The sequence below is a fragment of the Mesoplodon mirus genome (genome assembly GCF_964341445.2).
Source record: "Mesoplodon mirus genome assembly, chromosome: 16".
NCBI lineage: Eukaryota > Metazoa > Chordata > Mammalia > Artiodactyla > Ziphiidae > Mesoplodon > Mesoplodon mirus.
In genome coordinates, this window is record NC_138992.1 from 23,747,720 (window position 1) to 23,819,808 (window position 72,089).

Sequence of the window (72,089 nt, forward strand, 5' to 3'; positions counted from 1 at the left end):
TCACTTATATGTGGAATCTAAAATAGTACAAAAATGAACATATCTATGAAACACAAACAGACTCACAGACATAGAACAGACTTGTGGTTGCCAAGGGGGAGGCGTGGTGGGGGAAAGGAAGGACTGGGAGTGTGGGATTAGCAGATGCAAACTAGTATATATAGGATGGATAAACAACAAGGTCCTACTGTATAGCACAGGGAACTATATTCAATATTCTGTAATAAACCATAATGGAAAATATATGTATAACTGAGTCAATATGCTGTATAGCATAAATTAACACATTGTAAATCAACTGTACTTCAGTAACTTTTAAAAAAACCAATAAAATAATCACACATATCTAAGACTAGTAATTTATTTCCTTCTTTTACTAATAGCTTTGTTAATTTTCAAATAGTTATCTATTTAATCTCTTTAAATTAAGGTTAACATTAGGTCTGAAAAAAGAGGGAATCCAATTCAGTTTTTCATATCTCAAGCAAGACCTCTCAGTATCCTCTACTAATACAGCTTCACTTAACGATGTGTTTACAGTGCTTTCTTTATTTGAATCTAAACATTATCATACAAGATACTTTACATTCTATTCTATTCTACTGATTCATATAGCTATATTTGAATTATTATAAACTGCCTTTATAATGATGGTACATATTCCCTCAAATAACAAGTACATTTACAGAAAATAATGGAAGTATTTTGTTGGCCCAGTGATTAGCCAAAAAGTAAAGTAATTTTCCTCTACTTTACCTGAAGACTATTTCATATTTAGTTGTTTTCAGCAGTACTTAATCCAAACACTTAATATGTGTTTGGAGAATCACCAGATTCTGACAAGTTTTGAATAATTCTGTATAATTATTAGAATTTTTACATGAAGTGAATAAAAATTGCCAAAAATAAAATACATAGCAAATCAATTTACAAAGAGATGCTAAGCCTTCACGGTGATCAGGGAAATGCAAATCAAGATCACAATGATGTAATATTCTACATCTAGTCAGCTGGAAAAATTTCAGAAATCTTACTATATCAAATATTTCAAAAAATTAAACTAATGAGGGTACAGACTTCCAGTTATAAGATAAGTAAGTTCTGAGGCTGTAATGTACAGCATGGTGACTATAGTTAACAACACTGCACTGCATATTCGAAAGTTGCTAAGATCATCTTTGAGTAATATTGGATATTGCCTACCATACAACTCAGCAATTCCACTTTTAGGTACATATCTCCTTGTGCATATACATCAGGGAACATATATGAAAACATTCTTATAATTACTTTTGCAACAGTAAAAAAAAGTCAGAGACTTCTCTGGTGGTGCAGTGGTTAAGAATCTGCCTGCCAATACAAGGGACATGGGTTCAATCCTTGGTCCGGGAAGATCCCACATGCTGTGGAACAACTAAGCCCGTGTGCCACAAATACTGAGCCTGCACTCTAGAGCCCGCATGCCACAACTACTGAGCCCGCATGCCACAACTACTGAAGCCCACGTGCCTAAAGCCCATGCTCCACTACAAGAGAAGCCATCACATTGAGAAGCCCGTGCACTGCAAAGAAGAGTAGCACCCACTCGCTGCAACGAGAGAAAGCCTGCATGCAGCAATGAAGACCCAATGCAGCCAAAAATAAATATATAAATATTTTTAAAAATCAGGAAATTTAATTACAAAATCATTATATGTATATAATGAACTATTACACAGCCATGAAAATCAGTGATTTTAAATGACACATGATAGCAGTGATCAAATTTTATAGCATAATATTTAGTGAAAAGGAGTCCTGTGGAAAGGACTCAGTTTTAGAGACTTTATATGTAGTTTAAAAACAACAAAAAGGGCCTCCCTGGTGGCGCAGTGGTTGAGAGTCCGCCTGCCGATGCAGGGGATGCGGGTTCGTGCCCCGGTCTGGGAGGATCCCATATGCCGCGGAGCGGCTGGGCCCGTGAGCCATGGCTGCTGGGCCTGCACGTCCGGAGCCTGTGCTCCGCAACGGGAGAGGCCACAACAGTGAGAGGCCCGCATACCGCAAAAAGAAAAAAAAAAAAAAACAACAAAAAGCAATAACTACATATATCATATAAACAGGCATGCATGTGAGATAAATCTGAAAAAGGAACAAAGCAAGGAAATGATAAAAGCAAATTTTAGACTAATGGTTAGTATGAGAAAGATGCAAGGAGATGGTAAAATGAGCACACAAGTATATATAAATTATCAGCTATACTCTGGTTTGGGATACATAGGTATTCATTCTATAACTAAAAAAATAAAACACAATGAAATGAAATAACACCGTTCATGGAAAATGAGGATATCTTTCAGGAAGAAAGGATTTTAATTAAGCCAATTCTGTGCACCTGAAATCCTTAAAAACAAAATTTTTAAAAGTATCATGAAGGTTTGTAAATTAGATTTTTAGTGGTGTTATTTCAGAAATTTATGTTGTAACAATATGTCTTGATTGCACAATACTCTGACAGATACCTGCTCTAACAGTTTGGAAAAGACTGTCTGATTACTTCAATTAAAATATCCCTTTAATATTGAAATGAACTTGGTTCCATTTGAAGTCATCTTTGGCAAAAGTACACTAGAAAGGTGAAATACTGCACCATGTTGGTTTTATGTCAATGATGGGTAAGAGAGTAAACTGAGAAAATTGCTTCAAAACCTAATTATCATTTACTAACTTTCAGTGATGACGTCTGAGATTCTATTTAGAGCACTATTGGATCAAGTAGAAATATAGACTAACACAACTTTCCAAACCTGCTTCATGGGTTGATATTTTTCCTAAACCATGATTTATTAACATAAATATTTCCACAGTTGTCCTCTTGGCTCTGCTTCTAAAAGAAGTTCCTCAGTAGAATTTTTATGTTGCACTGATATGGAGGTTCCCAGCTGACATTTATCGTGTCCCACCCTGTATCCCTTCCCTATAATAAGCTTGTAAGTCAGCCCTGGAGAAAGGCATGCATAAAAGTGATGCCAGTAAGACTGTGCCCCTTTTAAAATTTTACTCTGGAGTCAGGTCAGAATAGTATAAATTATTCTAGTTGTAAAGTTTGGTTAGTAGTGTATTTGGATAGAGAGTACATTAAGTGAGTCTGAGAAATGACCTAATGGAGTATAGTGTTAGCCATTTTTGTGTGCTAGATTCTGTACATGTATGACCTCATCAGATCCTCACAAAGGAAGTCAGAGTTTTCACAAAATTGAGAATCTCTGACTCCAGTAAAAAGCAGATTGGAGGTTCGAGTTCTAAGTTCAAAACCCTCGCTCTTTTCTCAGAGTAAAAGCTCCTGAAGTGTTGAGTACAGAACTGATGGTGTATATGATGACTTCAGTTATAATCTGATGTTTTTATAAGATTTAATTTAAATTAAAAAAATGTATAAAAAAATCAAATGGACCTTGATTAAAACGCAGGCACTCTCTGTTGCTGGCTGTACGCCTTCAGAAGTATCACTTAATCACTCCAAGTCTCAGTGTGTACTTCTGTTAAATGCAATATTAATCATATTCACCTCTTAAAGATTTTTGAAAGATCGATATACATATAATAAAACATTTATGTTAATAAGCAACAGAAAACAATTAATAAATGTCTGTTTTGTTATTATTATCAAAACCAACTGACTGAATCTTTCAAGAGGAGAGTATGTGTGGGAGAAATATTGTAATATTTTATTATGTATAAACTACAAAACAACATTAGTCTTTCTTATCGCTGCTGATAGCTGTATCTAAGCAAGATTTTCCAATAAGATCACAATAATACCAACTTGCCTTCTTTTTTTCATTTTATAAAAGTCTAGTACAATCCAATATCTACCTCTTATCTATTTTAAGTATTTTCTCCCTTCAAGTTCAGGATTAACTCAGGCTCCAAAAGCTACAGGGGATAGACAGAAAATGGGCGTGCTTCTTTTCTTTTTTCTTTCTTTCTTTTTTTTTTTTTTGACTTTACCATTTACCCCCATTCTCTGTGCTGTCAAATAATGGATAGGTACAAAAAAGGGAGAAAGAGCAAAAAAAAAAAAAAAATTCACTATGTTGCAACATGTCAGTGGTTCTCTCTTGGCAGTCAAACACCCTCAGATATGGTAGCTCTCCAAGTGCAATCGTTTTCCTCACCCCAAAAGCTTTTGTGGATTATTAAGAAACCCAGTCTTTGGGCTTCCTTGGTGGCGCAGTGGTTGAGAGTCTGTCTGCCGATGCAGGGGACACAGGTTTGTGCCCCGGTCCAGGAAGATCCCACATGCGCGAAGATCCCACATGCCGCGGAGCAGCTGGGCACGTGAGCCATGGCCGCTGAGCCTGCGCGTCCGGAGCCTGTGCTCCTCAACGGGAGAGGGCACAACAGTGAGAGGCCCGTGTACCGCAAAAAAAAAAAAAAAGAAACCCAGTCTTTGAGAAACTTGCATATTCTACTTCTTGGTCATGCAGTTGATTATTCTCACTGCTGACTATTTTCTACTCCTCCCTCCCCCAACCTCACCCCCCCAAACACCCAACAATCTGGCTAACCACTCCACACAAACTTTCTTTTTACTGTCACTTATATCTCCTTTATACCCTTGGTTGAAAGTCCTTTTCAAAACAACTCAATTCAGCATTCATCCTTGGTATCTATATACTGCCAATAGGAAATAGAAATATTTGTCATGCTGTTATGATGGCTGTACTTTCATTCTAGTCTTCTTCCTTCTCACTAAAATCATGGATAGCTTTAGCCAGCCCTTGATCTTTAACCTTTTGAAAATCTGACTAAGAGCCAGTTCATATGATTCACTCAAATTCAAGGAAACCAATGTCAAGCTGCCTTGAAATTTTTCTTAAGCTCACCCTAGTTATTTTGAGCATTCCCTGTAAGGAATCCCCACTACTGTTATTTCTTAATCAATCTTCTCAGTTATTTTATAATCTTTAGAAATGGGTGATAAACTAAGAGCCACACAGTAGGTTTCATAATTTCTTAGATTGTCTTATGCAAATGATCTTGAACCTATCACTTGTGGTTAAAAGTCCAGGAAAATAAGAGTTACATTTACTATCCCACTGGATCATTGTTAAAGGGAGATTGACTTGATAAAATCATTTATCAGTAAGTAGGAGAATTACAACTTGGCTATAGGTCTTTCAATAGAAGAAGTCTTTAAATGAAACAGCTACCGAAAAACATATATAGATAGATAGATACTGACATATCTCATGCAGATGAAGACAATCCTTATATGTGTATATGAAAACCTTTCTATACAACAATGTCCCATGCAGAAATGCACAATGACCAGAATTCAGAAGATTTCTCTGTGCCTCTCTTTGCTGCAATACTTTTTTTTTTTTGAGCTTCTGAATTTTTTTTTTTTTGACTGTAACTAACCAAACCCAAGTAGAGCAGACCTGGTTGCCTTTCCTTGGACTAAAGCTTCAACTCTCTGCTGCAAGATTTTTGAATAATTGAATTTATGATTCTATGATTAAAATTTCCATTAAATATATATTTATGGCTCACATTTCCAAATATATTGATTATGTGTATGAATTCTTCTCCATGTCTGTATCTGATAACAAAAAAATAGAAGTAAACACTTTAATTAAATTGCTCTCTATTCAGGGAAATAAAACAAAAAAGCAAGGCTGTGCTGGTTTTTCTTCAAGTAGCATAAACTATGTGTATTTGAAATAAGAAAATCACAGTAAATCCTAGTATAGATAATATCTGATTTATTTTTAGATAATGCATTTCTTACCTAAGAGAATAATCTTACATGATTTACCTCTAGATTTTAACTTGTTAAACTTGCCATTAGATTTCCCACTTCCTAAGGACAGTATGAATTCAAGCATTATTGTCCCCAATACCAAACTATTCCCAATTTATTTAGTGCCACTTAATCAGAAAACATATATAATATAATAATGACGATAATGGGAAAATAAAGCACTATAATGCTCTATACATGTTCTATCTAGAGTAAAATCAGAGTACTCATAATCAGTTGTGCACATTGTTAACATACAATAAAAGTAAAGATTTTAGTAAACATGTACTCTACATGCTCATCTCTGATTTACCAAATACGTACTGGTTATTTACCTGAGTTTCCCAGATTAATTGAAAATAGAATAGGAGCAATTCAAAGCACAACAGATTTATTTGGTAACTTCCTATCCGTGTGACCTTACTTTATCTGTGTGTGTACCACCATGTATGTATCACTTGGTCATTATTCTATGACAACAGGAGGAATTCATTATAATTTATTGTTTATCTTATTCTACCTTTACATTACATGTTAGTATCTCTCATTGTGTAAGTGGAATATATCTCTTAGGATTTGGATTCCCTAATTTTATCATCTTGATTCTTACATAATTTGCAGCCCACCTGTTGGGTAAAATTATGCTATACAGGTGGGCTATCTTCCTAGATTGTTCAAGAACCACTCTGTCTTTGTGAAATTTACCTTTTCTATTTCTTGATCATACAATTAATTATACTCACAGTTCATCACTTGTATATGCACAAATTCATTTCTAAAATCCCAATACCACAAACATCATTTTATCATTATATTATATATCAATCAGGAAGATCTGTGTCAAGAAACAGAAAACTTAGGGTGGTGGTGGGGTATGGTGAGCTGCTATTGGCTGAAAAACCAAAAAGTCTGAAAATTAATTTGTTTTGTTTCAGCAGCTCAGTGTCTTCAAGGACCAAATTTCTTTTCATCTGCCATGTCTGCCCTCCTCAGTGTTAGCTTGTCTTAAGCTACCTTTCCTTCATATTGGCAAAATAGTTTCATTCAGGCTTCCTATCAACACATACAAAACAACTAAAATGAAATATCCAATCAATAGTCTTGAAATCTCTTTCTGACTTACTTCACTCTATATAGCAGCCTCTAGGTCTATGCATGCCTCTGCAAATGGCACTATTTTGTTCTTTTTTATGGCTGAGTAATATTCCATTGTATATATGTACCACATCTTCTTAATCCATTCCTCTACTGATGGACATTATTTTGCTTCCATATCCTGGCTATTGTAAATAGTGTTGCAATGAACGTTGAGGTGCATGTATCTTTTTCTTTTTCTTTCTTTTTTTTTTTTTTTGCATGTATATTTTTGATTTATGGTTTTCTCCAGGTATATGCCCAGGAGTGGGATTTCTGGGTCATATGGAAGTTCTATTTTTAGTTTTTTGAGGAACCTCCATACTGTTCTCCATAGTGCTATCCCACCAACAGTATAAGAGGGTTCCCTTTTCTCCACACCCACTCCAGCAATTTATTGTTTGTAGATTTTTTGATGATAGCCATTCTGACTGGTGTGAGGTGATACTTCATTGTAGTTTTGATTTGCATTTCTCTAATAATTAGTGATGTTGAGCATCTTTTTCATGTGTTTGTTGGCCATCTGTATGTCTTCTTTGGAGAAATGTCTATTTAGGGCTATCATAACAGAGTGAAGTAAGTCAGAAAGAAAAAAAACAAATATATAATATCACATATGTGGAATCTAGAAAAATGGTACAGGTGAACTTATTTGCAAAGCAGAAATTTAGACACAGATGTAGAGAACACATTTATGAATACCAAGGGGGTAGGGGAGGAATGAATTGGGAGATTGGGATTGACATATATACTCTACTATGTATAAAACAGATAACTAATGAGAACCTACTGTATAACACAGGGAACTCTACTCAGTGCTCTGTGGTGACCTAAATGGGAAGGAAATCTAAAAAAGAGGGAATATAAGTATACATATAACTGATTCACTGTTCTGTACAGCAGAAACTAACATGACATTGTAAAGCAACTATACTCCAATAAAAATTAATTTAAAAAAAAGAGTCTGAAATCATACTGAGTGTAACACTTAAGGTTGAATTACCAGTTGGCTTAGGCTAATCAAGGCTCATCAGTACTGGGGTCAGCCAGCATGAGGACAGTGCTGGAAGTGAAGGAAACCCAAGGAAAATATCTGGATACTTTTATGTGTATATGAAAGAGGAAATAGATGCTAGGTAGGCACTCAGCAAATTTTCATCACACATAAGATGAAACAGACAACTCTGAGAAACTACATTATTTTCAGAGTAGTCTGGTATTTTCTGAATAACTTTTTTTAGTTTTCCACTCCCAAGAATATTACTCATTTTTAAGTTCCCACAATTGTGAAGTTTATGTCCAAAATATTTTAATCAATTGATCACATTAAGTGCAAGCTTACTGTATGTGAACAGTAAATACAGTTCAAAATAAAGCAGCTGTAAAACTTACTCTCATCGATTTTTCATTTCTATGATATCTTATTTAATTTGTACTGGGAAGTCATCATATTCAAGCTGAACATTCATTCAGTGAAAATCAGAAAAATAACTTCAAAGAAATTTATGTTCCTATTCTAAGATTTTACTTATATATTTCTAATTTAATAAATTACATGCAATCACTTCATTTCATCTACACAATTAATTTTCACACAGTATCATTATAGTCATACATTAAAAGACAGTATAAATTTCATTACATTAGGAACTTAATAAAATTTCTCACCCATAAACAATCCATTTTCTCAGACTAACCATTTTTGGTCAGTTCTCAGAATGTGTTATCATCATGACTAAATTATAAAATTGTATACTGGTTGGATTTCATTTAATGCATTCAATTATATATAAATTACCTCATTCCTCAAAAGGTCTAAAATGGCTATCAGTGGTGTTTTATTTATTGACATTATCTCATTCACAAAACAATTGGACCCAACAGCAAAAAACTGGCATGACTATTCAGAGTTGAAATAGACATTACTAAATATAGGGATAATAGTGATACCTAAGAATTCCAGTTAGTTCAACAATGATTGCATGTGAGCAAATTTTCAGAAAGTCTTTTTCTATAATCTTTAAACATTTTAGGACATGTATTTCTAAATGAAGAAAGATGTCTGAATATAATATAATATAATAAATATAATATAATATAATATAATATAATATAATATAATATAATATATATCTATCTTTGGTTATTTGGGTCTTGATAGACAAGGGAGTAGATATTGGACAGGACAGTCTACAATGAAGTGAGCATGTGTATCATTCTATAATTATTTGTGAGACATGCTCCAGTGGGTCCTATTTTACTTCAATCATATTCATTACATGCAGTTTTTCAAACTGACTATGTTCCCTGTGTCATTCTGTCTTTCCTTGTGTCTCCCCTCAAACTGGAATGCATTAATCTCCTCCTTGTGCTTTAAGAGCTTCTTTATTTACATTCTGTGAGTATCCCCAGGCAAGTCACTTTCAAATTTTCTATGCTCCTGTTTACTAATTCTAGGCATGGAGATAATAATGCACCATCACATCAGATTTTTGCAATTATTAAATATGACTTCACATAAATGTGTGCATGTGTTTAAAGTGCTACTTAACACATAGGATTAATGAAAAATCGTACATTATTAATTGTGCATGGACTGCTTATATTAGTCCTTCTAGATTCAGTTTGAGCATTTGAGGAATTGAGAGAAGTTTAGTGTACATTAAGTGGAGACAGAATTGCCATATGCCAAATAATAGGATTTAATTAATAAATAATCATGATGTCGACAGAATACATACACACATAGTGATATTTAATATTTTCACATTGCTAATTAGTTCATAATAAATTTATTCCTTCTGTAGACAAGTCTTGATTCTACTGTATCTACTATTTTTAATAATAATTTTCTTCTTGTGACCTATATGCATGTTCCCTCATTTTCCTGTAAAATTAGCTATGTTGGTATAAATAGCTAAGTTTGTAAAAGAGGCAAAGAATTTTAAATGGAATAATTTTTACCTTAGGTATAACCCCATTCTTAGATTATGTTTGCTCAGAGAAGTTAATAAAGATATTGAAGTTGCCATGGTTTGACTGACAAATTGGAGACAAAACTTACTTAATACGTCTTATGTCAGTTATCATCAGATGCCTGGAGACATTTGCCAAAATGTTTATGTATTTTTTTTCATTCTATAATCACTGATAAATTCACAATGGTAGTGAAAGAGAGCAATGTTAATTTTTCCAGTTATCCTCTGGGTAAACATAATTTCTGACTCTAACATTAACTGAAAAACATAAAGTTAAAGAGGCTCAAGTTATTCATAGAAGCAGTCAAATTTACTGCTATTTTGTTAATGAGTTAATTAGAGAAAATGGAGAATTCTTTTCTGCAGAGAAAAGGAAAAATAGACAATGTAAATTTCAATAAATTAATGTTTCAACATTGAAAATTTTCAATATTGAAAACCCATCTTTATCATTTTGCCAGAACAAATTTATTTAATTTTAGGGCATGATTGTTACTTAATCTTGACCAGGATTTTTCAACGTGGAATTTCACGGTCCTTAAACATTTCCCTGACTATCCCACCCACTCAACCCTTTCACAAACACGAACTTCTGTAAAGGCACTGGGTCTGAAACATGAATGATGTAATAACCATACATATTACAAAGCTGAAACAAAGTCGAATAGTATTGTATCATTTTATCCACATGCCAGTAACATTTATTGTGTGAAATTGGTACACCACATCATTATAATATTTGTAGAAAATATTTTGTGCCTTCTTATTCCTTCTAACTAACTCATTGAATCCCAATAGAAATGCCTAGATCCCTGTACAGCTAATCTTTTTTTTTTTTTTTTTTTTTTTCTTTTTGCGGTATGCGGGCCTCTCACTGTTGTGGCCTCTCCCGTTGCGGAGCACAGGCTCCGGATGCGCAGGCCCAGCGGCCATGGCTCACGGGCCCAGCCGCTCCGCGGCATATGGGATCCTCCCAGACCGGGGCACGAACCCGTATCCCCTGCATCGGCAGGCGGACTCTCAACCACTGCGCCACCAGGGAGGCCCTGTACAGCTAATCTTATAAACAATCACCAGATGGTGGATGATTGCAGTACTTTCAAATTTACCATGAGACTTTTAGCGATATTTCCTATCAAATTATATGTTTTGGACAGTGGAACTTGTTTATTTCAGTATTCAAAACAAAAATGCTGTTTCTCATTTCATACTATGAAATTTTTCCTAACCACACTATTTTCTGTTAAAATTACTATAGTTTTGTTTATTTAGTTTACATCCTCCTATTACCATGTTAAAAAATGTTCCACAGTATGGGATTTCAAACTATTTTGGCACACCATTTTAAATAGAGTTTATTCAATACATATAGTCAGTAGATATTTTTTGTACATCTATTTTATGTCAGACACTATGGTTCAGATAAGGGATACTGAGTTTTTTTCCACTTAAAGCTTAAGATACTATTTCGAGCCAATTTTGTCCAATTATTGAGACTGTCACTTCAGGAAGAGTCTGCTTGCTTTTCACAGGATTTTCCTGGAATAAGTCCTCTGCCATATCAGCTTCTGGTGTTAGAAGTACTAGTGCTATGTGGCAGATGTGTCATCTACTTATTGCTGAGGTACACTCATCTTTCAGCTGCGGGAATAACTTGGTGTCAGATTTAAATATCCCTTTCGATCGGATTCCATCTGCATTTTATCAAGATAATTTTTTTACTGTTTCAGAGAGGCAGATAGCAACACTTTGTGTCTCAAGTTCAGTACTGATGTAAGATTTTCCTTGTTTTATAGTTTTTGATCATTTTACTTAAAAAAAAGAAAAGAAGGGATTAAGCTATGTTCATACAGTTGTCCAAAACTTTTATTGAAATATATCCTGGAGCACTGACACATTTATACAGATCCAGACAAAGGCATTCCAAATACAAGCAAAATACTACAGGAGTCTGCATGGCCTGTATTCTAGAGCCAATATTCTGTTTAACCTTCAGGACAGTCTGATAGAACCAAGAGGGTAAAAATTGTAAAGGAAGGTTCCTGAAGTATCTGATTACAATCATACTTCCATAACTGGGCGTGTAAATATAATTTAAAGATCAGAGAGGATACTTTCTAAGTTGTAATTTTTTAGTAATATGCAAAACCATTTTCATACAATTAAGTATTTTTTTTTACCATTTTCTTAACAGTAAAGGAACATGTGTCCTTTGTTACTGTTGAGTTCTTTGCACTGAACATATCTGTCATCACCTCACTTTCATCCTTACAACTGTGAAGATTGCTACAACAACCATTATTTTTTTATGGAGATTGTCTTTATTCCTTCCTGAGCTAAAGCCAAGTGAAATAGTAAGAGAAATTATTGAAATAACTGTCCAGTTTAGCTGCCCCAACATAGCACATCTAGGCCTTAAGGAATAAATAAATGATTTAAAACTATGGTTTCTGACATAGGAAAGAAAAGGGGTAGAGAGGGGAATTTAGCACCCCCGTCCTCCAAGTGTCAATGACAGAAAAGTCCAAGAATCTATAAAGACTCTAGAGCTTACCTTTAATTGACCCCAAGAGTTATTTACTCTGAAACACTTTATAGTAATCACTTGCTGAATTATTTGTTTTGTGTTAGAACAAAACTTATGAAAATGGATATGATATAGCTAGATGTTAATTTTTAAAGTATGAGGGCACTATATAAATGCAAGAGAATAAAATGTGCACCTAGAACTTGTGATAATCCAACCTGAAACTTGGACTTTGAGCCTTGGTTCTTATAGAATCCCAGAAAATCTTTTTAAAATATAGATAGAAAATATTCCACTTGAAATTTATGGATTGTCTTAAAGATCTATGATGATTCCTGACAGTAATGTTGTACTTTTCTGTCTTCTCAATAAACTTTTAGAAATTTGGAATGGTATAATAGATATTAATATCACATTTATCCAATGGCTTTTAAAAACTGTAAAAAAAAAAAAAAAAGTTTGGGGATTTCCCCAGTGGTGCAATGGTTAAGACTCTGTGCTTCCACTGCAGGGGCATGGGTTTGATCGCTGGTTGGAGATCTAAGATCCCAGATGCCATGTGGCACAGCCAAAAACATAAATAAATGGATAAATAGATAGAATTAAAAAATAAAAGTAAAAACTGTTGAAAAAACAAAAAAAAAAAACCTTGTTGCCAGTGTTCAAAAATAGAGAGATAAATACATATGAGAATGTAGGCAAACATCAAATGCTTGTATTTTAATATCTTGTCCTTTTCACTGCTATTTTCTGTTAATTGTATATGCCTGCTAGTACATATCATTCCTTAACTGAGAATTTTGGTTTTCTAGGTAGATAACTGATGTTGATATGATGCTGAGCAGTATCATTACTCTCTGTACATTTTGGAGTCATCCCAATATTCTTGAACTAAGGATTAAAAGGGACTTATTATATACAGACTGGGTTACTTAATATGCAACATTTTCTTTTTTTAATTAATTAATTTATTTATTTATCTTTGGCTGCATTGGGTCTTCATTGCTGCGTGCAGGCTTTCTCTAGTTGCAGTGAGTGGGGATTCTCTTCATTGCAGTGTGCGGGCTTCTCACTGTGGTGGCTTCTCTTGTTGAGGAGCACGGGCTCTAGGTGCACGGGCTCAGTAGTTGTGGCTCGTGGGCTCTAGAGTGCAGGCTCAGTAGTTGTGGTGCATGGGCTTAGTTTCTCCGCAGCATGTGGGATCTTCCCGGACCAGGGCTCAAACCTGTGTTCCCTGCATTGGCAGGCGGATTCTTAACCACTGCACCACCAGGGAAGTCCAGTATGCTACATTTTCTTAATTGAGCCATTCAAGAAGTAACTGTAATAGTGATGTTTGACTTGCGCCTGATTTGTTATAGTTAATTTTTAAAGAACAAAATAAAAAGCCTAAACCTACTAAACGGATCCTGCTCTAAACCTGCTGGATGGAATCTACAATAATGCTAAGGTTTATTTTAGGAATAAACTTAGAATGGCATAACTTCTGCAATTGCTAGTGACCTTGGAAATGGACCAGTCTCTAAGTAAGAACATAGCATACTCTGGGGTTGTTACCTCATTAGTGTACATCATGAGAAGTAGGAACTTAACCCAAATCTCCAGAACCATTTTGAAGGGTGAGGAGGGACTTCTTCTATGCAAACAGAAAAAGGTAGTTTCTCAACAAACCTAACAAAATCAAAATCCTCAACCCAATTAGGTGTCATCATTACCAGCAGGATGGATATCATGGGGACTGGAGTCAAGAAAGTTTCCCTCTGACTGACAATCCTGTCAGAATTCCTGTTATGTAGAGCCATCTTCATGTGGCTGAATTCTTACCTAGTTTTGCTCTAGTACAGGAATTAGTAACCACTTATCATGTCTGTTGGCATCTCTCTAATAATCCTTTCCTCATGACTATTGTACACTGATGCACTCTCATTGCTTCTAATCATTTATATATTCTCTTTCTTTATAACTTTAGCTATCTTTTACCACTCATGGCCTCAGATCAGTTTCAAGGCTCCTATGTATGCTTATTTTAGCATCAATATCCACTGCTAATAAACTCATACAAATTAATGTTTTCCCACTCACTTTTTTTTTTTTTTTTTTTTTTTGTGGTACGTGGGCCTCTCACTGTTGTGGCCTCTCCCGTTGTGGAGCACAGGCTCCGGACGCGAAGGCTCAATGGCCATGGCTCACGGGCCCAGCCGCTCCATGGCACATGGGATCCTCCCGGACCGGGTCACGAACCCGCGTCCCCTGCATCGGCAGGCGGACTCTCAACCACTGCACCACCAGGGAAGCCCTCCCACTCACATTTTTGAAAAAGAAAATTTAATTTTACCAGATTCTCTTTCCTCAACAAGTCACTACATATATCCCAGTGTACTGCATATTTTCCTAATATATTGTCAGAAGTGGCTTCTCCAAATTTTTATACTGATTCCAAGTTTAATACGCTGGAAATAAAAATCATACATGTTAGCAGGAAAATTCTAGTGAAAAAGGATGCAATAAGATTAGGTATTATGCATGGCATATCTAATTTATTTAGATAACTGATAGGAAAGAATGGGAAATATTCCTATGATGATATATTGAGGCCAAAGACTTTGAATGTCATACTAAATTAGGATGGCTTTACTTGATAATCAAATTTGTGAGTCTAAAATTATTGTAGTAAGAATTATGCCTTAGAAAAGTTAACCTGGTAATAGAGATGATGGAAAGAAACTAAGGACAGAAAAATCCAGGTAGCACACATCCAAGAGAGGAAATAAAGTATTGAATTGTAGCTATTGGATTAGAAAGTTGTAAACTAAGAAGTTACATTGTTCTCATAAATGTGGTAGCAGGATGGCTTGAGAGAGTAATTTGTAAAATTTGCTTTATGTGTCTCTTGTTCGTTCCTTATCTGTGTCTGCTTCACCTCTAGGATATTTCTGCATTTTCTGCTGATCCACACACCATTCTAAATTAGCCACTTCCCTGTTGTAACAATGCCACTGATATTCAGACAAAATTCTAATAATCAAGCCTCGAATTCATCCAGATTTACTGATAAAGGCATGTTCCCAAACATGTATATGAATACACTGATGTATAAGAAAATTTCCTTTTAGAGGAGTGCAAATGTCAAATCAAAAGTTAGTCATAGCCCTACTTTTCTTGTCAAAACGCTTGACCTCTCTAGGCATGATTGAAAACTGATGACCCTAGTCTTATCTTCAAATTAGCAGTACCTTTAAATATAACAGCAATACCCATGCCACAATTAATGATTACTTGGGAATGCAATTCATTGTTTAAATGTATGATGCTACTTTCAGTTCATTTTAATCTTTTCTGAGTTTATCTTGCCAATTAACAACTTCACCCTATCTTTCAAAGTAGTTTAAAAATTTGTCTTACATAAGAAAGATGTTTGCAAAAAATCCCATATCATGTTCTAAATCTTGGTGAACGTTTTGTTGAATGTTGTGGATGACATTCTCACATCCCTGTGATGTTAGTTCATGAAGTAAAAAGCCAGAGCAGAGTACTTTATCAGCTAATCTTCACATTTTACTTTCACACCCATGGGAGACATTCTCATTTTAGCTGACAGCTGTAAATTTTTATAATCACTGTGTGATATCTAATACTTGCAGTTTGCTGACCACTTTGTCAGCTATGTTGACATTTGATAGCCAGGATATACATAAAAGGACTTTTCAGAATATTGGTAATTTTTTCCTATTGACTTGAAGCAACACAGTGGTAGGACACTCAAATACTGCAAAGCAAGCAGACCAAGCTCTGTCAAGAGCAGTTCCATTGTAATCAATTACACCTGTCAACAAGGACATTAGAGTATGACCCGTGCATGGTAAACAATGCACATCATTTTCAGAGAACCATTGTGTTAAACAGGGTCCACGAAAACTGGAGCTCTCAAAAAGTTTTGCATTTTCTTTCATGAATTCTGTAATACCAAATCAGACTTTTCCCTGTGCATTCTGGAATAATTTGCCCTCTTTGATACCAAAGTAGAAAGAGAATATCTCTCTCAGTCAACTTTCAAGTTTTATCTCAACAGGTATTCTCAAAATGACTGTGTACTATTTACATTTAGGAATTGTTTGTATATGAAATATGAGGAGAGACACAAATCTAATTCCTGCACTTAAAAATGAAATTATTTTCTCACAGTCTCTAAAATATCTGTCATCCTCTTAACAAAGTTTTTCATGGGGCAAATTTTGTAATTTTCATGAGATTTGATTTATGAACTTTTATTTGCATGAATAATACTTTTAATATCAAGTGTAAGGGTTTTTTGTCTACTCTAGGTCCTAAAGATTTTCTCCTATGTTTTTCTTTACCAAACATTAGATTTAGACTTATGTTTAACTTCAAAAACCATTTTGAATTAATTTTAGTATAAAGTGTGAGATTTAGGTCAAGGTCCATTTTTTTTTTTTTTTTTTTTTTACTATAGATGTCCAATTGCTCCAGCACAATATGTTGAAAAGTCTATCCCTTCTCCATTAAATTGCTTTTGCACACTTGTCAACTGGGCATATTTTTGTGACTCTTTCTGGGTTCTCTCTTCTGTTCTATTGTTCTATGTATCTATCACTCTGTAAATACCACACTGTCTTGATTTATATTCTAGAATATTTAAATAACTCCCCAAACCCAAAATTTAATAAAAACAACTGTCCAAATAAAAGTTGAGAAAAGACATATGAACATACAGTGCATTGAAGAGAATACACAGATGACAAATAAGCACTTGTAAAGATGTTCAACGTCATTATGAAAATGCTAATTAAAACTTTGATCCAATGCAAATTAAAACCACACAAGTCAGAATGGCTAAAATATTTTAAAATGGTGACAACTCTAATGATGGCAAGGATGCAGAGAAACCCGAAAACTCATACACTGCTGATGAGAATGTAAAATATTATAGACACAGTTAAAAAGAGTTTGGTAGTTTATTAAAAAAACCTAACACTAAACTTACTATATGAGCTAGTAATTGAGCTCTCAGTCATTTATCCCAGAGAAATGAAAACTTATGTTTGCACATATTTGTACTCTGATGCTCACAGAACTTTTATTTGTAACAGCCCCAAACTGGAAACTATCCAAGTGTTCAATGGGTGAATGGTTACACAAACCATAGTATAGGTGTACCATGGAATACTACTCAACAATAAAAAAGAACAAACTAATGGTACATGCACAACTTGGATGAACATCGAGGGGGTAACACTGCATGAAAAAAAGCCAGTCTCAAAAGGATGCACACTGTATAATTCTACTAGAAATAACAAGTTTATAGAGATGATGAACAGATTGATGTTTGCCAGGGTTTTAGGAATTTAGGCTGGAGAGGTGTGGTGATGATGCATGTGTGTGGCTATGAAGGAATGGCACCAGGGAGCCTCGTGGTAATGGTACACTTTTGTGTCTTACAGTTTAGTTACTTAAATCTGCACATGTAATTTTATTGCATAGAAACACACACTTGCACACACAAAATTCAGTACATGAATTACTAATTGGTGAAATCTGTTTATTATACCAATATCAAGCTCTTGGTTATGATACTGTATTATAGTTATGTATGATGTTAATATTGGGTGAGGCTAGGTAAATGGTGCACAGGACCTCCCTGTATATTTCTTTACAATGTCCTATGAATCTATAATTATTTCTAAATAAAATTTAAAAAATACTAGAATGATAAATCCCATGCATTAGTTCAAGAACAGGCAAAACTAATCTATGTTTATATAAGTCATAAAAGTTGTTGTCCCTGTGGGAGGGGAAGTGAGTGATATAACTGGGAAGGTGTACAGGCGAATCCATTGGGCTGCTGGAAGTGACATATCTTAATATGAGTGCTCGTTTTATTGGAGTAAACGAGGAAAAATTCATTTAGTTGTACACTTAAGATAAATATACTTCATTTACTCTTTTCTGTGTAATTATCTTAACAAACAGAAAACGAACTGTTTAATTAAAGAGATGCAACTAAAAGTAAATAGATACATAACAGAGCAAAGGATAGTGGTAGAGGTAATACATACTAAACTAGCTCTATGAAAGTAACAAGAAAGAAAAGACTCATTGTCACAGAGGTCATGGAAAAGATAAGATTTGTCCTGTGCTTGGAAAATGTTGTAGGATTTTACAGGAAGAGAAAAGAGAAAAGATGTGCAAAAAATATGCGACAGAGACCTTGGACTGGGCTAAAAGTGAAGACCATGATCTCAAAAGTCAGTTATAAGTGACAGTGAGGATAATGATGATGATGACGACAATAGGCCAACAATGATGATGTGGATAGTTATTAGCTAATATTTATAAGAAGTATTCAGTTTATCATTCAGTAAGTACTTCATGTGATTATCTCATTCAATACTCAAAACAGTAATATACCATTTTACAGAACAGATTACTGCCTACTGAATGGGACTTAATCTCAGTGTAATAGAAAAGCTCTAGCTGAACTTTGTATGAGGAGGATTTGTTATTTTCTCTGAAATGACACAATGTTTATGCTAGAAGGAATAGAAATACACAAAGAGTAGTTGGTGATTAAAAGTGATTACAAAGAGCATTATGTCTGAACATTTTAAAGGAGTGTTACTGTTTATAATGTTTACTGCCTCTCTTTTAGAATACTACCCAAAGGTTTAGGGACCATGTTTAGCATTAGTAACAAAATTAGGAGGTGTAGGGGGATCCAGTACACTACTGATTGTCAGTCTACTGGTCACAAATTGTTTTACTGGAATTTGAAATATCTGAAGTTGATGAAAATTTGTATCTGAAAGGAAGACTAGACCAATGTTCATTTTAGGATTATGGAACACAACAAGTCACATGACACAAAGGACTAATATTACCTAAATCCTAATTTTACCTAGTTTTGGTAAAATTTTATGATTGCATGGAGGATAAAGAAAATGTTTTACTGGTCCTCATACACATTTATTTAAAAAGGTAGTATCAAGATCAGTTAAAAAAAAAGATAGCTGCATTCAAACATTAAGGGGAATAACTACAAAATCACATTGCAAAAGGGTGGATATATGGGGAGGGGAAATTGTTGCCATTTTTTTTTTTCCGGTACGCGGGCCTCTCACTGTTGTGGCCTCTCCTGTTGCGGAGCACAGGCTCCGGACACGCAGGCTCAGCGGCCATGGCTCAGGGGTCCAGCAGCTCCGTGGCTTGTAGGATCTTCCCGGACTGGGGCACGAACCCGTGTCCCCTGCATCGGCAGGTGGACTCTCAACCACTGTTCCACCAGGGAAGCTCAGTAGCCAATTTTTTAAACAAACTAACCCACGTGGGAATGAAAGACTGGGCTTAATGTCAAAGTGAAAAGAAATGTTGAAAATTAAGAAGCAAAGATTATTACTATAATATTTAGGTTAAATACAAAATTGCTAAAACAATGATACATAAAAATATAATGGCTCACATAATATTGATGTTAATATACTTCTTTCTTTCATCACAGTGCATCAAGAGCAAGTTCTTCCACAAGTTCATCAATGGACTCGGTCTAGTTAGACAATTCTATCTTCCTCTCTGCAGCTAAAGAGGCTATTCTCCCTACCACTTCACAGCCAGCAGGAAGCAAAGGAGAAAGTCAAGGATAAGCAGGTTGTCTTTAAACATATGGCATGAAACTGTATCCATTACTTTTTAAAATAAATCCTATTGGCCCAACCTCAGCCACATGGCACAAATTTAGTTACTGTATATGGCCATAAAATGCTGCAAGGAATGCTGAGAAATGTGCGTCTTGGCTCAGCATTCAAGCTTCTAGGAAAAACTCAAGGAATTTTTTTTTAATGGCAAGAATGCATATTGTGGATATTAGTAGGGTCCATGCAAATGACATTTGTTACTAAAGCTATAACGATCCCAAAATTTGGTTTAGTTTGGAGAAACAGTCTTCAAATTTTTTTGTGGATTAGTGATATCCTGAGATTGCTGATACGTATGCAAAAGATCCCAGGGTAAGACATTTGGGAAATACTGGTATAAAGAAAAAAATGTACATTTTTTCCTGCATGTTTCCTTTAAGGATTTAGTCTACTATTGTGCAATGTAACCTTTCTAGAGAGTGATATTTTGGCAGTATTTTCTTGAGAAAAAATTTTGTAGGAGCATTAAAAAAAAGTGTTTAAAAAACATATTAGGAAATATTGCAATAAATTTATTTTACTTTAATAATGTCCAAATAACAATGACTTATTTGTTCCTATATTCATATATCTTAGTACTGGACATACGATGGAGAAACTGCTCTTTCAATCATTCAACATTACATTTTAGTTAGTGAAATCTGTACAAATGCACTTACCTTTATGGAAGTATGAAAGTATTTGAATTTGCAAACCTATTATGCAATACTAGACTTCTACAAGGACGGAAATATATTTATTACCATTGTTGTGTTTTTATTATAATCACCTTAAATTGTGCCTAGTACCTAGAGAGCACTCAATAAGTATTTGTGAAGTAAATTAATTCTATAGGAATTAGCCCTAAAAGACACATCATAGGCTACACTAATGAGTGTTAATAATTTCTTAATTAGTTGAAAATGTTTCAATAAGTCAGAAGAAACGTGTATCCACACAAGGTTTACTGAATTGTGTCTCTAAGTTGTTATGGCTCAGATATCTAAAGTTCCAGGTATTTTATGTACCCTCTTCATTTTCTTAAACAGTATTTATTATGGGATTTAAACAACAATATAGAACTCTTTTTACAAAACAACGAAGAAGTTAAATGTCATGTTTTCAACAAGGGAATATTGATTTGAGTAGGTCGTAGCCAAGTTATAAAAGTATTTCTCAATTTTGTAGCCTTTTATTAACTGAAACATATGCCAGGAAGACCCAGGCACTTCACTGAAAAATAGGCTTTTCTAAATTCGAAAGAATTTGGTGTTTATAAGGTCCTTTATAATACATTTGAATAAATTAACCACCTGATTAGACTTCAAAAAGAGTTACCTCATTTTGGCCTTGATCTATTCATCCTGACTCATCTTGAGTGTCTCATAATTGGGCCTTTACTATCTTACATATGGATGGATAGTCATCTGAATATTTCTTACCAGGCCACTGTAAATTTAAGATGTTTCCTTCCAACTTTTTTTTTTTTTTTTAGATATTTTGCTCTTACTCCTTTATTAGAATAGGTCTCTTTGCTGCCAGAAAATCTCCGTGTCATTCATTTCTCTTCTTACTCCAAAGTGAATCAAAGGAGAGCCTTTAGTTTTAGGGTTTTTGGTAGAAAAGAAAAGAGATGGAAAGGAGGGAAGAAAGGAAACTTCCTGTGTTTATCACCTATCTACATTTCAAGCAATATTATATCAAAGGTTTTTATTAATACATATAAGCAGTAAAACTATAAAATTTAGAAACAAAGACTGAAAAAACCCATATATGTGTCAGTTTGAGAACTGCCCTTAAGGGCCATGGAGAAATAGTATAGAAGAGTAGAAAAAAGGAACAAAGAGTTACCCGTCATATTTATTCTTTTAGTAAGAAAAAGAAGTCACAAGTAAATGACCAAATGAATATTTGGCCATTCTAGATGATGAACTGTTAAGAAAATTAGTTTCTATTTCTTTATGCATTTTAAACCTTCATTTCCTAAACATACTAAAATTACAAAAGCAAGATCTATTTCTGCATGTATTTAAATTTACAAAAATCTGAGAAAAAAAAACCTAACAGAACCTATTAACACTTTGTGCTTAATTAGTTTAAATCTTAATATTTTATTCATCTTATTTTATTTAAAAAAATATGAAACACCACTTCTGTGATTATTGCTTGTTCCTGTGATAACACTACTAAGATACTATCCCGACACAGATGTCATGACTGCATTTCCAAGCTTTGTTTCATCTCTTTTTCTGTTTTTTTGTCTTTCTCCCAGATATATATCCTCCTTTTTGCAGTAGAAGTATAATCACTGGAACTTGGTAACATTCTGAAATTTTTCTTTTGTCAGCACTACCCCCATCATTATGAAAAATGTGCTTGTTTTGTTAGAAAATATGCTAGAAAGTTCTATGCCTTTGCTCACAACATTACTTCCACTTAGAATGTGGAATGGAGTCCCTCCATTTTTTGCTTAAAACCTATTTCAGAGTCAGCCTTCTCCAAAAGGTCTATTCTGATAACTCATCAATTCCACTCTGTCCATTGTACCCTGTACAAATTCCTACTGCTACTAAGACATGGCTGCATTAGAGAGATTGCTGTGACCTGAAAACTATAAACTATACTCATAGAAGCTAAAACCCTAAGTTGAGTCCCACTTTATATACTATGCAACAAATGATAAAAGCAGATGCTTAAATATATATAGATGTATATTTCTAGTCTGGTTTGTGCTACTTAAAAGATGAGTAATTTGGAAGAGTTACTCAAACTTCATAAACAGTGATATCTTCATATACAAAACTGAGGTAAGATAATATACTTTATAGAATTGCTCCAAGGATTAAACCATATAAAGAATGGAATATGCCTATCTTATTTCTGCCTCCTGGACATGCTTGGTAAATAGAAATTATCTTTCTTCATTGTCAGTAACATTTTCTACCACTATGCCCACCAGACAGAGATCTCCTTTTAGAAAAACATGATCATTGTCCAAGGATCTGGTACTGAAACATGCAGAAAAAAAAGTTATATGTTTTATTTCTCAAAATGTGAAGACTTAGGTTAAAGAGTATTACAGAATGAATGTTTGTGTCCTTCCAAAATTCTTATGTTGAATCTAAATTCCCAAGGTGGTGGTATTTAGTGGTGAGGTCTTTAGGAGGTAATTAGGTTTAGATGAGGTCATAAGGTGAGGCCCCCATGAGGGTATTAGTTCCTTTATAAAAAGAGAAGAGAGACCAGAAGTCTCTCTATATAAATCTGCAATGTGAGGACACAACCAAAAGGTAGCCATCTGCAGGCCAACAAGTGTGTCCTCATCGGGAACCAAATCAGCTGGTACCTTGATTTTAGGTGTTAGTTAAGTCACCCAGTCTATGATGTTCTGTTATAGCAGCCTGAGCTGATTATGACAAAGAGGGAATGATCCCTTAGAGAAAGTACCCATACTGTTCTCAGAAGACCTCTTAAAATTTATATCAGCCTAGGCATTGATGCAAGTATATAAGAAAAATTAAACAGACTCTGAAATCAAGGCTTATCTGATTGGAAGAGAGTGTATCTATACAAGTAACACTAGGGAATGAAAGAAGTGGAAATAGGATTTTGAGGAACGTTTGTCCATGAAGCACAACAATGACATTGCTTTTAAATCTCTGAGCAATTGCAAGATCAGTGGCTGAGAATCTCTTTCAGTATGGGGAGGGAGAGAAAAACAACAGAAGGGTTTTTCTCTGAAATCCCACTGCAATGGCAGGTCATTTTTTTTTTTTTAATGCTCAATGTTCAGTGGCCCTCCCACAGTCTGCAATAGGATAGATGTTACTACTGTGAACTTTACTAATTTTCACTTTTTTATACAGCACAGAACTTGGTCTGAGAATTCCTAAATCCAAACGATGAGTCTTATTTACTTACATAGGAGAACTAGTGTCAGTTTTCTGGCAAGTAAAAAAATAGGTTACAATGTCTACTTCAACAGTAGTGCTATATTGATAAAATGATAGATTTGAAAGGTCATTGTGAACTGTAAGGTTACATAATTATGCATGGTTATGATTATTATCAAGGCCTTGTATCAGGTCAAGGCTAAGATACAGGTTACTAAATAGTGTAGGAGACAGTTGCTCAAATTGTTAGTCCCGAAGCTTCCTTTTGCTCTGTATTTAATATCACCTCCTTCTTTTCAGATAAACATAGAAATAAGAAACTATGACTTTTTATAATTATTTTCATGAAGTCACATTAATATCCTTTTGCATCTATTTCAGAAAAGTGAACTGCACATTTTTGTAAGAAATAAGACAAGTACAATTTTCAAAATTCTTGTGAAAGATCTTTGTTCCGACAAAACCAGAAAAAAAAAACCTATTAATTAATCATATGAGATGGACTTTATTTCTAACCGTCTATGTCCTAGCAGAGCTGGTAGGAAGTCTAGGATGCCACCCACTTCTCCAAAAGGTACCAAGGGAGACCCTTTGGGTCTGCCACCAAAAATATGTCAGCAATCTGGACCTGCTCAGACATCCAGGGAGAAAAAAAATCTCATAAGAAGAATTTTGAGAACTCTGATAAAATGTAAATTTTGTGTAGTATTGTTTTTTGTAAAACACAACAAGACAATAAAATTACCCTTTCAATGGCAAAGACCATTACGTGTTCTGAAACTTCTCATTTCTTATCTTGGAAAAATCTAAATCTATACCCATTGCTTTTTACACCAATGTATTAATTATTTTACATTAGACTAGTGAATGTATGTTTCACATTAAAAATAATTCATGGTAATTACATTATATATCATGGTAGTGCAGTCTATTGATAATAATGAATAAAATAAGTACCCACTGTCTAATCCAAACGTGTAATCATCACATCATTTTTGAACAAAATTTTCTCTGAACTTCAAATACTTGTACTTTTATTTTGCAATTCATTAGTGTGAGGAAGCTTTTAGAGGTAAAATTCCATTATGATGAAATGCAGTATGTCCACACTGTTTTGCTGTTATAAGCTTATCTTATAATAAATCTTTTATTCGGTATCAAATTTCCAGTCAGCAGAATTACAGTAAAACTTGAATTGATGCCCAGTCTCTCTAATTCATTAGAATAGAAAAAAAAAAAAAAAAAGCTTTGAACTCAGGGGAGGAAAAAGAGAAATATTAACTGCCACCCCTATTCAGTGAACTGGAGAGAGAATTCTCTTCTTGCCAGTGTTTCCTTCTCATTCCCCTTCTGTCTTTTCCTATTTCCCCCTTTCTCCTCTAACCGCTTTCTCTTCCTCTCTTTTGGAAGGACCCTAAACATTTAGCTTGTGTGGATGGTTTAAGCTTGTAGCAGGCCTTTGGGTGATGAATTAGAAATATTTGAGTTTCAAGGGTATATAATTTGAATTTGGGTAAAGGACAGTTAAGAAATTGTTAATGCAATCTTTGCTTCAACTTTTTTTCTCTCAAATTTTCTGAGCTTGGACCCACTGGACTTACTCTGGTAATGCAAATTACACTTATATTTGGTTTTGAAAATGGCTGTTGCTGGGTTAGGACCAAAGGAATCATCCACAATGTAATTTGATTCATCATTGAGGGTTCAATTCAATCACATTATTGGAGTTTACTCAGTATTGGCCATCTGCCCATGGTAGAAATAACATGGTTAAAAGGAACATTTCTTTGTAATGATGTTTACTACAAATGGGTTTAAGAAAGGAAGTGCACTCTTAATTATTTATGTGCTTGTTCAATACTTGGTTGCTCCTGATGTCCTTTATGACAGGGATCATACATCTAAAACTATGATAAGCTAAATGAAATGATTAAGTAGTTTGATATTTGTTTATAGTGTTGTTGAAGATAATGATAATGGATATAATGATAATAACAATGATAATGATGATGATGACAACAACAAAGATAAATGGCAAACTCAGACAGGAAGGAGAACTCTCCTCAATGATCAGCTTTATAACTAACAGAAAACATAGCAATATTATATGGTTCTGTCTAGATTTGAAAACCCAGATTCTATGTGTAGATGTCTTAGTATTTAGAGTTTGTGTCAGTTTGTCAAATATAATGACTAATTCTTCCAAAATGCCAATTCTGATTTCCTTAGTTTGTGTATTAGTTTCCTAGGGCTGTTCAAACAAAGTACAAATTGGATGGCTTAAAATAAATTTATTCTCTCACAATTCAGGAGGCCAAAATTCTGAAATCAAGGTATCAGCAGGGTTGATTCTTTCTACAAGTTCTAGAGAGCATTTGTTTCATGTCTTACTTTTAGCTTCTGATGATTGCTAGCAATCTTGGCTTTCCTTGAATTGCAGACTCATGACTGCAATCTCTGCCTCCATCCCCCCATGGCATCCCCCCCCTGTGTGTATATCTGTGTCTTCCCACAGTTTTCTTATAAAAACACCAGTCATTGGATTTCGTGCCCACCCAAATTCAATATGATCTAATCTTAGCTAATTACATCTGCAAAGACCCTATTTCAAAATAAAATCATATTCTGAGTTTCCTCGTGGACATGAATTTTTAGGGGACACTATTCAATATGGCATAATTGACTTTTAGATCTTTAAGTCTCCTTTTTGGTGAAACTAGTTATTAATGACTGTTTTAAAGATAAAGATAATTAAAAAAAGATAATTGACTCTCAATGTTCTAAACTATAATAACTATATTTTACTAATATTATAGTTCATATATGAAAAGCTGAAAGAATAGTCTTTATTTTGATTATGTTTGTTGTTATTGTTGCTTTGTCTTATTTTCTATTTTTAAACACAAATTTTTCTTTTTGTCAATCTACTTTCTATTAATTTGGTAGACATGAACAAGCCTACAATGTTCCATTGATATTTCTAGATGATCTGAAACATAGATATAAATTATATATAGTTTATTGCTTTTATGATCCTTACAAGAAAAATGACCCCATTTTCTATGTCTAACAAAATAAATACTATGTTCAACAAAACAGTTTTGGTGAACTGTTTGGTAAAGTGAGGCATTTATATCAATTCCATGACAACTAATAAGTGATGCCAGTACTAGTGATTAAGACTGTAACTTTCAAAATTTGCCAGAATATTCTAAGACCTAAATCTCAAACTACTGGGCTTAGAAAATCAGTGCACACCTATGTTCAAGGACACGTGTATGCATATACATTATTTGTAAAAACAATCAGTTTGGATTTTGTGACTGTACATGTCCATGTGCATGCATCTGTATGTGGGAGAGAGTATATATGAGGGCCATCAGGAACCAGGAGCAATGGAAGGAGCCTCAGGTACCTTCCCAGTTGGATCTCCCACCAAAGCTGTATTCTACACAATATCATGGGGACGGTCATTTGGCTGATGATCTGTAGGAGTGAGGTCACTCACTACCTCATCAGAATAGCACATTCCATTTTAGAGAAAACCTCACTGTCAGTATCTTCCCAGCAGCATGCTCCTTGGAAATAGTCACTATTTCCTCGGTTCAGCCCTTAAGGATGAGAGAGGCAACTAGGACCTTAGCAGGAAGGGATTAAAATAATTTAAAGCCTAGATTGCTCAAAGATGCGGCAGATGGCAGGAGCATTTCAAATGCCTTAGGAAGTTTCTAGCTTGATACAGATATTAATAGGAATGAGGTGGCTAAAGGTGGGCTCTACTGCAGAAAATTTCTCAGAAGATTGAGTTGCGGATGCTCCTCTGGACCCCAAGGTTTTCTTTGCTCTTGGGTTTGCAATAAGAAGTACTTCAAAGAGTTAGCTTCAAGATGGCAGAAGAGTAAGAGGTAGAGATCACCTTCCTCCCCGCAAATACACAAGAAATACATCTACATGTGGAACAACTCAAACAGAACACCTACTGAATACTGGCAGAAGACCTCAGATCTCCCAAAAGGCAAGAAACTCCCCACGTACCTGGGAAGGGCAAAAGATTAAAAAAAAAAAAAAAACAGAGACAAAATAATAGGGATGGGACCTGCACCAGTGGGAGGGAGCTGTGAAGAAGGAAAGGTTTCCAAACACTAGGAAGCCCCATCGTGGGCGGAGACTGTGGGTGGCAGAGGGGGGAAGCTTCGGAGCCACGGAGGAGAGCACAGCAACAGGGGTGCTCAGGGCACAATGGAGAGATTACCGCAAAGAGGATCACTGCCGACCAGCACTCACCAGCCCGAGAGGCTTGACTGCTCACCCTCCGGGGCTGGTGGGGGCTGGGAGCTGAGGCTCGGGCTTTGGAGATCAGATCCCAGGGAAGAGGACTGGGTTTGGCGGCATGAATACAGCCTGAAGGGTGCTACTGTGCCATGGCTAGTGGGGAGGGAGTCTGGGAAAAAGTCTGGAACTGACAAAGAGGCAAGAGACCTTTTCTTGCCTCTTTGTTTCCTGGTGTGCGAGGAGAGGGGATTCAGAGCACCACTTAAAGGAGCTCCAGAGATGGGCGCAAGCCACGGCTATCAGTGCGGACCCCAGAGATGGGCATGAGACGCTAAGGCTGCTGCTGCAGCCACCAAGAAGCCTTGTGCAAGCACAGGTCAGTATGCGCAACTCCCCTCACGGGAGCCTGTGCATCCCGCCACTGCCATGGTCCCATGATCCAGGGACAACGTCCCCGGGAGAACGCACAGCACACCTCAGGCTGGTGCAACATCACGCCAGCCTCTGTCCCCACAGGCTCGCCCTGCATTCTGTACCCCTCCCTCCCCACGGCCTGACTGAGCCAGAGTCTCCGAATCAGCTGCTCTTTTAACCCCGTCCTGTGTGAGTAAAGAACAGATGCCCTCAGGTGACCTACACTCAGAGATGGATCCAACTCTAAAGCTGAACCCCAGGAACTGTGCTAACAAAGAAGAGAAAGGGAAATCTCTCCAAGGAGCCTCAGGAGCAGCAGATTAAACCTCCACAATCAGCTTGATATACCCTGCATCTGTGGAATACCTGAATAGACAAGGAATCATACCAAATTGAGGAGGTGGACTTTGGGGATAACGATATATTTTTTTCCCCTTTTTCTCTTTTTTTGAGGGTGTATGTGTATGCTTCTGTGTGTGATTTTTTTCTATATAGCTTTGCTTTTACCATTTGTCTTAAGGTTCTCTCTGTTTTTTGTTTGTTTGTTTGTTTTTTAGTATAGTATTTAGCTCTTGTTATCATTGGTGGATTTGCTTTTTGGTTTGGTTCCTCTCTTCTTTCTTTCTTTTTAATTTTTCTTTTTTTATTACTTAAAAAATTTTTAATAATTATTTTTTATTTTAATTATTTTATTTTATCTTCTTTCTTTCTTTCTTTTCCTTTTCTCCCTTTTATTCTGAGCCGTGTGAATGATGGGCTCTTGGTGCTCCAGCCAGGCATCAGGACTGTGCCTCTGAGGTGGGAGAGCCAAGTTCAGGACACTGGTCCACAAGAGACCTGCTAGCTCCATCTAATATCAAATGGTGAAAATCTCCCAGAGATCTCCATCTCAACGCCAAAACCCAGCTCCACTCAATGACCAGCAAGCTACAATGATGGACACCATATGTCAAACAACTAGCAAAACAAGAACACAACGCCATCCATTAGCAGAGAGGCTGCCTAAAATCATAATAAGGTCACAGACACCCCACAATACACCACCAGATGTGGACTAGCCCACCAGAAAGACAAGATCCAGCCTCATCCACCAGAACACAGGCACTAGTCCGCTTGACAAGGAAGCTTACAAAACCAACTGAACCAACCTTAGCCACTGGGGGCAGACACCAAAAACAATGGGAACTACACACCTGTAGCCTGCGAAAAGGAGACCCCAAACACAGTAAGGTAAGCAAAATGAGAAGACAGAGAAACACACAGCAGATGAAGGAGCAAAGTAAAAACCCACCAGACCTAACAAATGAAGAGGAAATAGGCAGTCTACCTAAAAAAGAATTCAGAAAAATGATAGTAAAGATGATCCAAAATCTTGGAAATAGAATGGAGAAAATACAAGAAACGTTTAAGAAGGACCTAGAAGAACTAAAGAGCAAACAAACAGAGATGAACAACAAAATATATGAAATTTAAAATTCCCTAGAAGGGATCAATAGCAGAATAACTGAGGCAGAAGAACGGATAAGTGACCTGGAAGATAAAATAATGGAAATAATTACTGCAGAGCAGAATAAAGAAAAAAGAATGAAAAGAACTGATGACAGTCTCAGAGACCTCTGGGACAACATTAAATGCACCAAAATTCGAATTATAGGGGTCCCAGAAGAAGAAGAGAAAAAGAAGGGGACTGAGAAAATATTTGAAGAGATTATAGTTGAAAATTTCCCTAATATGGTTAATCAAGTGCAGAAAGCACAGGGAGTCCCATACAGGATAAATCCAAGGTGAAAAATGCCAAGACACATATTAATCAAACTACCAAAAATTAAATACAAAGAAAAAGTATTAAAAGCAGCAAGGGAAAAATAACATACAATGCACAAGGGAATCCCCATAAGCTGATCTTTCAGTGAAACTCTGCAAGCCAGGAGGGAGTGGCAGGATATAATTAAAGTGATGAAGGAGAAAAACCTACAACAAAGATGACTCTAAGCAGCAAGGATCTCATTCAGATATGAGAGAGAAATTAAAACCTCTACAGACAAGCAAAAGCTAAGAGAATCCAGCAACACCAAACCAGCTTTACAACAAATGTTAAAGGAACTTCTCTAGGCAAGAAGCACAAGAGACAGAAAAGACCTACAATAACAAACCCTAAAGAATTAAGAAAATGGTAATAGGAACATACATATCTGTAATTACCTTAAATGTAAATGGATTAAATGCTCCAACCAAAAGACACAGAATGGCTGAATGGATACAAAAACAAGACCCCTATATATGGTGTCTACAAGAGACCCACTTCAGACCTAGGGACACATACAGACAGAAAGTGCGGGGATGGAAAAAGATATTCCATGCAAATGGAAATCAAAAGAAAGCTGGAGTAGCAATTCTCATATCAGACAAAATGGACTTTAAAATGAAGACTATTACAAGAGACAAAGAAGGACATAACATAATGATAAAGGGATCAATCCAAGAAGAAGATATAACAATTGTAAATATTTATGCACTCAACATAGGAGCACCTCAATATATAAGGCAAATACTAACAACCATAAAAGGGGAAATTGACAGTAACACAATCACAGTAGGGGACTTTAACACCCCACTTTCACCAGTGGACAGATCATCCAAAATGAAAATAAATAAGGAAACACAAGCCTTAAATGATACATTAAACAAGATGGACTTAATTGATATTTATAGGACATTCCATCCAACAACAGAATACACATTCTTCTCAAGTGCTCATGGAACATTCTCCAGGATAGATCATATCTTGAGTCATAAATCAAGCCTGGTAAATTTAAGAAAATTGAAATCATATCAAGTATCTTTTCCGACCACAGTACTATGAAACTAGATAGCAAATGTAGGAAAAAATCTGTAAATAATACAAACACATGGAGGCTAAACAACACACTACTTAATAACCAAAAGATCACTGAAGAAATCAAAGAGGAAATCAAAACATACTTAGAAACAAATGACAATGAAAACACAACGATCCAAAACATATGAGATGCAGCGAAAGCAGTTCTAAAAGGGAAGTTTATAGCAATGCAATCCTACCTTAAGAAACAAGAAACATCTCAAACAACCTAACCCTACACCTAAAGCAATTAGAGAAAGAACAGAAAAAAACCCAAAGTTAGCAGAAGGAAAGAAATCATAAAGATTAGATGAGAAATAAATTAAAAAGAAATGAACAAAATGATAACAAAGATCAATAAAACTAAAAGCTGGTATTTTGAGAAGATGAATAAAATTGATAAACCATTAGCCAGACTCATGAAGAAAAAAAAGGGGAAGACTCAAATCAGTAGAATTAGAAATGAAAAAGAAGTAGCAACTGACACAGCAGAAATACAAAGGATCATGAGATAAGCAACTACATGCCAATAAAATGGACAACCTGGAAGAAATGCACAAATAAGTAGAAATGCACAACCTTCTGAGACTGAACCAGGAAGATATAGAAAATATGAACAGGACAATCACCAGCACTGAATTTGAAACTGTGATTAAAAATCTTCCAACATGGCTTCCCTGGTGGTGCGGTGGTTGAGAGTCCGCCTGACGATGCAGGGGGCACGTGTTCGTGTCCCGGTCTGGGAAGATCCCACATGCCGCAGAGTGGCTGGGCCTGTGAGCCATGGCCACTGAGCCTGCGTGTCCGGAGCCTGGGCTCCGCAACGGGAGAGGCCACAATAGAGAGAGGCCCGCATACCGCAAAATAAATAAATAAATAAATAAAATAAAAATAAATCTTCCAAGAAACAAAAGCTCAGGACCAGATGGCTTCACAGGCGAATTCTATCAAACATTTAGAGAAAAGCTAACACCTATCTTTCTCAAACTCTTCCAAAATATAGCAGAGGACGGAACACTCCCAAACTCATTCTACAAGGCCATCATCACCCTGATAGCAAAAACAGACAAAGATGTCACAAAGAAAGAAAACTACAGGTCAGTGTCACTGATGAACATAGATTCAAAAATCCTCAACAAAATACCAGCAAACAGAATCCAACAACATATTAAAAGGATCATACAACATGATCAAGTGCGATTTATCCCAGGAATGCAAGGATTCTTCAATATATGCAAATCAACCTATGTGATACACCACATTAATGAACTAAAGGAGAAAAATCATATGATCATCTCAATAGATGCAGAGAAAGCTTTTGACAAATTTCAACACCGATTTATGATAAAAACCCTCCAGAAAGTAGGCATAAAGGGAACTTTCCTCAACATAATAAAGGCCATATATGGCGAACCCACAGCCAACATCATCCTCAATGGTGAAAAACTGAAACCATTTCCACTAAGATCAGGAACAAGACAAGGATGCCCACTCTCACCATTATTATTATCTTGTTTTAAAAAATAATAAGAATAATATGAGAAAAGGCAAGTAATTTTAAAAACAGATACTTTATGGGCATTTTGCTAGTACTAGCAAGACTACTAGAATGTACAAATGCCTTGGTTGAAAGATATAGAGAGATATATAAAGAAATGTGAATATATGCAAAATAAAGCCATTTTGAATGGAAACCAGCAGATACTAACATATTCTTATTCCTTCCAAAACTGAAACATAACCACCAAGATGGCATGAAAACTTAAGTGAATAGTTAAGTATTTCTTTAGCAGTAGGAAAAAAATTTAAAGTCTATAAGAAAACAAAGTTGTAATGATAAATAGTTTTATAAGCACCCATATTGACCAGAAAAGTAAGTGTATCATTCTAACTACTATACTGTCAATTTCAGTGAAATTTTCCATTTTATTTCTCTTGAAATGCTTTAGTAGGCTTAATTGTAGTTTTCCTTCCCTGGGTAATAGCTTGCTTTCTTTTTTCCCTAGTCAATACTGCTTAAATTTTTCTTTAAATATATAAAGAACAGCTACTGGTGAAAACTAAATTCACTCTGACTTTGTGTTTTATAAATGATAATAAAATCCCATTTACTTCTTTATCTTCATAGTAAATTAATTAAATCAGTTATGTTTTCTCTAGAAAAAATATATCAAAGATCATGATCTTCCATAACTAAAAAAAGAAACTTCTGCTTTTGGGAAGATATGTTGGCATAGATATACTTTTCCTTATTCCTCCTGCTAAGTACAAATATAAAACATAGACATTATATGCATATAACACAAATATAAGAAGACACTGAAAGGTGGATAGAAGATAATTCAGTCAAAGAACTCAGGAACAAATAACTAGTATCTAGACTAGGAACGGATAAAGTTGAAAACCAGGAAACTCTAGCAGAAAAAGAAAAAAACAAAGCACTCCCCAAAAGCTGGTAAAAGGACCAGAAAAGGGACAACTTAGTCTGGACAATTGCCTAAACTAGAAGAGCAAACTAAACCCAAATCAAGAAGAAATGAAATCATGGTGATAAAGATAAATGGAAGAAATCAATGAAATTGAAAACAGAAACATAAATGGAAAGACAGTGAAACAAAGAGATGGTCTATTGAGAAGATCAATAATATTGACAAACTTTTAGGAAGATTGATTTAAAAAAAGAGAGAAGACACAAATTACCAGCAGTAGAAATTTTTAAAGGGAGCAATCACTATAGACCCTACAGACATCAAAATGATAATAAGGGAATAAAGCAAAAAAAAGTCTACACATGTAAATTTGATAGCTTAAACAAAATAGGCTAACCATTGAAAAACACAAAGTACCACAATTCACCCAATATTAAATGTATAATATGAATAGCCCTAGAGCATAGAAAATAAACTTCCAAGTCCAGATGGTTCACTGGAAAATTCTTCCAAACATTTAAAGAAGAATTAACATATATTCTATATGATCTCTTCCAGAAAATAGAAAAATAGAGAACCATCTCCAATCATTTTATTAATCTAGTATTACCCTGATACCTAAAAAATACCAATGCAAAAAAAAGAATAAAACTACAGACCAATATCCCTCATGAATATAAATCCAGACATCCTTAACAAAATATTAGCAAGCAGAATTCGGCAATATATAAAAAGTCATACACTATATCCAAGTGAGCTTTATTTCCCAAGAATAATGCAAGATTGGATCAATATTCAAAAATGAATCAACATAACCATCATATTAATATGCTTAGGAAGAAAGAAAATCACATGATCACATTAATTGATACTGAAAAAGCATTTGACAAAATTTAACATTAATTTATGATTTTAAAAATGTCTCAGCAAACCAGCAATAGAGGAAACGTTCTGAATTTCATAAAGAACATCCACAGAATACTACAGCTGATAGTTTATTTAATGGTGAAAAAATAAATTCTTATACTTTTATATCAACACAATAAATATCTCTACTGGCACCATTCAATTCAATACAATGTTAGAATTTCTAGCTAGTTCAATGAGACAAAAAATAAAAGGCACACCTATCAGAAGGAAGAAATGAAACTATATTCCTATTTTCAAATGGCATAGGAATCTATAGAGGAGAGAAAAGGAAGGAAAGAAGGAAGGGAGGGAGGGAGGGAGGAAAGGAAAAAGGAAGAAAGAAAAGATTTTCCTACCATGCGTAAATGAATTCAGCAAGATCACAGGATACCATATAATTATACAAAAAACTGTGTTTATATATATCAACAATGAGCACGTGAAACCTAAAATTAAAAACACAAAAACATTTACAGTCACTCACATACCCAACATAGGACTAGAATTTAGGATACAGAAAGAACTCTTTAAACTGTAAGAGTAAACAATCCAGTTTAAACATGAGCAACAGACATGAAGAAATAGTTCAACAAAGAAGATGTACAGATGATGGAAAGTAAGCACATGAAAAGATATTCAACTTCAGTAGCCATGAGGTAAATGTACATAAAGACACATATGAGATATTACTCTATACCTATCAGAATTACTAAAATAAAAAATAGTGACAACATTGCATGCTGGAGATGGCATGGAGAAAGTGGATCATTCATACATTGTTGGTGGGAAGGTAAAATGGTATAGGTACTATGGAAAAAGAGTTTGGAAGCTTCTTAAAGACAAAACAAAGCAAAATAAATAAGTAAATAAATAACCAAACCAAATAAACAAATAAAAAACTAAACCTGCATCTACCATGCCATCCAGCAATTGCAGTCCTATACATTTGTACCAGGGAAATAGAGTTATTCAATACATATGCACAAAAACCTGCTTGTGAATGTCTATAGCAGCTTTATTCATACTAGCCCAAAACTAAAACAATCCAGATGTCATTCAGTGGTGAATAAACTGTAGTACATCCATACAATGCAACAATATCCAGCAATAAAAAGGAACAAACTATTGATGTATACAAAAATATGAGTTAGCCTCCATAGAGTTATGCTGACTGAAAAAAGAAAATCTCAGAAGTTTACATATTGTATAGCTCCATATATATAACATTCTTAAAATAACAAATTATAGAAATAGAAGACCATATTAGTGGTCAACTTGATGGTTGACAAGAATCTACTTATATTTTATGTTGTAAGGCATATTAATGATTCTCAATTCTATTTTTTTAAGTTTCTTCTCTCTTCTTTTAAACCAATTACATTTTTTTACCAGCAGTTTTGAGGTATGACTGACAAATTAAAATTGTATATATTGAAAGTATGTGATGTGATTTTTTGTCTCTTCAGTTTCTTATCCATAACCTCACATAGTTACCTTTTGTATAGGGAGAATACTGGAGACATACTCTCCGAAAATTTCACATATACAATACATCCTTATTAACTATAGTTACCATATTGTACATTAACTCTCCATAATTTATTCATTGGATTCTATTTAAATACAATGGAATGCCACTGATGAGTCATAAGATATTAAGGTCTATATGAGAAGACAGACTTTTTCAAATAGGAAAGTATTCAATTGTTTCCATGAGAGGAACTATAGAAATGCATGAGGAATACAGAGGCTTCAACTAAATTTTGTCTAACTTGTAATTGTGTCCATGACCACATCATAACCTTAAAATGCCAATCCGAGGCTCATGACACCTCACTAAGTATTTTACACTAAATTCAATGACTTGCTTGTTCAGTTAGAACAGGAAGAAATAAATTGTAAACAATCAGTAGGATAAAATGAGAAGGAAAGCCCCGCTGTGAGAAGGTGATTTTATCTCATAGAACTGACCTTTTCTCAGGAGTATGCAAGGCCACAAAAAGAGATCACGGTCTCAGTGGGAAAACATGCAGATACATCCCATTTGGTCAACAAATGCATTCTAGGGGCAAGAAAGATGACAGGGTAATTAGGTGAGTATACATATGGATAAATAGTTTAAACAATATATATGTATTTCCAGGACTTCAGTGATTAAAATAGAATTGAGGAGCTGAGCTCCTCGTCAAAAAAATCTCTCTCTGATCTTTAAAACCCCAATATAAGCAATTTTACAGCCTTTACCTCACCTCATGGTGGGGGGGGGGCTGCCCCACTCCCACACTGGACTGGAAGTGCAGCCAGTGCATTTGGGTCTCTAAAGGCAGTTGCCATCTTAGACTCACGCACCCCAGGCCAGTCATGCTCTTAGGAATAAGTACAATCCTAGTGCAACCACCTTCATTAAGAGACTTCTTTTCATCTGGATCCTTCTGCTAACCCTTCCTCTGGAGCCTCCATGGAGACTTTATTATTGGGAGGAAAGGGAAACCTTGAAGACACTTTTCTTCTGTGCCCTCAATATAGTCAGTACTTTTCCACTGTGTTGATTCACCTGACCCTTGACCTAAACTCCTCCCCTGTCCCATGTTCCCCCATGGATTGCTGTGAATGCCATTCCATGAGAAGAAATGAAATAGGGGAGTTTAGCCTCTTGCTTACAGTAACACAGTAAGTGATTAAAGGCTCAACTATTACTTCATTTGGCTTGCTTTAATTGGCTGCTTCCAACCTGGCAGGTCAGCTCTCTCTCAGCGAAACTGAGCTCCTAACAGACTGTTTTATTTTATTTCAGTCAGGTTTAATCTCTATCCCAGTTTAACATAAACTTTAAATGTGTGGGTTTTACTGTTTTAAATCGATCTAAAATGTATTTTAATCCTCTAGCTCTAACATAGGTGATATTTTATTACTTGATTTATTACCATAATAAATAAGACATTTTCTATCTCCATCATTATGATGATATAATATGCCATACTTTTTATTTCTAATATACAGTAGAACCTTTTAGAATATTGGCTTTGAAGTGAATAGCTGCCAAGTTTTAATAAGAATTATATGCAAACCCCATCTAGAAAACCATAATAAGGATGAATATAATTTTTATATATTAATACCAATTTCTTTTTGTGGGATGGCTGCTTGATTGTTAGAAATTTGTTTAAGAAAATCTCAAGTGCATTCCAGATCTTTCACTAAACTCTTTGGCATATTATAAAAGGGCATTAGGTGTTGCATGGAATATTCAGATGATTTTACCTGCTAAATTTTTTTAAAGCCAGTGAAATATCATTAGGTCAAAATTTTAGGTCATATTATATGCACTCTATGCTTATCTACCTAATGATGGCTGGTTTTCTCTCTACTATCCTGAGTGATAAGGGTCTAGGTCTTTTAATATATGACTAATATGACTGAGAAATTATAATGTTCATTAAAATTCTGGCTTTCAGTAAGAGTCATCTCATCTCAGTTGTCCCAGTACTTAATATAATGCTTGGTGCAGTGCAGGTATTTAATAAATATGGATTGAATAAAATAATTTAAAATCAATGAATTTATCAGTTGATTATATCTTATTAGAGATCCAAAGCAAACAGGTAAGGTAGATGTTGGATTCTTGGAATCTGTAAGAAAAATCATAAAACTAAGCTGTACTTCTAAAGTTCTAAATCCTGTGCAATTTTGCTCCAACAAATTCGGTCATCACAATGTTTAATTAGGCAATTAGCACTTTCTATACAAAGAGCTATCCCTGAAACAAGGATGGGGGCAGACGTTGACTCTAATGGAGGTCAGGGTTCTCACTAAATTTTTATCATTTGAAGAAGAATCTGGATGGGTATCTTGGAAGTTAAAACAATATATTTCACACCCATGATTAGCCAGAAAGATAAGTAACAAAGGTAACACTTTGAGAAAGCATTATTCCCCCCGCCCAGATCATTATTACTGCTTAAAAACTTCATAAGAAAAAAATGAACTCTCATTTCATCTACATTACTGGTAACTGCATGGTGTGGTTAAAATTACATCACATAGCTAAAGCCTTATCTATAACATAAAGGAGATTGGAAAGGCCAACAAAATTTAGAAAATATAGTTATCTTATACATTTCTTAAAAATATTAATGTTTGTATTTTTTAATAATAGCCATGTGTATGCATATAGAAAAAGATTTTTCTTACTACCAATGTAGGTTAAGAATATTATTCTTTCAAAACAGAATATATTCCTGAAGTAAGATTCAATATAAATGTAGCATGTATATCTCATCATCAATTGTTACTGATATTTTGGATAAGGAAAGAAATGATAAACAGATAGAAAGACTTTTTTTTTTTTTTTGCTGTATGTGGGCTTCGCACTGCTGTGGCCTCTCCCGTTGCGGAGCACAGGCTCCGGACATGCAGGCTCAGCGGCCATGGCTCATGGGCCCAGCCGCTCTGTGACATGTGGGATCTTCCCGGACCGGGGCACGAACCCATGTCCCCTGCATCGGCAGGCGGACTCTCAACCACCACGCCACCAGGGTAGCCCAAGTTTTTTAAAATATAGAAAAAAATCAGAAACTTAGAATTAGGTATCCGTACCTCTTATTATTCTCAACAGTACTCATTAGTTGATTTACAACCTCAGGATTTCCCTGGGGTGAAATCCAAAACTGGCCCCCATACAAGGAGGTCAAGGGAGACCTAAGAAAGCGTCAGACCACTCCAGACTGGTAGGTGGTGTAAGCAAGGTCACTTACATAGGAGGCTTGTCTTGCGTGACCACAAGGTGAGTAGGTCTCTGTACCCGTCCTCCAGAATCTTAAAATCTTATATAGGGGCCTTAACACGGTCCAGTCAGGTATTCAATCCACATGGTCTAAACAATACATTATTCCCTCAAAACTTTGTCCTTGAAACAGCTGCTGGTATAGGACTAGTAGGTGGAATGTACATTCCAAGGACAAGGGATAGAAGTGAGGAGACTCCAATTGCCCTGGGCCAGCTCTTGGTTCAACCAACAGTCACATCCTCTAAATGACCTCATCTACCATCTCTGGATTCCTAAGCAGCTAACCAGTTTCATAATAGAGAGCTTTCTAGAGAATTATTGTTAATTAAAATTACAGCAGCAGAAAAGGTTTTAGAAGTCGATGTAATAAAGGTATTAGATAAATATTAATTGGAAAGCAAAGTTTTAGAAGATTTTAGCTGAAAATACTTCAAAATGTTTAAACCAGTTTTCTAAAGTAACTTTTTTAAACTGGCTTTAAATTCTGCTTTCCAATATTTTTGGCTGATATCTAAAATTCACAAGTTCTATGAGCTCTCATCCTATAAACAAATTATCATAAATCAAAATGAGTAGTATGACTAAACACATGTAACCTAAATATAATCCTGAGGAGAGAGAATTCTTCTATAGTATGGCTATTCCCTCATGTTCCACACAGTTCAGTTTTGGTCATAAGTTTTACAATCAGTGTTAATACTTGGAGGGCATCATAATATAGATCAACCAAAAAGCACCGAGAAATGCATTTTATATATATAAAAAAAGAATAGACTAACATACAAGTAGTCAGTAAAGGGATAGTTACAGATAAAATACACACAATAAATACTGCATGATGCACAATGAGTTTCTCATTACAATAAATCTGTAAAACCTTTAAATTGTTTCTATTCTAGTTTACTCAGAGGCTCCTTAAGATACTTTTGCAGTAAGGAAGGACTAAGAAAATAAATACATGTGTAGCTATATAGGCAGAGATATAACTAAGTAGACTGACTCTGTACAGCTCCCCACTGTTCTGAGTTAGAATGCTAGTTATTTAGTAATATTTAACACTATATATTACTAGCATTCATCATACTAAATTCCAAGTATTATTGGTACTAAATAGTTCAAGTATTTGTACTAATATTAGTGTCTATCTTGTTGAGAAGCCTCCTCTACCCATATTAGCTTTGGATACTGTACATAGAAGCTGTATTTCAGGCAAATCCATCCTAACATCTCATCCATCCATTTTTATGTGATGTGGTTACAGAAGGGCAGAGGACAGATAGATGACGTTTTTCTTCTACAAATTGCAGAAAACACTAAACTCTACTGCTCTTGTTTGATCTTGCTGAAAGTTCACTTTAAGTAGGTTCTTTATATTTGAGACAGTATGTCTCCACGAATATCATTTGCAAGATTCATGCATCAAACTACTATTAATCCCAGTAATGGATTCTCTTTCTTCTGACACAGCTCTTCGGCTTTGCCATCTCTCTCTGACCTTCTCTGAACACAATCTAACCACTATCTTAATATGAAAATTGTAGTTTTTTTCTCCTATGGGATGGAAGAAAATTTTCTATGTTACTTTACTCAGATAAAATTTCTCCCATTCAGTAAAAACAATGAGTCTACTTATGAAAAACTAGTAAGCATTTCACCTTATGACAGCATCCCTAGGCTTTAAGTTTAACAACCTTGTGCATAATAGCATGTAGGCTACCACGATTATACAGAGGATAATAGCTAACTTTTATTGAGTGTTTACTCAATGAACAGTTCTTTGTACCTAACACTCCATCTGTGTTTTCTAATTTTTTGAAGTGCAAAATACAGAATATTTGGCAGAAATTTTACTTTTGGGGGTGTGGTTGTTACAGAGAGGAAATAAGGATAAATTAAAGATAACAGAAAATTAATGGACATATTAAGCTTGAGATTTTTGTATTTCCCTTTGAAATAACCTACAGTACAGTTTGTAGGTACACATTTCTGATCCAAAAGCACATCGATTTTAGTTGAACACATTAGAATATTAGTTAAGAGGGACAAGTTGTAAATAATAGAAACACATTCTGTTGTTTAAGAAAATGAAGTGAATGTATTATAAGAAAAAATGTATCTATCACAAAAATCAGGATATGAAGAAATATCAGAAAGCCAAGAAACACTGTGTTTCTAGAACTCATTTCTTTCTTGGCATCTGCTAAACTACTTCTTGCTCTGTTCACCAGCTCCTTCTACCTCTCCATGCTCCTGTCAGGATTTGGTAACCTTCATTATCAAAATTTGCCTGTTACTGTCCTGGTTAAAAACAAAACTAAAAGGTTGCCTCTCATCTTTCAGTCACCATTCTGTTGAGAGAGAGAGGGAGGGAGGGAGAGAGATGTATTGAGAGAGGAGTTTGTTCCAACTTAGGTAGGTATACAGTTTTGGTGTAATTAGATATGGCAGAAGAGGGGTACACAGGGTCACAGCTCTTCTTGATGGCTGTAAGGGAGGGAAAAGCAGATTTCAAAGTCGAGATTCTAAGGAGTTAGGTGTATACTCTATACCAATGAGAACAAATATAATCACTGAAAAGAGCATGCTGAGAAAGACTTAAGAGCACTCAGGGTGAGCACCTGGGAACCTCTATAATTAAAGCGTAACAATAAGAATATGCAGAATGAAAACCGAGAAAGAACGACCAGAAAAATAAAACTAGGAAAGACCAACAGGCAAACCAATGAAGGGACAGTTTCCAAAGGGTAAAAGTGGCAACAATGACACCAATCTAAAATGAAAATAGAGATCAACAAATAGCAAGCATTAGCAAAGTTAGTGATTGCAGTTTCAGTGGAACTAGATGGGGACAGTTGTTGGATTGATAAGTTTAAAAAGAGAATGTCAGTAATGGAAATACAAGCAGTGAATAGAACACAGTCTCATGAATTGTGGCAGTTTATTTAAAAAGTTTGTGTATTGAGAGTTTAACATTATTCACATTTTTTTCACAACTCTGCTCTCTTAACTGGGTGGAGGCAAGAAAAGTAGCACTCCTAATCAAGAGTAATGAGCTGGTAAGAAGAATACAACAAAATTATTTGTGTGTTTATTTTTGTTGAGTCTTTTTTTTTTTTTGAAATTCCGATTTGAAAAACAGGAGAGTTGGCTGAATGTCACTTAAGTACCTTAAAATTATAGATTATTTTACCTTTCATGGTATGCTTTTTATATATGTTATTTACTCAGTCGTCAAAATTATGATCTAACTGTAATTGATTTCTTATTTACAGATAAGATAGCTGAAATATAAGTCAATCAAAGTGACTTGCTCAGGTTACTTGATAGTAGAGAGATAATAGGCACAGATGCAAATCTCTTTAGTCATATTTCAATTTCCTTCTTCAGGACACAAAATAAAAATAATTCCATGCAACAGAAATATTAATGGATTTGTGATGAGCAACCTCTTCAAGCACTTCTGCAAATGGAAACATAGCGTGCTATTCCAATCACTAAATTTACTTCTAGGAGAAAGAGCATGAGATTGGAATTCAAACAGAACTGAACTTCACCACTTTGTGCCTGCGTGGCCTCAATCAAAGCATTGTATGTCTATCAACTTCAGTTTATGCATCTGTAAAAAAAATTCTGTTGCTTATCTCCCAAGATTTGCAACAGAGAGCTTGACACATAGCAGATACTGAATACATATTGTTGAATTGAATAGAGGCACAAATGATTAAAACAGTAAACTTCCCTGCATGTATTACTCTCCAGTATCAATGATGCTAAGAAAAAAAATTGGCCAAGAGATTAGGAAGATGAAAATGCAAAGACAATGTGGAGTGAAACTCACACATCTTTTTAATCACTTTAATTTACTCTACACTGCAGGTGACTTGCTAAACAAGGTGCAGGTGTTGGCTTTAATACAGCCAATTAAAAAAGGAGTTAATGGTATGTCCCTGTGTGAGGCTGAAAGCGATCCACACGCAGTGTAGAGTTAGCCAAGTCTTTCACAAGTGGCTGAAGAAAGGAAATAAAAGTGCATCACAGTGCCCTGGAGACGCATACTGCAGAGAAAATTATCAAGGCAGCAATATCAATATGGGATTTTAAAAGTTACTTAGAATTTACACAAGTTATCAGAAGTCACAGCTGTGAAGCCTCATTGTTATTTAATGCTCCAAAGTCTTAATTTCATTCACCTGCAAAATGATTCTACTCCCCCTTTCTCACAGGCTTTGAGAAACATAATTCTCTCAAAAATACTTTGGAAACCCATAATAATGATGAAGATTTGGCAGCCAGCATCAAAAAGAAATGGAAAAATGTTTTGAGGCTGGAATAACTAGAGCAAACAGAGGTTGGGTATGAAATGAAATGAAATGAAATGTGTCAGAAGTCGTCATTAATGTTATTGTTTTGAGTTAGTATAAATATGGGTTAAATTTGTCATCATGGCACTAAAACCGCACATAACTGTTATTGGGCTCAATGGTAATTTGCTCCTGTACATCTGTTGCATGCACCTTGAATATATATCTTTCCTACCCGATTGAGTTTTCATGATCATTCCTTTTCTCTATCTCATCATAGGAAACAGATGCAAGCTTGGGGTGGCTTTGCACTCTTTGCTCACCACCAATTCTTTCTTCCTTCAGTAGTTTTTAGTGCATATGCTAGTATGGTCAGCAACTAGTGGTGCCTTAAAATATGTTTGCAATAAGGAAGGACTAAGAAAATAAATAAATGTGTAGCTTTACAGACAGAGATATAACTAAGTTGATTGGTTCTGTACAGCTCTCCACTGAGTTGGAATGATAGTTATTTAGTAACAGTATTAGTACTAAATATTACTCGTATTAGTAGTAGTAAATTCTAAGTGTTATAGGTACTAAACAGTTCAAGTTCTAATCCTAGTGCCTATCTTGTTGAGAAAACTCCTCTACCCATATTAGCTTTGGATATGGTACATAGGAGACATATTTTAGGCGAATCCATTCTAAACATCTCATCCATCCGTTTCTATGTGATGTGTTTACAGAAGGTCAGAGGACAGATGGATGATGTTGTACGTGAAGGCATGTTCAAAAAAACCCATATGTATAGACAAAGAAATTATAATCTAAGCGTATTAAGGAATGATGAGTAATGTTAAATGATAATATAATAAATAAGGCAATATTTGTTAATGTTGTTGAGTCCTTGCTGTATGCACCTAACTTGCACTTGCATCACCATATCTAATCCTCAATTCTATGAAGTAAAAGCTATTGACGTTTTATATTTAGAGATAAGAAATTTGAGGCTTAAGGAAGTACTTGAGTGCTCAAGTTTACAAAACTCGCCATTCAACACACAGTACAACTCTTCCCCCAGTTACTATTAACAGGAGTTGGGCAGTGAGAGAAACCACCCATGAGAACTCAAGTCTTGAGTCAAAAGCAGACATAAGAGGCAGGGAATTAAGATTTCCAAAGAATTAAGTGTTTAAGGGTGAAAACAAACACTCTGACCAGTTTATCTCTCTCTCTTTTTTTTTTCCCCCCTTTTAGAGACACATTTTCTCAAACTTTCTTGGGAATCATAATCGACAAAAGTTTGTATGCCACATACGTGTTTTGGTTTTGAAACAGGTCTTTTGGAACAATACAACCTTAAAAAAAACAAAAAACAGAATGTATGAGGTCGCCCTGTCTTTTCTCTAGAAATGTGTACTTCTGATTCAACAATCTTAACTCAGTCAGACAGTTTTATGATTAACACAATTTCAATATGACTCAAGTTGTCAGAAATATATATTCTATCAACCCAGAATGTACCTCTCTGCAAAATTCAGTCTTTGTCTTTTCCTTTATTTTCCTTTCTTGTCCTTCTCTCCCTCTTCTTTCTGCCTTCTCCCTCTTCTCTTTCTCTCTAATTTGGCTTTCTGGAAAACCAGTGCTGAAACTTATTAGTAAGTGGCTGCCAAATGCTACACCAATGTGTGTGTGTGTGTGTGTGTGTGTACATAAACAAAACTACTCCTCCCCATTCCATGAAACCATGTAAATGTCAATGTCAGTGTTAGTATTAAAAAAAAAAAAAAGGAAAGAAAGAAAGAAAAGAGTGGTGGGGGAGCAGTTCTAGCAAAACTTATTAGACAACTTCCTAATAGTGGACTCTTCCTTTTCTTACTTTTCTCAACTGTTGCTTAGTAAGCTGTTCAAGTTTTCTATTTTTTGCCTGGAAGCTATCATATCAAATTTAATATATATTTTTAATGTTTTAGCAGACAATTTTAGTTTTCTGACAATTATTTTTCTACATTTAATATACATGTTTATAAATTATATTCTCTTAGACATGTGTTAAGAGAATATCAATCTTTTTTTTTTTTTTTTTTTTTTTTTTTTTTTTTTTTTTTGCGGTATGTGGGCCTCTCACTGTTGTGGCCTCTCCCGTTGCGGAGCACAGGCTCTGGACGCGCAGACTCAGCGGCCATGGCTCACGGGCCCAGCCGCTCCGCGGCATGTGGGATCTTCCCAGACCGGGGCACGAACCCGTTTCCCCTGCATCGGCAGGCGGACTCTCAACCACTGCGCCACCAGGGAAGCCCCAAGAGAATATCAATCTTTTAGAGTTAGTTGTCTAAGTTAAGGAGATTTTACAAATGCTAAATACTAAAACCCTTAAATAAACATAATCTAATACCATGAATTGTTTGGATCTGTGATCACGTACTACAGTGATTCCTGCTGTTTCACAGGTGTAAACTTGCAACATGACTTCCTCCATTCTAGAGTACCCTTCCATTTTCTCTCTGGTAAAATCCTACTCACCCTTCAAGGTCTTGTTCAGATAACCTCCTCTGTGAAGCTTTAATTTAATCCCCAGAACATAATTAATAACTTTTACCTTGTAATCCTATTTGTTTTACTTAGAACTCTATTTATTTGACTCATTCTATTTTTTCTTATATTACATGTCTGTTTCTTCAACTGGCTAATTAACAAAGGGCATGGACTATTCCTATTCAACTTTACATCCAAGCGACACACACACTGGAGGCCCAGAAGTTTGATAAAGAAGCAAGAATGATACTTTGGGGGAAGAATCTAGTGACTTTCTTGTGATAATGTGTATAAACTTCCACAAATTCCCTCAGTAGGAGAGATTGAAATCAGTCTTCCGGTGTTTTTTGGTTTTGTTTTGTTTCTGTTGCTTTGTTAATAATGGGCTAGCTAGAGAAAGAATGAATTCCTGGAATAGGCTATTTACTAGTTAGTGAACATATGAGCTTATATATAACAGGTGACCTCTGAAAATATCTTCTAAATCAGGATTTTTAAATAACTGAGCAAAGATCAAGACTTTAGTGATTTTCATTCCTGAATATATTAAAATCATTAAAATTTCAAATTTAATTAATTCTTTGGATTCTTAAAAGGATTCCAGAGAGAGTTATTTTAAAATAGTTATAGATTTTCATTTTTAAATGTCATAAATTACTTTGAGTACTATCAGAATAGTAAAGAGGGAAAATATGTGTAGACACTAATTTTCTCCAAGCAAATCAAATTGATTCAAGTACATAAATAACTAAAATCATGTTCCACTAAACAAAAAAGAAGAATCATCAGTAGTGAATAACTCATAATTGAATGTGTGAATGGTTATTAACCTATTTTTGTTTTGTACATGAACATAATGTTATATAAATAGTAGTTACTAATGTGTTTGTTATAGACTTCAAAATTTAGGACTATTGTTAAATTGTTTACTTGTTTCAAAATGCAATAAAATCAATACGTCTATCTATAGCCATTTATATTATATGCCATAGCACATAGAAATATTATAGAAATATTATATTTCTTCTGATAGAAATATTATCATTTCAAGTATAACATCTCCTATCAAATGGCTGATACTTTAGTTCTATAATGCTGACATTAAAAAGTCTTTATATCATAAAATTATTATAAATGTTTTTGCAGAATTCAGGTAAAGGTAAGAAACATAATTTAGTTATACTGGTGAGGGGATATCTGTACTCCTTATTTGTGTATCATGCATTAACACACAGGTGTTGCACAGCTAGCTGGGAACTTCATCATAATACAAAAAGCTTAAGAATGGCAGTGAGACACATTTGACAGTCATCAAAGTTTTCATTATCTCTGAAACATATTGACATCTTTTAATAGTGGTCTTGAGATTTACTGATGTCACTTCCAATAAAATATTATTTGGCAAACTCAATTAAATTATTAACATAAATGATAAGAGACATCTTAATTCAGTGTTTAAATGATCGATATTTTAGGGGATTATGCTGTCAAATTTATTAAAATGTCTTGGGGGTTTCTCAAAGATGTATATGCTAAACTCTTTTTTTACTCAATTAGATTTAAATTTGATGTGACTTTCCTCATTCCTTCAGCATATTTACCAAATTTGGCTTATATGATTTCCACAAATACTTTCAAATCTTATATTTTCTTCAAAATATGAGCTTCATTGCTCATTGTGGTTTTCTTCAAAACATTATCATTATTTATTTCTCTCAAAAATTCAACTCTTACACAGCATGTTTTTATTTCCTAATACTGTCTTCTTATATTCACCTTTCTAAGCAAAGATACTTTGAAATTAAAAAAAGATATCCTTTTCATTCAAATTAATAAACATTTACTGACGTGTCAAGCAGTGGGATAGGAGCTTCATATACAAGTCCCTCTTTACCCTAGGGCACATATTCAGGCATGTAAAGAACTTCTGAAATTTAAAGTTGGCTGATCATTCAAAGCTTAATGCATTTAGAAGATGAGATATTCTCAGTACTTAGATATTTCACGATTGTTGATCTAACTTATATGTTCCAGGACTGATGTGCACTTAAAGTCACATCATTTCACTGCGTCCCCTTGTGCTTTTCTTGTTATGTTTAAAAACCACAATGATCTGAATTTTGCCAGCTTTTTCAGGAATAAATTGACTTTATTTACTCATTTTTCCTTCATCATTAGGCAGACAAGAACATCATTAGACAATGCACTGACTAGGGACACGTCCTCAGTGTCAGGCTTTAGAACCATTTTTTAATTTTATCTGTCTTTGGTTGACATATTGTTGGTTTTCTCTTAGTTTACCATGGACTGTATTTGTTTTGCCAGAAAGACCGGGCCTTATTTTTTCCACACTTCAAGGGCATGGTCATTAGCATTTAGGGCTTTATAGGACTGACTGTCTCAATGACTTAAAATTTTATCAAAAGCAGTTATACAATAGGTGTTCTAGTCATTCAGCCTGAGTCTTGAATGCACTTGTTAGACACAGGTTCTATCCTTAGCAGGAAAATAAATTTAATTTATAGGTTTCATAAGAAAATTGGAGAGCTAAACTTAGGAATGCAGATAATGCTGTTTCTAACAATACCCCTGTCTCTATCTAGACAAGCACAGGCTGATAAGGACAGCACGATCCTCTCCACACCATCATCACCAAGATTCTTTCACTTATCCTTGATCTTGAGTCATGTGTTGAAGATTCAAAATCCTTGGTGGATTAACCAAACCTCGATAACATGTTTTCACCCTTGCCACCAAAAGATAAGGATACAACATGTTCCTCTCAACTTCTGAAGAAAACTCTTTTTCCCTTTCCAAGAATCACACAAATATGAATTTTTCAAAACTAGGCAGGTGATTTAGATGCTGGATATTTTGAATTAAAAGTGTCTATTATTAAAGCCCAGAGGCATATCCTGTCATTAACTTTCATAAAATTTATATTCCAAACAGAGATGGGAAACATGGATTAATAAATCTAGATTTAATGTATAGTCCCATCTTACTATGCATTTTACAAGAAATAGGTCAGAGAAAGTATATACCACTTGCTGTAAAATCATGAAAGAGTGTAAGAGTTTTGGTAACTTTTTAAGACTGCATAGCTAGTAGTTGCCAGAATGCAGTTTCACAACAGTCATTTTTATTCATTAGACCAGTAAAAAAAAAAAACATAATTCTTCATATGGTTCCCTATGCTCTTATCTGATCTACAAGAAAGATAATGTTTGGTGTAACTAAGGAATATTTTTCATTTTTCAGTTCTTGTGTTTAGCAATAGCAAATTCAGACAAATCTGGATAAGGTTTGCCAACAATTATTCTCAGGCTATTTCTCAACTTCAGGTATTCTAAGCTTCTTAAATTGGATACATTGCAAATTATGATACATTTTTCCAAGTTTACCACAGTTGAGTAATTATCTATACTTGAAGATTCACATGAAATAGACAAATCTTCAAGTTTATCTATACATTAGATAATAATGTACCCTTATCATTTTAATATGCATATAATCTGTATTAATATCCACTTGTCATTGCTGATATTTGCTATTTGCTTTCTCTTGATTAGATTTGCTAGGGATTTAACAATTTTTCAAAGAACTTGTATTTTTAATATTTTCTATTTCTAGTGTGTTTTTTATTTCACTGATTTCTGTGCTTTTAAAAATATTTACTCTTTTAAAGAAATTCAGATAAAACAATATTTTAAAATATTTTAGCACTACTTAACATATATATAGCTTATGATACTTTTCAGCCCTTGTACATTTGAGCTTCCATTTAGTATCATTTTCCTTCTATCTAAGGGCTATTGCTTTAGGATTTCTTCTTGAGTAATTCTGCTGGTTTCTCAGTTTCTGGTAGTATGTTTTGTTTTTAATATGTAAAAGCCCATTCATTTTAATTTTTGAATAATATTTCACTAGATATTGTATTCTAAATTGATTTGTTAGATTTTAGCACTTTACAGATATCATTTAATTTTCTTGTATTTTCTATTGTTTCTGATGAGAACTGAGCTTGTTTCCCTGTGACAATTTGGTTCCCAGAGAGGCAGATGCCAAAAGGAAATAGACTTTTAAGAGATTCTTTGAAATACAATGGCTACAAAGGATAATGAGAGAGAGAGAGAGCAGATCACAGCTGAAGAGAGGCTACAGACCATAATGCAGGTTTGACAACTGTGAAAAGAGAGAAAGAAGAATTGGTTAAGAAGAATGTTCCCAGGAGATTTCTGAGAAAGTCTTCACCAGATTGATAAGGAGTCACTGAGCAAAGTTTCCCCGTTAGAGAAGCCTCAAAAAAAGGCAGAAGGGAGGATCCTAAAGGAAGTATGGCCTTATAGAAAACGGCATTGTGGATCTGAAAGTATAGTAGCTAAAAGCTACTTACTATAGGCACCTACTCACTGCAGTCCAATCCCTTGAAGGGAGATGGGTGTGTTTGAGGGGTGGACAGACCCTAGGCCAATGTGTCTTTATTCTCTGGCTGAATTTAAATAAAAACCTGAACAACATTCTCCTCTATCCTGTATATTTGGTCTTATAACAGCATAAGCCACTAGAATTCAAAGGTCACGCTCTCCCTGTTGTCGACATTTGGCTGTTCAGGGAAATTAATAAAATACATAATAGAAGAGTAAAGCATAGTATATACCACATAGCACATATTTCAGTAAGGCACAAAGTTACAAGATAAATAAAAAGAGAAACAATGTACTTTTAATGAGACACAATTTCCTAAAACTTAAATCAAGAGAAGTGGACAATGGAAGATTTTCCCAATGTCTGAGATAATTAGAGTCTCTAGATTTCAAAGTAAGAACTTAATCTTGAAAGACCTATAACTACACTCTCTCTGGGGGGAAAACTAGCCTGTGGGTAGGAGCACAGCTGCATACTGAAGTTGTGAATGTTATATTACAAGAGCGGTGCATTTTCCTAGGTAGTATAAATTATAAGTATTCATACTTAGTGAGATGATTAGCTGTCTTGATTTTCTAACACCTACAGTTTGCTGGCCTTCCATGTTTTCAATTCTTAGGCTTAGTTTTTTATCAATTCTTAGACTGGTTTATTGTTATTCTATTTTAAATCAGTGTCCTTCTTTGGTCATTACTATATTTTGCCATAGACTCTCTAAACGTTTTTCTCCAATTCTACCTAATCTATCATGTTTGAGTCACTATCTTTACACTTGATTCAACATTTAGTTACACTATCTTTACTGTTTTAAAGAGCTACCTTGTCATTATTGGTATTCAAATACTGGTAAGTGTGCAGTAATACGTCTTTTTTTGCTAAATTATATAAGATTATCATAATCTGGAAAAAAGTTATTGTAAATTATTTCCATAAAATTTTCATTGTTGATTGAAACATTCAATTTACATTTCTAAGAAAATAAAGGGCATTCTGAGTTATCAAGGAATTTGAACTTTATCGTGAAAATAAAAATATGCATTAACTAATTTAAATTTCAAAAATTTGATATGTTCCACTACTTTAAAAATAATCAATTTTATATGCCTGATATAGCTTGATGTAAATATTTGCTATAACTGAGAGAACTGGAAGTCTTTTTCTGCTAAGTGTTTTTTTCCCAATTTTCCTGCCAAAAATTTAAAATTTCTAATGGTCCCATTCAAAACTAACAATAATGTTTATGGAAATTCTAGATACGAAAATATATATTTTTAACTTATTGAAAGTTTTTATTAGCTAAGGCAAGTGAGTTCTATCTCTCTAGTTATGTCTGTAAAAAGTTTTTCTCTGAAAAAAATACAGTTGGGAAATTATGAATTTAAGGACTTACCAGGTTTCTAAAATACCCTGTAAACTGCTAATGCCCAACTAAAAGGAAAGTGACATTTTTAAGAACGAATATATCCCATTTTATTCAGGACTCATTTAACAGCATGCGACAGAAATCTAACCTGAATTGGTTAGAGAAGAAAACTAAAAATAATTCATGTGTTTATAATAACAAGAAGGTCCAAGAGATTAAGTTGTTCTAAAATATACCTAGATCTAGAACTACTTTCCAATTTCTCAGTTCTCCCTGCTTTTACCGGTTTTCATTGTCAGATAAGATCATCGTGTGTGGGTGTTGTGTGTGACAGCAATTTGGCAACAGGCTATTTCAACACAATGATCATTCATATACTCACTTGTGAAAATAGAAGAAAATCTGACTAAAGTGGAGTCAAGAGGCCAGAAGGGGGTGCTCTCGTGCAGGTACCACTCAACATCAATGCAGATCCCAACAGAAAGAGGCTGATCTCTGGCAGGAAGTGACCCTCCTTTATATTACCTACAGTAGCAGCAAAAAAGATTTTCTCCTTGTCTCACAACAGCTCAGCCAAGGAGCAACTGTCATAACTTAGCCAATGAAAAGCCACCATACTTCAAACTTTCGGTTTCCTCCAATGGATGTGTTGTTTACAGCAGACCTCCTAACTTCCCCGTCTTCTCTATAAAAGAGTTTTTCTCCTTTGCTTTACTGGACTCTGGTCTGCCATAGTTGCATGTACCAGATGGTACTTTGCTGCTCCTGAATAAACCAGGTTTGCTGGTAAAATAACTGGCTGTTTTAGGTTAACACACTTAATAAAGATTTAAGTTATTGAGTGTTAATCGTGTGCTAAGCATTATTCTGGTGATTGGGAATATAGGAGTGAACCACAGAAATAAAACATATGGCCTCATGGAGTTTAGGTAATTTTGACAAGTGACAAACAATTGATAAAGTTCCTACCCACCTATCTCATTGTGCTGCAGACACACGAACTGATGTTTACTCTCCACATGTCTGGTCCCATCAAAATGTTTGACTTATACGTCAAATAATAACCTGTTCAATTCAGCCTTCCCTGCTGACCCTGTTCAGAACTCTACCCAGGCCCACTATCAGCATTTCCAATTCACTTTCCATACTTTATTCAACATGGTGCTGTTGTAATCTTCCATGGTAGTGTTTATGGCTTTCCCACTTAGAATGTGAGTCCATAAGACTTTTTTGGTTCATTGCTGTTTCCCCAGTGTTTTGATTATGCCTGTCACATGATAGGTGCTCACAAACATTTGATGTATTATTAATAGACCAACCAGGTTGTCCAAAGAGCAGAATTGGTGTCAGGTATTCTGAAACAGGAGTTTCAAAATTGTCAAAAGCTCTCTGTTTTACTGTCTATCCCTGTCCATATCTTTCTTTATCATCATGAAAACTCTCTCCACATGCATCAACTGCCCTCAAGCAGAGTCAAGACTAAATCATCCTTTAGATATTGGAATCCCACTGAAAAGACACGTTTTATCTGTCCCAGCATTAATCTGTTTCCTAAAAGTTCCCACAGATCCACTTTTGTGGTGGAGGAGAAGGGCAGTTTGGAAAAAAAAAAAAAAAAAAAGGCAGCTCAGATCCCAGATCAGATGAGAAAGTTAAAATAACAGAAGCCTAGTTGATTTTTATTATTTGCTTCTTTACAGTAGAAAATATCTAGGCTTATTCTCTAAATAACAATGGCCATTGAATAGAATTATCACCCCAAAATATTGTGTACTACTTAACTAAAGCAGTTAAAATATTTAGATGAGGGACATTCACAAGGGTATCATTAAAGCTATTCTAAAATCTTCTGTAATAGAGATAAGGATACTGTGAGAAGATCCTTGGATTAGAATTCACAGCAAGTTACTTCACATTTTGGGGACACAGATTTTTCAATTTTAGAATTGAGATTTGACAAAAGGAACAGTAAAGCCATTTTCTGCCTTATAATCATTTATTCTAAATTAGGTATTTGTGGAATTAAGAAGTTTGGTGTATTTTTGAACATGTAATTTTATATAAGGAATATTTTTAGTATATATGACAATATATACCTGTAAATGGACACATATCAAGTGTTAAGTAATGTATATTTGTTTTCTACTAGGGCACTCCACAAATAAAAGTAAGAATACCTTTCTGAGGTTCTTAACAAACTCAGGGAAGTTTATTTCTTTTGACATTGTTCTTTCTTTTTGTTTTTGGATTTAAAAAATATAAGAACATATTTTAAATGATTCGACCTATATACATAAGTTATGAACTTGTATCCATATATAAATTAGATGAGAGCTCTCATGTAACCAACCCACTTTAGTATAACATTTCTTCCTAGTTAAAATTAAACATTATTTTTATAAAAATGATGAATTAAAACCAAAAAACTCTAGATAGGATTATTTTACTATCTGATTGTAAGTGACAAAACCTCATTGATGAGCAAAAAATGTACATAAATATTCACAATGTGCTGCTTCTTTACCAGGCTGCCTGTGAAGGGTCACTTATTGCCTTTATTAAAGATGCCTCCTAGGCAGTGCTCACCTGGACTGTTAAATGATTCAGTCAAATCAAAGACACATTATTTAGCAAAATGCATTGTCCTAATTACTTTTTTACTATTATCCCCATACCTCAGAAGTTTTCTGTGATACTGATCTTCATTTGCTACTCTTAGCTTTATTACTGCATTCTCCCTTGCACAACTTGGACTATTTTTCTGCTAACCCACTGCTGATACTCTATCTAGATGGCTCCCACAATGTCTCAACTCTTGAAACATAGACATCTTGTTGATTCTCTCATGTCATCCTTTATCATCCCAGGCCCCATGCTGAATTTAGTTCAGCAGGCTCTTCAAATCAACTCTATTTGTCTGTTCCATTGATTTCTAAAATTTTAACTTGGTACACTCTTAATTTGGAACTCAGTGGAAAAATAAATTTTGTTATACATATAAAATTTTCCCAATTCATTTGTCATTTTTTTTCTATAGCATTATAGGCACTGCTAAGCATTTATTATGCAATGAATGAACAATTACATTTTATAAAGACAAACAAACTAAGGACATAAATCCCAAAGTTCACAATTTCACACTCGTATAGATAAATTAGATGCTGATGTTTGACCTGCCTCCAGGGAAGCTTAAAAAAATCGAAATGCTGTCAAACTCAAATGGTAGTTCGAGAACAACAATAACGACAAAAAAATGCAGAAGTTTTATGTGAATATTTATATATATAATACAATATATATATTCACATATCATGAGGTATTATCCTCGCTTCAAATTTACCTGCTATTTCCGAAAGACAACTATGTTAAAATGTGATGAATTAGAATTAAAGATGCAAAAGCTACATGCGGACGTCTAAAAAGAAGCAACTGCTAAGAGATTAGTAGAAACAAATATAGTTGTATAAACACAATCTCAAAGGAGCAGATGGAGGAGAAATTTCACCTTCACCCAATAACTGGACATAATGTTTAACATATGAAAGAAAAGAATGACTCTGACAGTATAACATAGTGGGTAAGAAGACAGAAGAGTTCAAATATTAGAACCAGCACTTCCTGGCTCTGTGACATTGAGAACACCTCAGTATTTTCATGTGGAAGATGGGAATCTTACCTAATTCTTACTGGCATGATGGAGGTTCAATTAGATAATTAACATAATTGTTTACTTAGCTAACTACTTAAAATATTGTAAATATCAATAATTTAGGTATTGTTTGTAATGAACATTACATTTGCTATTTGAATGTTCCTCAAAATTAGGGATAATACTTTGAGGTTGTATTTATTTATGCTCCCTAGATTTTTTCCAAGCAAACTGTAATTGTATTTTCCTAATTGCACATATATATCAATCATTTCCTAATCTTACTCTGTCTTGAAATATAAAAACCTCTGTTAAATAAGTAAATATGTTTTCCAATTCAATTTGTTAGCAATGAAGATAAGTTATAACTGCAACATATAACTATGCAGTCTTCTGATGTTAATTCTCAAAGTGAGCTGTGCTAAAGAACGGTTTGAATTTAATTAATAATTAAAATGCTGACGTAGTAACTTGTTACCGAATGGATTTTGAACATTTGGAACCAACTAAAACATGCACAAATAAAAATAGTAATAGTAGTAGCAGAGGTAGAACTAACATTAGTTAAAATTATAATAAGTAAAATTAATAAAGTAATCTATATTTAGTGTTTTACAGCTTACAAAACTTTTGATAAATTCTTTAATAAAATATTGTTCTTCCACGTACTTTACCAAACTAAGATGTAGTAACAATAATAGTATCCATAACTACAAAATAAATGTTTTGGTATGTCAATTACTATTATTCTAAGTGTTTGATTTACAGATAATATACAGAATTGCCTACAAATTGGATCAAAGCTATTATTTGCTATTTCAGGCATCCTTTTTGTTATTGGAGAATATAAAAGAAAATACCACCTTATTAATAGCATACAATTTCATTAAGAAATCTATAAGGTAAAATTATTTCATATAAAATGCTTTCTATTTCCAGAGTTTGGTGTTAATATAGTGGAGAGTAAATGGCCAGTTATTATCACAAACTATTTGGAAATTTATGACTGCCTCATCTCAGAGACTAAATGTCAGGAAAAAAATGCTCTTTTCAGGCAAAATACTGAAATAATAGCTAATTAAAAATTCATTTGTGAAATATATAAACATTATCCATGGTCTCTTATAAGACATTCAAAAGGCTATTTTAAAGCACTGTTTTCCTAATTTCCCAGGCAGAAAACTGAAACTGTTTAAATATAATTTAACTCTATTAATGGGTTCATCTTTTTTCCCACCCAACCCCCAGATAAGAATGCTTGTAGGTAATTACACACTGTGCCTGTGAACTGGATAGCAAATTTAAACGTTTTAGAGTTTCTTAATATGATGGAAAATTGAGAAAATACTTGGCCAATTCTTTCCCTCTAGAAGGTAATAACATAAATAGAGTTGGCAAAAATTGCTTCCTTTTAATGTTCTGATATCTGCAAGCTTACATCATACTCCCTATAAAACATTATAACGCACAATCTTTGCTTCAAAACATAAAGGTAGAGAAAAACTTATTCTAATACTATTAAAATGTAATATGAACAATACAAAAATCTCATGCAATTCCCAAAATCTCATTTTTAGATATTTGTTTTATATTTTACATCCCACTTCATTTTGTTCAGAATGAATTCTGTTGTAATTTGTGTTGGTTTTCTCATTCTTCCTGTCTGAAATCTTATTTAGCCGAAAGCCAGCACAGAAAAAAAAACTCAGTATACAAAAATCATGTATAATCTGAAAAGGATCATCATATTTATATTCATGAATTTTTATTCAGAAAGCTGTCAAAGTGAAACTATTTAAGAAAATAGAAAATATATTTTTTCTATTAGGGAACTTAATCCACATGAATGTAAGTGAAGGAGTCTGGGGTAGTCATATTTCTATTAAGTGATGTTTATATACATGGTATAAGTAACATTACCTGAAGTTTTATTTAAATGTATTCCATTAATTTAGCATTTTTTTTAATAGATTGGGAAGTGGGAACCTTTCAGCTGCAGTCAACCCCATATCTGTGTGAATTTAATTTTTCCTGGGATCATATACAGTTGATTTTTGAAATAAATAATAATAATGATAATCTCTACTATTCCATACTGTTTTACACCGATCCTGAGTCATATATTACCTATACACCTGGCCCTTACATAACTAAACAAAATCTATTTAAAATAAATTTTACCAACACTTAATATAGGTAAACTTAATCAGTTTTCACAGTGGTAGATAGGCTATATCTACATCAGCATCAGTGTCTTCAGCCCACATCTATGCTGAATCTCTTCCTATTACTTATAAGGATAAAATGTCTTCCTCTCCATGGCAGACCTTGTTTCCATGCCATCATCCTGTCGGTGTCTCCTGTTCTCTCTTCTCCAGGGATCCTCTCTTCATGACGGTCCTTTCTTCTTACATATTCAGCCTTCTCTCTTCACTGACTCCTTGTTTTCAGAATGTAAACATAATTATATTTCCATCATCTTTTATATTAAAACTCCTTGAACTCTAGATGTACCTTTACTTCTACTTTTTCCTCTCCTTTTTAACAGCTAGTCTTTAAATAATACTTCCTAATTTCTTTAAAAAAAATAAGTATGTGCATTGTTTAAAAAAAAAAAAAACCTCAGAAAAGCTCAAAGAAGAAAATGATGAATAATTATAGAACCACCAAAAATAGGAATTCTTAACATTCACATATAAAAATCATATATTCCTGCCTATGTACATAAGTAAATAAATATTTTAACAGTAACAGGACCAAACCACACATGCTGTTTGAAACAGTTAACATATAAGATTAAATATTATTTGGCAAGAACAGAAAATTTCCACTGTATGCCCTGCAGTCTGGGTCAGTCAGCAGCATGTCAATGAGACTATTCTTGCAATGTCACCACTGCTTTTCTAATTTCCTAGGAGAAGGGTCACTTTTAAGAATTTCTATCAATGGCTAGTTTTTATCACTCACTTCCTGATCTTTCTCTTTGCTATTGTATCACCTCTCTCTTCTGGATTCTGTATACCTCCCTGGCTATTCGGTGCCCTTCCTGCATACCTAAATAATCTCATCCACATCCATGATTACCATTTTAAGATGATTCTCCCAGAATGATTCTCTGATCCAGCCTTCTTGGACTAATGGTGTGTGTGTGTGTGCACACCTGTATGTATCTAAATATCTAAAAGACCAAGCAACTGACATTCAATCTAACAAAAATCATATATATCATTTTACTCATAAAAAATGTTTTCTTGGGAGTGTCAGGCCATACCTCTGTTTATCATTTCCAACTCAGTTCATCCTCATCTCACTAGGTGGTATTTGCATTAGATTCTATTTCATAAAAATACATCTATTTTTGAAATTTATATATTTTTGGCTGTGTTGGGTCTTCGTTGCTGTGCGCGGGCTTTCTCTAGTTGCAGAGAGCAGGGGCTACTCTTCATTGCAGTGCAGGGGCTTCTCATTGCGGTGGCTTCTCTTGTTGCGGAGCACGGGCTCTAGCGTGCAGGCTTGGTAGTTGTGGCACACGGGCTTAGTTGCTCTGCGGCATGTGGGATCTTCCCAGACCAGGGCTTGAACCCATGTCCCCTGCATTGGCAGGCAGATTCTTAACCACTGCGCCACCAGAGAAGCCCCCCAAAACACATCTATTTATTCCCTCTTCTCACTAGTTTCTTTAGTACAGGTCAGCAACTTTTCTCACAGGTCACTGCAAAATCCATCCCGGTGGTCTATTTACCACTTGTCTTTTCACATCCACATCCAGTAGAGGTACCACCACTATTTCCTAAGAAGAAACTAAATTATATCATTGGCCTGCTTAAAATCTTTTAAGGCTATCAATTAACTGTCCTTTGTATACCTGCAGCAACCTTATGTCTTCATTTCTTTCCTGTCCCATCTCAGTCCACTTTGTTTCCAGTCAGACCTATCCTCTAGCTGCCCTTGATTCTATTCTGCTACCTCAAGAGACTTGACATATGCTGCTCCTTCTACCTCAAATACCCTTCCCTTCTTGTTCACTAGTGATTTCTAAATGCTCAAGCTTTATCTGAAATCTTCTCAGGCCTTCACAATAAAGTAAGTTTTTTTTATTTTCCAACTTCTTTAGTATATTATGTGCATTTCATTTTATGCATATCTTTGATGTATATCAGCTATACCTATGTATATACATCACAATATATTTAGACTGATTTCACTTATACCCTCTAACTCCATAATGTGCATCTCTGTCGAGTTCTACTTGATACCAAATATTTTGTTATTTCCATTTGTGTATCCATAGTGCCTGGCATGTAATAAAATTACTAATGGTGACAAATATTCACTGACTGGTAATTCTTTGTATGTATAACAAATATATTCTTACATCATATTTGAGAGTTCTTAAGAAGACCTGATTTAGAAGTCCCACCCACTACAAAGAATTTAACTTTCCCAAGTTTAAACTGCTAGAAAGTGGCAAACAGGGGATTTGAACCCTAGCATTCTGGTTCTACAGCCTCTTTAACACTCAATATATATTTGTGTAATAGACAAATGAGCAAATGAGTGAATGAATGAATGAATAAGAACGTAAGTTTTTCACAAATGCTTCAGGTTTTCTTTTTCTTTTTAGTCTCAATCAGGGTTTTTCAGTGAGTCCAAATTTGTTTTCTGCTATATAATTCCCTATGTCTTTAATAAATATAGTTTTATAATAATTAAATCAGAAACATATACATGAAGTCAGAGTCCTTTTGCTCAACTGTCAACTGAGAGCACAAAAGAGAATTCTGTGAGAGTAGAAAGACAACCAGGGCCTTATGTAGCATAAGACTTATCTCCATCTTGCCAGCCCATTCTTCATGTCAAACAATCGTATAGGTGGGCTCCACAATACGGCTACACAGCGAAACAACTTGTTCCTAGTATTTCTAGCCCAAATTATTAAGTTTTGATGCAAATATCTAATATCAAATTCAAAAACTTAAAAAATTGTAAAAGGGATTCCCTGGTGGTGCAGTGGTTAAGAATCCACCTGCCAGTGCAGGGACACGGGTTCAAGCGCTGGTCCGGGAAGATCCCACATGCCACGGAGCAACTAAGCCCGTGCACCACAGCTACTGAGCCTGCGCTCTAGAGCCTGCGAGCCACAACTACTGAAGCCCATGCGCCTAGATCCTATGCTCCGCAACAAGAGAAGCCACCGCAGTGAGAAGCCCGCACACCGCAATGAAGAGTAGCCCGTGCTCGCTACAACTAGAGAAAGCACACGCACAGCAACGACGACCCAATGCAGCCAAAAATAAATAAATAAATAAATAAATTCTTTTAAAAAATTGGACGAAACAGAGCAGCAAGAAAAATATAATGCACAACAGTCTGGAGGTAATGATCATTTGAGCCATCTCACATAAATGCATTCTTTTCCCGGACAAAGCACAGTACATTTTCCCCAGTGCTGGAGAAAGCCCAGAGTGAGTAACCACATTTTCACACTGAAGATGGGATATGGGAAACACAGGACAATTTTCATAACTGAAATTTATTGATCTTTTCCAAAATGTAGTCCCCGTGATTTCGGAAATAACATAAACAACAATGTAATGTAGTATTGCAATGATAATGTTGTGTTGATGTAAACAATTTTTAGAAAAACTGAAAACTATCATCTCTTTTCAGGTGAAATGCGTTATGCCATCATGATGTCTATGTCTGCCACCTGCAGCTGAAAGAAATGTTTCCTCTAAAAGAAAAGTCTGTTATGCCCTAAGGTAGGTAATTTCCTCTCAGAAAAAAAGAAAGGTACAGAGAGAAGAATATGAAAAGTAATAGTTCAGACTTTAAGCAGCAGTGGCTTGAATAAGAATGTCATTACTGAATCATCCTAACACAAAGGGGAAAGAAATCATCCTGCAAGACAGATGATAACACAAGTATTAGAACTGGGAACATAGTCCCGCAAAACTGGTAATTATCAATGCCAGCTATACTATTTAGGAAATCAGAATATTATGCAGACATTAAAGGAAAAATGCTAAATTAGCTGGAAAAAAGCTGCGCCCATAAGTCCCATTAGCATATTTATTTTAGTAAGCACCTACATGTTCAGTCACCAACATGCAATCGAGAAAGAAATTTGGTCATGTGGGAGGCTGTGTAGGCAATAAAGAAAAATAAAAGAACCAGAAAAATTTATTTAGTATATCATTAAAACAGAGGAAAATAACCTAATGATTTGGATTGTCTTCAATTCACATTTTCACTAAAAATACATATAATGGTCTAAGTTAGAACCAAGAATCAAACAGCCTGTGCATATTGTTGATATCACCAAAAATTAAATAGTGGATAAGATTTATATAAGAAATTTAGATACTCATGAAAATATGAGACTTGTTTTTCTTAGAATTCTACTTATACCACTTGTAACAGAAATGCAGTCCTGGGTCAGGCAAGATTAATTCAGTACAGTTAGGTTAAATTTAACATAAATATCTCCCTCACTTCCTAATACCCCTCTTTTAACTATACTGAAACTCTGTATGTAAACATGGGCTTCTCTTTGACTATCAAATCGACACCCACACAGTTAACCTAGCTTTAGCTTCCTTCATGATATCTCAAAATAATAATAATTATTTTGTTAATAGTTATTATTATTTCTCAATCAAGATTTCTTTTAATTAATTAAGCCTGTCTCTTGCAGGTAATAAAAATATGATTTTATTAAGGTAATTTAAAATAAAAACTCAATGTTGAGGGATTATTTCCCTAAGTGACTTTTTTTATTTTTAAGTGACTTTTTGAGGTAGAATTTCAGTTGGAGATAGAAATTCTAAAAAGTACATTTAAGTAGAAGTGTATGAATATTTAATTAGTCAAATGCATGGTGCAGTGATTTTGAATCATAGTGCCATTTAAATTTCCTTTCCATAATGCTAGTTTGTTTTTTCCTCAGTCCATTATTATGCCATAATTACCAAAATCAATAATTTTATGGATACATACACAAAACAAAATATAAAAATAAAAGATGAATTCCAAGTTACAAAATCAGATATCCAAAAGGACCAAGAAGATATGGTTAAATAAAAAAAGAGGGAAGCAGATTTGAGAACACATGTCCCAACTAAGCAGTGGAGATTATTGCCAAATGGAAACATGGATCTTGTGTTGAAAATGTTCCAATTTTTCAAGAGAAGCTGATAATTAGACTCTTACGAGAAATACACTAATGTTAAACATTGGCAACTAAGTCATTAAAAAAAAGAAATTCAGTGGGAGACAAAAAGAAAACTTTCAGTGATCTCAAATTCTAGGATGGCCACTGTATAGGAGTAGAAAATATATAGATTGGTATAGTCTGCTACTCACTTTTTTGTACATTGGTCAAATCTCTCCAGGTCTCTCTAGGTTTTCTTGGTGGTAAAAGGAAAGGATGGTGTTAAACCAAAATGTTCCCTTCCAGACCTCTAATTCTTTGCAATTTATTTTACAAGTGCCTTTCATCTGATGTTTGTTTGATCATAGGTATGTAGATATTAGATCTGTCACTGGATTAGAAAAATATTGTGTAATTATATATTCATTATTTTATTTTCCAATATGGACAACAATATGGACTGTTCTAAGCACTGAGGATATGGCTGTGAATAAACCATATGAATATCCTCCATGGATTTTATATCCCAGTTCATGGAAACAAATAATAAACAAAAAGACAAGTATGATATATAAGGAGGGTGTCAGATGATGATAAGTACAACTAAGTAAAAATCAGGATGAAAGGAGAATGGAGGATGCTGAGGGAAGTGGTTGACATTTTAAATTTTATGGACAGAGGAAGCTGCAGTAAGAATATGACATTCGAACAAAGACCTAAGAGAGATGAGGTCACAAACCATGCATGTATCTGGAGGAAGGTTGCTCCAGAAAGACAAAATTAAAAATACTAAAACTCTGAAACAGGAAGCTGATGGAGGATTTGTGATATGGCAACATGGACAGGATACCTGAAGTATTTTGTGGGAGAGGGAAAGTAAAAGGAGGTATAGTGGGGAAGGAGGTACAAGTTTTGGGGGGCACAATAAAGATTTTAGCTTTTATTCTGAGTGAAACATAAAGCATTGGAGGGATCTGAGAGGTGAAATAGTTTTTCTTATTTGTGGTTTTAAATATTGAGAAAAGAGAATTGAACTTTTTCCACAAAATTATAGAATTGCCTCATTCTCCCTTCACTTCTATCAGTTTTTACTTTCTATATTCTTAAGAATGTTAATATACTAAGTGACTTAGACATATGGCATGTCCTTCTTTATGTATGGTATTATTTCTTGTTTTGCAGCCTGCAGCTTTCCTCTGATTATTATTTGCATGGTACATCTCTTAAGGTACATTGAGCATCCCTTTTAGACATCATATGTTTCAGTCTTGATTTTTTTATTGTTATACAATTTTGAAATTAAATCCATCCTCATTTAATGCAGTTAGCAAGGGTATGTTTTTTTTAAAAATATTTATTTATTTATTTATTTTTGGCTGTGTTGGGTCCCCGTCTCCGCGCGAGGGCTCTCCCCAGTTACGGCGAGCGGGGGCCACTCTTCATCGCAGTGCGCGGGCCTCTCACTATCGCGGCCTCTCCTGTTGCGGAGCACAAGCTCCAGACACGCAGGCTCAGTAGTCGTGGCTCACGGGCCCAGCCGCTCCGCGGCATGCGGGATCCTCCCAGACCAGGGCTCGAACCCGTGTCCCCCGCATTGGCAGGCAGACTCCCAACCACTGTGCCACCAGGGAAGCCCAAGAGTATGGTTTTTATGTCTACTATCTAGCTATTAGTTTTTGATTTGCCCTTTCTGTTTTCTATTCAGTTGTTCTTTTTTCCCTTTTCTTTCAGATTAAATGCCTATATGCTAATTTTATCTTGATATATCTTCCTTCAGATTTTCAGTTCTGTCTCTTTGTGTATTTCTAGTGTTTGCTCTAGAGATAAAAATATTACTCTTTATCACTATTTACCTTGAATTAGTATTATACTATTTTATATATAATAACAATTTGAATATAAATATACATATATACATATATATAAAACAACTTTATTCCAATAACTTCCTTATCATCTTTTGGAAATATTTTTATACATATCTTATATACCCCAAGTTACTTCATTTCACCTTTAGCAACTGACTTTTAAAGAATTAAAAAAAAAAGAGAGAAAAAAAAATGTTTTATGTTTACTCATTTATTGTGTTTCCTCTTCTTATCTGGAGATCTAAAATTTCATGTCTTAGTCCTTTTCATTCTACAGATATTTCTTTGGTATTTCTTTGAGTTCAGGCCTGCTGGAGGAAAATTCTCTTGCTTTCTTTAATCTGAAATATTTTATTACACTTTCACTCTTGAAAGACATTTTCACTAGACAGAATTCTAATTTGAAAATGTCTTTTTAAAAAAGTTTGCCTCTTCAATGATTGTATTTCACTATATTCTTGTCTCTTGTTTCTACTAAGCCAGCTGTCATTCCTGCTGGTTTTTCCTTGTATGTAATCAAAGATTTTTTTATTTTTTCCCCCCTTTGGTTGCCTTTAAGATTTTGTTAATGTTTGGTATTCAGTATTTGGAATCTGAAGGGTGTTACATTCATACTTTTGTTCCTCTTCTCTTTGGTTTTCTCTTCCAGAATTTTTTCTTCCCTCAATCTCCAGATGTTCTGTCATTCCTAACCTTCTTATCTAACTTTCCCCTAATATGATTGAAGCTTTCTGTTTGTGTTCCAATTCCCCTTCGCTATGGGAATGGGGCGTGACATCAGGAAAGAAGCCTTAGGAATGTGGGCCGCACTCAGTGATGCCCTATTTCAAGGGTCAAATCTCCTGCATTTCCTTGCTGATGATAGTTATTTTGTTTTATTATTGTTTGGCAGTTTTCTTCATTTTGGTTCTAAGATTATAATTGTTTCCTTTGTGAGAATTAGCTTGAGATAAACTATTTTGTCAGTACTAGAATCAGAACTCATTTTCTTGACATATTGTGAAGAAGGCAATGGGTCCAGTGGTTATAAATCTCAAAGAGTAGTGTTCATGTGCATGTAATAATTAAAATGTTTCTTTTTTTATCACTTTGTGTTTCTAGTGTTCTGGCACTCTTGGTTGTTGCTAAAAATCAGTGGTGATTTTATGCTGTAATTTCCTTAGAAGATCCAGAGTGAACTTCATAGCACATGTAATAAAGGAAGATTCTCTTAGAATCATGCTTCAGATTTCATTCTTTAGTAAACAACTCCTCATCAGTAAGTATGGAATGGTATTCAAACTTTGGAATGGTATTTCCCTAATGGAAAGTCAGGAGTTGAAAGAGAATTAGGGCCTCATCAAGGAAAAAGTCTTGACCACAAGGTGGCAATAGCACACAAAGAGCTTTACTTTGGTGGTGTTTTGACAGCTTTGCATGTGGGAAATCCCTACATAGCATGAAACCCTCCAGAGGAAACAGCCCATCAGAGTGTGCTATGACCCAGAAAGGAAAGGGAGCAAAGGGACTCCCAGGAGAGAGGGGGAATCAGAGAAGAGACTGACATCTAGATGATGTCACCTGGCAGAACTATGAAGTCTCTGAGTCAAAGAGCTCCAAAGGGCAGCGTAGGCTTGGGGTCAGTTATAACAAAACAGTCTATTTTAGTTATGGCTAGCAGATGTTGGGTGCATTTTTGGGAGGTATGCAAAGCCAACTGTCTCTAAACTGCTAAAAAAAAAAATCAACCTATTGTGACTATATTTAACATAATTGAATGTGCAAGTATTTGAGTTTGGCTGAGTTAACTGGTACAAGTCTACTCTGAAGAAGTAACTAACATAAGGCCAACATCCAGGGGTCATCTGTAAACCATTTATATAACATGGATAAATAAAAGTAGACATCCTAGTAATATTATTCCATAGTACTGAACAAAGGGAAGCTTACGAACACTTCAGTTTTGTGATTTGGCATATGGTAAGGCTCCCTACTTTCCCAGCCTGTCTCTACTCCTTGTTCTTCCTACTCCTGTTCAGCATCCTCAGCAAGCCATTCAGTCCAGCAACTGACCACACCCTGTCCTCAAGACATTTTTCCTTTCAACACAGTAACCCATTCTTCATCTTAGTACATCAAGAAACACTTCAGGATTGGTTGAATTACAGAAAAACATTTATTGACCTATAGCTCACATAGAGCATGGAAATAACAAGAGGTGCACTTTCTGATAGTGTATACACTCACACAAGTTGAGTGAATACTTCCCTAAGTAATTTGCTTTTGTTGCTAAATTTTGTATATTGTGTTTTATTTTATGATTATTCATTTTCATCTAGACTGAATGTGGTGTACCCCCAGATTTGTATGTTGTTGAAACCTAATCCCCAATGTGAGGCTATATGGAGGTGAGACATTTGAGAGGTGATCAGGTCATGAGGGCAAGAGACCTCATGAATGGGACAGAGTGTCATTAAAAAAGAGACCCCAGAGAGAACTCTCACCCCTTCCTCCATGTGAGGACACAGAGCAAAGACAACTGACTACGATCCAGGAAAAGTAGGTCCTCACCAGACACCAAAACCTGTCAGAAACTTGATCTTGGATTTCCTAGCCTCCATAACCGTGAGAAATAAAATTCTGTTGTTTGTAAGCCACCCAGTCTATGGTATTTTTCTGTAGCAGCCCAAAGAGACTAAAACACATTTTAATAAAATATTACATAAACAAACAGAACTTGGTGTGCAAAACCTTGCCATTTTTAAAGGAAAACTAAATTGAGTGCTCTTTAAAAAGCATGATACATTTATATCACTAAAAAAGAGTGCCATCAAATTAGGTAAGAAATTGATCTCAATTAATCTGAGAAAAATGTATATACTTACAAAAATTCTGCATAGATTTTTTTAGAAATGTCTTTACATATTTTCCCCATTTTAAAGGAACTGAAATCAAAAAATGATAGGCAAAGAATTATAGATGTGGTTTATTCTAGAAAGTGACACATCTACACTAGTTGACTAGTGAGTAACAGATTCATGAATATGATTTCATGTTTGAAGTTAAAATTTAATTTAATGTGTCTATTGTTTTTTGATTTATTTATTTAACCCAATTTTTGCATCAATGACCTATTACAGGTTTTGATCATGTTAACTAAGATAATTTGTTTTATGCTGAAAAAAATATTTCTTCTTCTGTTATGGTTTGGTTGCATTTTATTTTCTATCAACGTTTGCTAGCTTTCCTGTCTCAAAAGAATGCAGTTAATATTTAAGAATTGGTTTCTATTACATCAATTTGATTCTAAGTCTCCATTTGAAAAGAGCAGTGTGGGGATAGTGAAGAGTCAGTGGGAACGGTCAGCTCATTGCATCACAGCAGGTTCTGTTACTTTTGTCCATGGTAGGGATTGCCAAATTGCCATGAGACTCAACTTTTCTTCCTTTTCTTTCTGCCAAAGTAACTTTAATTTTGTTTGTGTAGTTATTTTGGCCCCCACCAAAAAAATTTAAAAAGAAGAATTAAGTTGGTTTTAAGCAGAATACAAAATTATAGAATTCATAATTCAATATACCTAAATTGGATAACTATAAGATTTTTTTCTTACAATTGAATATGAAATTTTATTAGAGAAATCATAAACAGAAACTAAAAGGACATTTATATTAGGACCAGTGGCTTATATTAACTGAGTTTATATGTAGTCACTTGTTTAAATAGTTTACTTGGTTAGCATAAAAATTTGTACAAATTACTAATTTATTTTTAGAGGTACAACCTTTAGATTAATAGTAATTTTAGAGTCTATTTCTATAGTTACATTCTTACTTGTGTACATGTTTTTGATGACATACTGCCGTAAAAAGAACCAGTTGCTTGTTATATCTGGCAATTAGTTGTCAGATCTCTGAGCTGAAATAAGAGGAGGGCTTAAAAAATTATTTAAGGAAGAGGTGTTCTTTTTTGTGAGGTTGGGTTGATTTTAGTGCAAGCTTCATCTCCTTTTAGCTAAAGTGGAGTAGGTAAGGTCAATTTTAGAAATCTGGCTTGAGAATATCAGAGTGGCCAAGAAAACCAAGATTTCAGGGGCTAAGTCTGAGAGAGGATGTAAGACTTTATTCAAGTTTTTAGGGCTTTTGATGATTCTTTGGCACAGGCAAGAAGCCAAGAATCAAGAAAAATAATTTTGGCTAAACATAGAAAATTCTACATTGCTTTAGGTAAACTCATGGGCTAAACAAGAAAACAAATGGAATTTGAACTCCCAAGGCTATCAGGAGAGAAGAGGTTAGGTTATAAAGGACTTAGGTTAAATAATATAGCGGAAAAGGGATTTTAGAAATGTTGGGAACCTATTGTCTGCAGTAGCCAGGGAGACTCTGAAATCCTCTGAATTACTCTTACTGTCCTCAGAAAATTTGGAACTGGTTTTAGCATATCCAGCATAAGGGATTTAACTCCACCAGAAAAAAAAATCATGTCCTAAGTAGTATACCTTGACAAAATTGTTACTTGTCTTTGGCAAACTTATGTCCTTTTTACCTAAAAGTGTGAGTAGATAGATGGAAACAATCTTAGATGCCCTTTCTCTTTCGGAAACAACACAAGGTCATCCACATATTGGGTAAAAGTAGAATCAAGGAAATGTTATGGTTCTTCAGGACTTGGTTAAGGACATGCATAGTAGGAGATTGCCTTAGTAAGCCCTGGGATAATAATGGCCTGGGTATATATGTATACATATTTTTTTATTTTCCCAGAAGAAAGCAAACAAGTATAGCCTCAGGAGGCTTCTAATATAAACGTGTATTTGGGTTTGATACCTTGAAGAATCTGGGAAATTGGAAATAGTTATTCTACATATGGCTCTTGAAACTCTGAACTATGTTCTGACGGGAAGGATAAGAGTGTTACGAGGAACGGTACAAGGTATGATGAGTCCTATATTAGGTTTCTTGTCCTTTAGCTTACGGTTTTAGAGAATATTATGTAACTTTAAGTTAGATAGGTTCAACCCTAATAATTCTGCCTATATAAGTAGAAATTGTTTTCCATCAGAAATCTGACACGTTTATGATCTTTCATTTGGGCTTGATTTAGACCAGTTTTGGTAATTTATAGCTTAAGGGTCAAATTCAGCAGATTGCCTTTTTTGGTTAATAGTTTGGTTGGAACACAGCCATATTCATTCACACATTTTTTTGTGGCTGCTTCCACACTACCAAGGCAGAATTAAGTAGTAGTTACAGAGACCTTACGGCCCACAAAACTGAAATGTTTTACTCTCTGGCCCTTGGCAGAAAAAGTCTGCTGATCCCTACCAAAAATAATAGGGGGAAGACTGCATTAACACAAGTTAATTACTAACTTTTTAAAGTACTGTGGAGTTTTAAATGCTTTTGTACTCAAGCATTTTCAAGTTAAAAATATTAAAAAGCAAAAAGTCAAAAATAAATAAATAAACCCCCAAAAGTTATTCTGGTTTTTATAATTAATTACCAGGGAGTTTCTAGCTGAATTTCCCAGAAAGAAAGGAGGATTTGAAAGATGATAGTCTTTCTTAGAGAATTGAATTTAAGAGTTTATCCTTTATCAGAAATACAAACTGAATTTATTCTCCTTACAGTAAGACTGAATAGAGAATATTATTAAATGTGACAGCAGTTCTTCTAACAATATCTGGATGAACTGTTTTGGTGGCTGCAAAGTACTATATACTACTTTTAATACTTTTCCAAAATATTTAATAAACCTCAGAGAGTAAAGAGATTAACATTATCATAGGAAGCACTTATTATCCAGTGACTTACTGCAAATATAGTTTTGTTCTCTACTGATTTATGCTATTACTTAAAATTACATATATTTTTAATGTGAAGATTTATTAGGCCCTGTTAGTCAAATAGATAGCAACCATTGTACACTTGTAATTTAAAATTTATCACCCTAAAAAAAGACTTAATTTTCCCTTCATTAAAATAAATGATAGCCAAACTAAAAAAAAAAAATTATCAGTCTATAAACTGAGAAAATTTTATGTGCCAGGTACTATGATAATACTATACATGTGAAATAGCATATTTAATTGTTAAGCATACAATCTAGTTGATGTTGTTTTTCTCTTTTACACATGAATAAATTGAGACCTAAGGAGATTATATAATGTATACAGAGTTAAATAGCAGATCACTGATAGGTCTCAGATTCAACCCCAAGCAGCTCAACTCCAAAGTCACTTAACACTCAGTTCAACTGTCTTCCAAACAAAATGAGAATGAGGAGATCTTATTTAGGCAAGGACATATTACAATGTTTTTAAAAAATGTCCAAGGGTGCCAGTGAACAAGTGCGAAAGAGGATGATTTTATTGGAAAAATGGGAAAGATAAAAAAGCAAAACAGAAAGTAACCAATTTATGCATTTGTAACATAACTAGCAATTTACCCTGAGATCCTCTACTCTCTTAATATTGGATCACTGAGAGACTATGGATAGAATCTTACTGTTTTAGGAATCGCCAACTGAAACATAATCCTACCCATCAAGCCTTATGCCAAATAAATAATTCTAGACCAGTGACAGTCATGACAGTGGAACGTGTTTGAGAGTAATTCTTTCCATCCCGTGTTTTTGTTTTCCAACAAAAGGGTGCACCAATATTGAAAATCATTCCATCTCTAGGTTGTGTGTGTGTGTGTGTGTGCAGGACACAGGGAAAGAAGGAAAGGACGACAGGAGATTTTCTATTTTCACTCAAGCATCCTAGAAATAGGTGTTAGGAGTACACACTTGATTACCTGAACAGAGGTTAAATATAAATGCAGATCAAAATCTGATCATAACACCTGTTTCCATTTAAAAGATGTAGTTAGAATTTAGGGCCATCTTATACCCAAACAACCACTGTTATTTTTTTTACAAAGCATATACAAAATTCCCGATTGCTATATCATATTTATGAAAAAATGATTTAGTTTCAATGGTCTTCTAGTTAATTAGCAGGACAAATGGTGAACAACCCTAAAAATCATTTTTTTTTCTAAAATACGAAACTAAAGTTTAGTAAAAGTCTGGAGAACAGAATAAAATCAGTTCTCTTCTTTCTTATTCCTTGGCTCTAGTCTGTCTCCCTGAT